The 72,089-nt window shown below is 37.3% G+C and overlaps 3 protein-coding genes across 3 annotated transcripts; 1 reads left to right on the forward strand and 2 right to left on the reverse strand.

Moving 5' to 3' along the window:
* Window positions 1–15,500: 15,500 nt before the first annotated feature.
* Window positions 15,501–16,724, reverse strand: LOC109001743. Its single transcript, XM_018979144.1, has 3 exons — window positions 16,491–16,724; window positions 15,925–16,393; window positions 15,501–15,829 (listed from the first exon to the last, which is right to left on the reverse strand). Exons 1-3 carry the CDS (start codon window positions 16,722–16,724, stop codon window positions 15,501–15,503), a joined length of 1,032 nt encoding a protein of 343 aa, XP_018834689.1.
* Window positions 16,725–18,231: 1,507 nt separating this feature from the next.
* Window positions 18,232–19,013, reverse strand: LOC109001742. Its single transcript, XM_018979143.1, has 2 exons — window positions 18,879–19,013; window positions 18,232–18,795 (listed from the first exon to the last, which is right to left on the reverse strand). The coding sequence occupies exons 1-2, from the start codon at window positions 19,011–19,013 to the stop codon at window positions 18,232–18,234; spliced, it is 699 nt and encodes a 232-aa protein (XP_018834688.1).
* A 4,382-nt stretch (window positions 19,014–23,395) lies between these two features.
* LOC109001766 (nucleolar complex protein 3 homolog) lies at window positions 23,396–46,982 on the forward strand. Its single transcript, XM_018979158.2, has 13 exons — window positions 23,396–23,665; window positions 24,316–24,485; window positions 24,612–24,817; window positions 25,199–25,407; window positions 26,210–26,312; window positions 31,948–32,111; window positions 41,732–41,870; window positions 42,557–42,733; window positions 42,816–42,952; window positions 44,334–44,663; window positions 45,331–45,470; window positions 45,578–45,675; window positions 46,324–46,982. The coding sequence occupies exons 1-13, from the start codon at window positions 23,502–23,504 to the stop codon at window positions 46,822–46,824; spliced, it is 2,538 nt and encodes an 845-aa protein (XP_018834703.1). The 5' UTR covers window positions 23,396–23,501; the 3' UTR covers window positions 46,825–46,982.
* The last annotated feature ends 25,107 nt before the right edge of the window (window positions 46,983–72,089 follow it).

The raw sequence follows: 72,089 nt of genomic DNA on the forward strand, positions 1-72,089 counted from the left end.
CAAATGTTCTAGATCTATTCTTATTATTTTTAAAATCTAAATTTTATTGTTCTTTTCTTCAGTTTAATTTAGATAAACCATTCTTCAAATTTCAGTTTTCCAAATAGTAATTAAGTTAGTCATTTTCAATACTCAATAGTATAATTATTCCATGTGGGTTCGATATCCGTTTTTTTTTAAATATTTTACTACTTGTTACAATTTTATGCACTTACAAATATGTTTTTATGCGAACAATTGCCTCAATCATAGCAATGTATTCATCTTCAATTGTCGATAAGGTAACCACAAGTTGCAGATTTGCCTTCCAACTGATGACTCATCCAAAGGCTGTAAACACAAAACCAGTTAAAGATTTTCTGGTGTCTATGTTTCCTGTATAATCTGAGTCAACAAAGCCTTTTAACTCACTTCCTTTTTGTACATTTCCACCAAACTTCAGTCCCACGAAGTTTGAACTAGATAGATACTGAAATACCCACTTGATAGAATGCCTATAAGGTTTTCCAGGGTTGCTCATAAATCTGCTGACTATGCTAACAACACAAGTCAAATTTGGTCTAGAGCAGATCATTGCATGCATTATACTTCCCACCATGCTAGCATATGGCATTTTCTACATGAACTCTATTTCTTCATCTGTTTGAGGTGCTTGAGTGACTGACAGTTTTGAGTCTTGCCCCATGGGAGTTGTAACACCTCGCTTAATTAACCATCAGGATTAACCCTTAAACACTCTAGATTAGATTTTTAATTTTGGAATATTACTTACATTAAGGTGGATAATGAGGTTAGCCTTAAACTTGGTACTTAGTACCATTAAGCTAAGGATTAGATAAGCAAGCCCATTAGTGAATTTGGTGAGGCTTTTAAGACCTTAGAACATTCATGGGTCTAGCCCAAGAAGCCTTGAAAACCAAGTCCATAGGGAATTCAAGACTTGGTAGCTAGCCTTGGCCCAAGCTTAAGGAAGGCATAAGGCCTTTGGGCTAAAGTTGGTGTAGAATGGACTCATGGCCCAATTAGGCCAAGTCAGACCCTTTCAAGCCCATCTTAGTGGAATTTGAGATTTCTTTTCAATCCTAAAAATCTGGAAATGGGACCCCTCTCATTCAAGCCCAAGAGCCCATAAGACATGAACCCTCACACTTGGCCCTTTTAAAGCCCTCAAGGCCCAAAGCCATGTTTGGGTTTATTTCACCATTCAAGACCAAAAGCCCAATACACCATACCATTGGTTCCCTTAAACCCAAATCATACCCTAAGTACCCAAATTAAGTTTTAAAAATTGACTAAGACCATTAACCATCATATTTGAGGTTAGTGAATTTTAAGCTATGCTTTGAAGCTTAATTTTGTTTAATCTTTTCTTAAACCTTTTAATTCGAATTTTCTTGAACTATTACTTCATTGCATCATAAATAGACCTTTCTAATACCCTAACTAAACCTCCCCACATGTCATTAAGGAAAATGACATATCAAACCCAAACCTTGCATGAACTGGCTTTGTGTATTGTCCTTTGTATGCTTGGACTGTTTTGCCCTTAGATCCAACATTTTTGTGGTTTGTCCCCAAGGATAATATGGTCCTTAAACACCTCATGAGACTCCTCCAAACCTAGTTTGAGCCTTGGATGAAATTGGTTACACAAACCAACTCAAATGACCAAATTGAGTGCACCTTGGTCTAGTTTGTGTAAGAACCGATGGAGTTGGAATTTAACCAACCCACTACCATGCCACCTCCTTCACCACCCAATCTACAAGAGGTCCGATGACCATCATGAAGAAATTGACTCTGTTTTTTCCACCCAAAACCATCCAAAACTGAAGTCTAAAATCTGCCAAATAAAACCACCTGAATTCGCCGGTTTGCAAGGGTGGTTTGAGTGATTTGCTGCCATCTAAATGATGCCCCACAACCTAGACAACTCAACAGAATCAATTTAGCTACAGTGGAGAGAATCATGGTGGTTTCAGGCCATTATTCTCCCTGCACAAGATGACATAAGCCCATGGAAGCAATCTGAAAAATTTTCAAACTTGTGCACCTCCCATTTCACCCAATCACCTTGCACCAAGGCCAACGTCTCCACCCCTCTTAAACCCTATAAATACCTCCGTCACCTCCTCATATCCTCCACACCTCAGCTCCAAGCTTCCTCTTGAGCCTTGAGAGCACTTTTTCCTCTAAGAGATCGAAAGAGTGAAACCGAGTAAGTTCTTAGTGAGTTTTTGAGTGTAAGACTATATTGAGTGCTTGAAAGGCCATGCAATTTGTAAGTTTTCTTAATTTTGATCTTATTTAGCATTTCAAGTTTTGTTTCCAAGTGTTGGTACAAAATTTGGTTGAGTTTGGAGAAGGTTATCATGCTTAGTTCAAAACCGGGTCAATTAAGAGATAGTTTGAATGATTAAATGATTTTAAGTGGGAATTTAGCTATGGCATGTCTTAAGCATAATTTGATATGATTTATCATTGTCTTAACATGATTATGAAAGGTTTAAATTGTGGTTAGAATCATGCCATGATAGGTTTTGAATCTATCTTGTTTTGATCATTAAGCATGTATAAGTTTTGAACATATTGGTAATTAAGGATTTCTTAGCCATGATTAAGTGTTGAGATGAACTTGATTATCTAATAATTTGACTTCATTATGTCATTAAAGATGTTAGTGATCATTTGTGATTAAAGAAAATCTCATATGCATGCATTCATAGGAATCAATAGTTGAAAATACACTTAGGCATCAACTAGGATGTATGCCATGGGTTGGGATTTTTTTGGTAAGTTTCACTTTGATTTTTAAAAATCCAACGGAATAGATGGTTTTAGAATGCCAAAAATATGAAGTCCATGAAATTTGATTAAATTTGGAGTTTGTTTGCAATTAGTGAAAATTTAGGGCTTAAAAGGTAATTTTTGAAAGCCTACGGGTATTTTTGTAAATACCCAATTTTTGAAGTCTTTGTTTGTGAACCTTATCCATAGAAGTATTAATTATAACTTAGTACACACTTGATTTACACAACTACAACATTATTTTCAAATTACTCATGAAGTTTGTAAGTTGGCCTATAACTTATACCTTGATAGATTATTTATGAATTATTGATAAATGTTTCATAAACAATTCTACTTACAACCGGGTTAGGGAACCTCGACTTCACCGTGTCCTACGTGGCACATTTCAAAAATTTTGTCGTTCTAATTTAATTAAAAAACGGTTGAATCCCCTCCATCATCCCCTTCATCTCAATCGAAACCCTCAACCCCCTCCATCTCACCCGAAACCTTCATCCCCCTCCATCTCAGTCGAAACCCTCATCCCCAACGTCTTCGATTCTCTTTGTCTTCTCCATTCCCAACGTCTTCCCCACGAAGCAAACCTCTTCGTCTTCTCCATTTCAAAGAGTCTCTTCGTTTTCGATTTCGCTCCCAAGAGCCACGAACCCAGCAACCCACGAACCCACCCGTCAGCTTCATCTTTGTGTGTCTTCGTCTTCTCCACGAAGTGGGTCTTCATCTTCAATTTCACTCCCAAGATCCACGAAACCACCCGTCAGCTTCGTCTTCGTGTGTCTTCGTCTTCTCTACGAAGTGGGTCTCCATCTTCGATTTCACTCCTAAGAGCCACGAACCCCTTTCATCTTCCCACAGAGCACCGAGCGAAACCCTAACCCTCAAAAATCAGGTTTGTTTTCTCCTTTTTATGTGTTTTTATTTTAGTTTTCAACATACACTCTATCAGTATGGTATAAAGGACTTAGCAATCTATTTTTGAATATTAGTTCTCGGTATCAAATTTTCATCTCTTGCTCTGTATTAACTTGTTTGGGTTATTTGTTGGAGTTCCCCTCCTCTGTTATATTATTCTTTAGTTAATATAATTATTATCATTTTATCATCCACACCATTGTCATCCTTTCCATTGTTGTCATCACTAGTTACTATCTAACAAAAAATAAAGAATTACTTCCTTCTTTAGAGATATGAAAACGGCAAAAAATATATGCTTGGTTTGAGATCTCCCTTTTGGAATTTACATATGCCAGAGCCTATTATTTGCCTTACCTCTCTAAGCGAGTATAGATATGACAGTTTTTGTAATAGGTTGCCTAAGAGAACTGGAATCGCTGAGCTGTGTAATTTTAAGCCATTAATGAATTCATATTGGACCTCTTCTTTGCCAAATTCATTGTTGGATTAGATAGACATCACTTCTTTGCATACAATCTACACTCTATATACTAAATTGAGGTCACAGCTATGATATGTTTTCCTAAAATAATGCGTGAATACATATTATATATATATATATATATATATATATATGTATAACATGAGATCATGCATATGCTTGTCTTAGAGAGTTGGACGTGCTAAAAAAATTCATGCCAACGATTGAGTATGTTGTAATTCTTAAGCAGTGTCTAGTTCGAATTTATAGTCTCCCTAATTTTTCCTTTAGTAACTCATGATCCATATCGCATAATTTGCCTTTGGGTGTGACTCAACCTAAAGGAGAATTTCTTTACTGCTTTTCCTGATACGGCACTAATAGAACACTGAGTGTTTGTCACCGACTAAAATAATTGTCGTTCCTGTGGAAATAAGTGTTTTTTTCAAAGGAAATGGCATTGAGAATTTGCTTGGTGATGCCAAATTATCTCTCATCTTGCATTGAAAAACTTTGCTTTTCTTATGATTGGACTTGTGCTTGTAGTAAAGGTTAAGACCAAGATTCCTGCTTAAGACAGTATCTTGAAGCATTGAACCACTATTAGTATAGATGGTAAACAGGTATTATAGATTCCATTTTCTGTGAAAATTGAATAGACATAGCAGTGTTGTGAAAATTGAATAATCTTAAAGTGATTTGAGATGGTTCTCTGTTTTTTCTTTTGACACTGAGAGTTGGCACCTTTAATTTTTTCCGTATATTAACTGGCATTTATAGGCTTAATATCACTTACATTTATAGAAGTGTCTCAACAAAAGACGTTGAACGTTTTTATCGTTAGTACTAGTTCCCCTTTTTCAGTATATTTACTTTCTTAAATTTGAGTAATGCTCTTAGCATTTTTGCTACAGTTGATCCATATTGCATAATTTGCCTTTGGGTGTGGCTCAACCTTGAAGGATAATTTCTTCACTGCTTCTCCTGATACGGCACTAATAGAACACAGTGTCTATCGACTACTAGACACCTCTCTGAGAGGTGTCTAGTAGTCTGCTACTTGTCATTTTAGGCTTCGTCTTACCTTTTATTTTCCTAACAAATTGACATTAATTGACATTAATTTCTAATTTGCTTTATTAATTTACCTCAATGTCTAATTTGTTTTATTATGCCTACAGACAAACACCATGCGAAGTGTACGACATCGGCCAACTCCTTCTACTCTCGACCAATTAGTGTTCCATAATGCTCAGGCTCATCAACTATTCACTGAAAATTTTTCCAAGCTCACTCCCATTATTGAGCATGAGGTCAATCTAGGTGAGCTTGAAGAGACTATACTGCCACATATCTTTCGGTCTCGCCAGTAGGTATCATTAACCACTAGTCTCCCCCCTCCGTCTATGGAGTTGCTCCGGGAGTTTTACTCCAACATTCATGCCATCTCCCCTGATGGTTCCTTTGACGTCACTCTTCGGAATATCCAAATCCGAGTTAGTCTGGGCATGTTAGCTGATTTGCTTAACGCCCCTCGTGTTACTGAGGCCCCATATTCGTATGCCATCACCTTTGGTCCTAGCAACCCTGTTATCTACGCCCGCTTGTGTGGATATGAGAATACTTGGGATGGTTGGACACCCATTCCTACCAATAAGTTCTCCTCTGACTATCTCCTTCTTAGTAGGGTTATCCTTACTAACCTTTACCCAACCAACCATCATAGTGATGTCGGCCTTGACAGAGCCACCTTGCTTTATGCTCTGATCGATGACGTTCCCATCGATCTGGGAAGTCATCTTTGCAAGATCATTTTAGAGGCTCATTAGTCCAATAAAATTCGGACGGTATTGCCATTTGCGAGTCTTGTCACTCGCATTGCTTTGTTTCACTATGTTCCTATTCCAGAGACAAAGCCTAGAATCCCTTTGAAGACTGCAATTGGTCGTCAGACCATTCAGCTCAGTCGTGCACACATAAGCCGATTCCCTTTTGATGATGAGGATCCTGCACCCAGTTCACAGCCTTCCCGTGCAACGCCATCAGGTTCTCAGCCATTTAGCTCAAGACCATCCACCCTTGCACCAGATCAGAATCAGCCGGGAATACAAATGGTGTTTGATTGTTTGAGCCGGATCCAGGCTTGGCTTGACCACATCGATAGTCGTCTTGATCACATCGTTGCTGGTCTTGAGCACATCGATAGTCGGCTCGATAATTTGGAAGGCCATCTACATCGCATTGAGGATCATCTAGATACTCGCATTGATAGCATGGATGCTCGTGTAGATGGCTTACATACTCATCTTGAGCGCATGGATACTCGATGTGAGAGTTTGGTATATCGTTTCGATATCATGGGTGGTCGATTTGATATGCTCCAAAACACGGTCCTACGACACTTAAATTAAATGGAGGAAGTTTTACTAACAGACTGCTCTAAGGATGATGATGGGAATGTAAGTACCGTTGGGCACGCTGCACAACCTCCTCCAGATGCTGGTCATTGATGTTTTTATTTATTTATCTATCATAGGATACAGGTGGGTGGGATATGTTGTACAGGTCATGAAAATTGTATTTTTCTTTTTACTATCTTCTATGTAAGTACCCCTTGAAGAAATTCAAGTTATTTAGATTTGCAAAATCATTAACACTGTTGATGGTTATATCTCATGTCTATTTTACAACAACTTTTTTATCATGTGAGAGTGAGCTCATTTTGCTCCAAATTATTGTATTTCTTCAATTTGCCTCCACAAGCCCTTGCCCCTTCTGAAAAATCTAATACTAATGGTAATTGTAAAGTTAACTATGATAGTATCAAGAAACAACACATAATATAAATGAAAAGAAACAACACATGGAGGGGAGGGAGATAGTTATCTTAACCATTAAAAATATATTTTTCTTACTAGGATAATTATGCACATGAACATGGAGAACACAAAATCAGAGAGCTTCGAGTGAACCTGGATATAACCAAGTCAAAGAGTAACGCTTGATCTTCGCTTCATCGTCACTCGAGCTTGAACAATTTCAAGCTCGAGCAAAGCTTGAGCGTGTGTGGTTTGGGATTTTTCAAGTCGAGTTAAACCTAGATAAAACCAAGTCAGAGAGCTTCGCTCGATCCTCGCTCGAGCTTAAACAATTTCAAGCTCGAGCGTGCGTGCTCTAGGAGTTTTCAAGTCGAGTTGGACCTGGATAAAACCAAGTCAGAGAGTCACGCTCGATCCTCTCTTGATCGTCGCTCGAGCTTGAATAATTTCAAGCTTGACCGACGATCAAACGAAGCTCAAGCGTACGTGCTCTAGGAGTTTTCAAGTCGAATTGAACCTAGATAAAACCAATTCAGAGAGTCAAGCTCGATCCTCGCTTGATCTTCGCTCGAGCTTGAACAATTTCAAGCTCGACCAACGATCAAGCGAAGCTCGAGCATACGTGCTCTGGGAGTTTTCAAGTCGAGTTCGAAAATCCTATCAGACATTAATTTTTGCATTACATTCCATCTTTCCTGTCAAATGTGGGTTTGCGACATTCAAAATCCTATTCTGGGCCTTCCCTCCACGGGCACAGGTAAGGGTGACATATTTAACAGTCTCATCCTCTCCCCTCTCACTCCTTTTTGTCATCACCCAAACCCGCATTTCTTACCATATTCCTTATAATAGCTCATTAAATCTTCTAAGGAATTAAACTCCATCCCCGAAACTGGCTCATCATCACCATTCATTTGCACTTTCTCAGATGTTTCGGCACTGCCATACTCGGTTTCTTTTGCATCTGGTCTATCAGGATGAATTTCTTCAACTCTAGAAGATGTAGCTGGCGATTAAGGGTCCCTAACATCAGGTCTATTATCCTCCGTACCAAGAAATCTGCTTGTAACGAAAGTATTGCTGAGAGACAACTGGCCTTCCATCCCATATTAAAATGTGTAACTAGCATTCTGGCAAAAAGGAAAAAAAAAATGCAATTAAACTCTTCAAAAAACCAACTGCAATTCAACTCTTAAAAAAAACCAACTTATTAAAATTAAATGGAAAACATGACATCACCACCTGTAGGTTGCTTGGACATTGGTTGACAGTGGGAAATGGGAGATAATCTGGTGACCACGCAGGCACTGATCCATAGTAGCCGTACATTTGGATGTTTGGAGAAGTTGATGGTATGTCCTGAAATGTTATTGGTACAATTATTGATGTGTTGAGAAAATAAATATCAACTAATCTCGAATCTAATGTTATTGATATAATAAATAAAATAACATACCGTGGATGGGGGTCCATAATAACCGTGCATTGGGATGTTTGGAGAAGTTGATGGTATGTCCTGAAATGTGTTTGGATAATTATTGATGTGTTGAGAAAATAAATATCAACTAATCTCAAATCTAATGTTATTAATATATTACAAATAAAATAACATACCGTGGATGGAGGATTTGAGCTAAATGGTCTTAAGGTAGATGGATGTTCTTTTCCTTTTTCCATGTTGAAAGGTAGACAAATGCATCTTATTAATAGCAATATTGTATAACTGCAATCACATTAAAATCTATGAACTGGTACAATGGATCTCATTTCGAATAAAATGTTTAATATTTATTTCATTCATGAGCATGTGGCGATGCAAAGTTTAATATCTTATATACTTTATTTAATATCTATATAAATTGGTACAATTTATTTGATCATGCATGCATCAGCCACACCAAGTTTGATTGAAACTCGCGGGTCAAGCAAAGATCATTATCTATATACTTTTCTCGAAAACTGATTAATGATATCATCAAGGAAAACACAACAAAGGGTGAGCATCATATATAAACTACATGTGAGTCCATTTTCTATATACTTTGCTCCAAAACAGAATATTAGTTAATTACTTGTTACATTAAATATGGAATATGTGTAGTGATTTCACCCCCCACCTTCTGTAAAACAATTTGGCTATTCATTTCAAACTCGTTTGCCTAACAATTTCTCTCTCTTACAAAAATATTTCTCAAGTTGAACAAAGAAAGACGCAGTATTTATTGCTATTGCTTTCTGTACAAATATTTAGTGTAACATTAAATAAACATTCATGTAGAACCAATTTTCTGGTTCTCCTATATTCTACACTAGATAATAGTAATACTATAAAATAAACAACGATTTGGGTCATTGTTCAATGAACTTCATTGTTCGTTAGCATTGCTATTACAATTCTTTTATATATATCTACAGCCATTATGACGAATTGTAAAAGAATTTAGCTTTGCTTATCATTTATTTTCAATAGCACTGAAATTTATTTTCAATACTATCACGCATCAGAATTTAACATTCAATGTCTTATAGCTTCACCTTTGAAAATAAATTTCTTATTCCATATGTATGAAATCAATGCGAGGGTTAGAATTCCACTGACTAATATTGCAGCTCTGGCTATGATTCATTCTCATTTTAACATGCTGGATTTCCCCTGTTTCTCAATATTTTCTGAAAAATCCTCTATTTACAGATAAAGAGCAAAAACTTAGATAAAATAAAAGAAGTGAAAAACTACCTAGTTTTGAACTCTCCTCAATTCTTCTATATATTTCATTGAACAAATAGTAATGCTTATTAGTAGATATTAACGTTAGCTTTGTAAGATGGAATCCATAAAACCAAACGTTGTTGATCTGCTGTAATAACAAGCCTTCTATATATTTCATTGAGAATGTGCTAAATGAACACCATAAAATCAAATCTAAAACAAGAGAAAGAAATACTCTGGCGTTATGCAATCGAAGAAGCAGACAGCGAAATCAAGAGCAGACCCACGTCAACTCTAGCTCAGATTTGGAATATGTGACGAATGGCAACCGCAACAATCGGTTCTTCAGTCCACGACAGCGACGACAACAGATGGAATCCTTCCGAGGATGGGTCTCTGGGGGTTCAGCTTAAGGTAGATGGCTTCGACTTCTTTTGTTCTGTTTCCCTCCTTTCTGCCATTTCATTCGTTCCCCCCCCCCCTTTTTTTTAATAAAATATCAGCTCACGTCAGCCGGTTCCGCGCCTGTTTCACACCGACGGTTGCATATAGAAGAATTAATGTTTCATTCATATTTCAATTATCATTTTAAGCATAAAATATCGTGTTATATGATATATTGAGTGCATACTTACATGACATGTGAGATTTTCACTTTTTTTAGCATATTGCATATAAATGTCATTTTCACATGAAAACTTGCTACATATGCACATGTCATGAAATACATTTTTCAAGCATAATATAAAAATAATTTTTGTCACGGCCATGAAGGCTGGGATGGGGAATTATCATAGTGGAACTCCTCTGTTCACTCTGGAGTGTTTAAGATTTGAGTAGTAACCCCTAGATTGACGAAGAACAGTCAATAGGTTTTGAATGAGATCTTTTTAAAGAACGCCAGAGCGAAATCAATATCTTATGACACCTAATGTTGGTGGGTGTACACGTTACAATGTTATAATGTTATGTTATATTTACCAATGTATTGAGAACGAGTCTATAGACAACATAATTTCAACATGAGTTGTACTACGGTAACCGATAGGTACACAGTGCATATGGAGAATTGTGATGTTACCACACGTTATAATTACGAATTGCTAATAATGATAAAGGTTAATGATGAAAGTTATAATGAAGTTATGTTTTCAAAAATGAAGGCAAAAATATTTATTGAATGAAAACCTGTGTCTCCATTTTTATGAAATGTTGAGGAATCTGGATGAGAGAGATGCATACTAATTTTCTTTATGCATTTCATACATTACATATTTATCATTCTTCATGCTTAATTTATCTTTGTGCACGTTGGTTGTTTAAATTACTAAGATTTCAAGTAGATCTCACCCCTTGTGGGGGCACTCTCATTCCACTTGAAATGATAGAAGTTGTGTCAGGTCTTCAGGAGATAGTTAGATGGAGCGCTGGATCCAACTAATTGAGGAGGAGTCTGACCTTGTAAGTAGACTGGATTTAATCCTGATGTTTATAGCCCAAGTCATTCATACTTTAGATCATATGAAGAGAATGATTTGACTTTAACTCTTAGTTGTACTAAGTCTATGCCACGTTGGTATTTTGAACTTAATGATTTCTAATGAAGTTGAGATGTTTTTAGTTATTCTGGCATATTTTATACTTATACCTTTTATTTCTGCTGCGATTATTGCATACTACTAGTTGCATACTAGGATTGCATTGCATATTAACTGTCATGTACGGGTATGTAACCTTGTGTTGTATGTCCTAACACTCCAAGTCTCTGTTTCATCCCAAGCGGAAGTTGGGGGCATCACATGAGTACTTACTGATTTTAGCTGATCCATACCAAACCTTTTAAGAATTTTTGAAATGTATGACTTTTGAGATAGATAGAGTAGTCTTTTCTTCCTATCTCTCACTATCTTCATTCCTAATATTCTCATGGCAGGTCCTAGTTCCTTCATCTCAAACTCTGATTTCAATATGTACTTGACTTGTTCAATCAGATTTGAATCTTTATAGGCAATGAACATGTCATCTACATACAACAGTAGATACACTAAATTTTTCCCAGATTGCTTGTAATACACACAGCTATCATACCCACTCCTCTCGAAACAATTTTCAACCATGTGTGAATAAAATCTTTTGTACCATTGCCCAGGAGACTGTTTAAGTCCATATAAAGATTTCTTGAGTAAACACACTTGATTGCTATTGATTTCATTTGTAAACCCTTCTGGTGGTTGCATGTATATGACCTCATCAAGTTCTCCATGCAAGAAAGATGTTTTTACATCCAATTATTCCAAGTGCAGGTCTTCATAGGCAGTAAAGGATAACAATAGTCTTATTCAACTATGTTTGACTACTAGTGAGAAGATCTCATTGAAATCTATCCCCTTTCTTTGAGTAAACCCCTTAGCTACCAATCTTGCTTTATACCTAGGACCGTATGCCTTCCTTCCTTTTGTAGATCCATTTGGATCCAACCAGTTTTACTTTCTCTGGTTTAGAAACCAGTTTCCAAGTTTTATTCTTATGAAGAGACTCCATTTCCTCATCCATGGCTAATATCCACTTATGAGCCTCTTTACTTACCATAGCCTCTTTATAAGACCTTGGTTCCATTTAAATAACCTCTTCTGCAACTATTAATGCAAAAACAATTTACTCTGCTTAATACCTCTGAGGTGATCTAATTACCATCTTATGTCTGTCCCTTACCAGATTATAGGAATTAACTCCACCTTGATTTCTGTCCTCTGAGCTTGTTTCCTCAAAATTTTCAACTTGATCATCCAGATGACCTGGTGAGCTTTCTACTTGATCCACCTCAAATTGCAACTTATCTGAGGTAAGTTTCTGTGTTGGTTCAATTTTTCTTTTTTGTGCTCGAGGCATTTGTAGTTCATTGAATGTCACATCCCTACTAACTATGCACTTCTGTTTCCCAGGTTCATCAACCCACAAAAATGCATTTAAGTGCTCGAGGTTCTAACTTGTCTGTTTTTGAATGTGCATAAGCTACTCATCCAAACACTCTCAAGTAATCATACTTTGAAGGTTTTCCAGACCACATTTCTTGTGTGGTTTTGAAGCCTATTGCTGATGAAGGGCATTTATTTATTAAATGTACTGTTGTGGCAGCAGCTTCAACCCAAAATGATTTTGATAACCCTGAATTTGACAGCATGCACCTTATCCTTTAAAAAATGGTTCTATTCATCCTCTCAACTAGACCATTTTGTTGAGGGATTTCTCTTACTGTTTTGTGCCTAGCCATTCCCTCTCTTTGACAGAAAGTGTTAAACTCATTTGATAAGTACCCAAACCCATTATCTATTATGAGTTTCTTCACCTCCTCCCAACCTAGTTTTCAACCAAAGTTTTCCATTCCTTGAACTTAACAAATGTATCACTTTTGTTTTTAAGGATGTAGATCCATACCTTCATCGAGTAATCATCTATGATGCATAAGAAGTAACTTCCTCCATCATGAGAACTAACCCTTGCGGGTCCCCATAAATCTAAGTGAATATAATCCAAAACTTGTTTTGTTTGATGGATTGCAGTTTTAAAACTAACCCTTGTAGGCTTTCCAAGTATGCAGTCCTCACAGAGTGGTAGTTCTCCCATATTTTTCTCACCTAGTAGGCCTTGTTTCTGAAGCTCTTGGAGAGCCCTTTAACTGACATGCCCCAACCTCCTGTGCCATAGCACCGCCTTATCTTCCATTTTAATCTATACAGAAGATGCCTCACCTATAACTGTCTTTCCTACTAGTGTATAGAACCCATTTTTAATCACTCCCTTCATCGCTGTTTGAGAGCCCTTAGCAATCCTCAATGTCCCTAATTTTGACTTAAAAGTGCACCTAGATTGGTCCAACATTCCCAGAGAAATTAAATTTCTCTTCAGTTCAGGTATGTATCTTACCTCCTTTAACAATCTTTCCATACCATCATGCATCTTTAATCTGACTGACCCTATATCCAGAATTTTGCAAGACTTGTTGTCACCAAGGATCACATGCCCTCTATCTAATTCAGTTAAGGGTTCAAACCATGATTTTAAGGGGCACATGTGAAATGAGCACCCTGAGTCTAGGATCCATTCCTTGCCTAAATCTACCTCAGAAACATTCAACACTTTAGCACTGTCATACCCATCCAATACAACAACATCATTCCCTTCCTGCTTAGGTTTATTCCCATAATTTTGTTTCCTCTCAGAGCAATCTCTTTTAAAGTGTCCCTTTTTGTGGCATACAAAGTATTTTAGTTGCTTCCCTTTTGATTTTGATCTCGCTTTGTTATTCTTTCCTTTGTGACTATGTTTTTCTAATCTCCCTCTTACAATTAGACCTTCCTTAGTTTTAGGTTTAATATCTACCTTGTTTTGCAATTCTCTAGAGTGCAAAATAGATTGTACTTCATCCAAGGTTAAGGTTTCTCTACCATACATCTTGATTTCTTTTAAATTTGCATGTGAAGTATCTAAGGAACTTAGCAGCAAAATAGCTTAACCCTTATCATCTATGTTTATGTCTATGTTTGCTAAATCTAAGATGATATTGTTAAATTCATCAAGATGGTCTTCCATAGACATACTTGGGATCATTCTAAATGTGTAGAGTCTGGTTTTCTTATGCAGACGATTTGCCAAGAACTTAGACATATAAAGATTTTCCAGTTTCAGCCATATGCCTGCTGTTGTCTCCTCCTTGGCAACTTCTCTCAAGACCTTGTCACCAAGAGAAAGAATAATGGTGATGTGAGCCTTCTACAAGATCTCACACTTCTCCTTGTTCGACAAAGAACCCAAGTTCTTTTCGCCAAGAAGTGCATCCTGCAAACCTTGTTAGACCAGAAGAGCTCACATCTTGATTCTCCATAACGCAAAGTTGTTCTTTCCAGTAAATTTCTCAGCATCGAACTTGGTTGTCCCCATTGAACCTGGCTCTTATGCCACTTGTTAGAATTCTGAGTTTCCTTTGAAGCCAAACTTACAACTCAGATGCCAATAATTATCAAGAAACGTGCAGAGAATGTGTAAGCAAAATAAAAGTAATGTAAAGAACACAAAGAAATTACGTGGTTCGATCCTAGTGATCTACATCCACGGTAGGAACACTCTAAGAGCTTTATTGTGGATCAAAACCACAACTCCCAGAGTTTACAAATATCACACTTTCCCTCAGTTTACCTAATTCTTGAAGAAGAAAATGAAAAACTCTCTGTCTCGATCTCTCCTCTTTGTTTCTCTTGTGATTTCTCTCTTAGTTTTTTATGTTCTCTTTACAATACAACCATTTCTCATATTTATAGCTTTCTCATATGACTAATGCATGGAAGAAACAAAGCCTTCTCTGCCACCTCAGCATAATATGATGCGAGTCCTTTTGCTATAGTCTACTAGCTTTTCCATGTGCTTCATTCTAAATGGTTGACACTTCTTCACGACAATAATTTATGGGCTAAATAAATGCAATGCCCAATGTTCATGTTGTTTTCAAAAAAAAAAAAACCTTTAGTAAATAAAATATTATTGCAAAATGTTATTTAAATTGGATTATTAGAGCATTAATCCCAACGGTCACAAAGTCCGCAGAGGTGTCCGAAATAATGTCAACACCTATTGAAAAGGTGTGGGATGAGAAAAATATACTATTATTTCCTAACATGTTATTATTACACTTTGACAAATGAGCGATGCTTTCGGGCTATTCTCAATAACAAATAGACAAATAAAGTTTTTTTTTTTTTTGAAACAGAAAATATACTTCCATTACTTCAAATCAAACAGTACATGGCTTCTCAAGCAAAGTGATTGACAAAACTTCCTGAGGGCCCTCCTCTATCCATACTGATTCACTATCTAGATACATGCCTAGCTTTGCTACAATATGAGCAGCTTTATTTCCATGTCTCTTAGTAAACTTTAAGCTCCAATCTGCTTGTCCCTTCATAAAGAATTGTATATCTTCAATCAACAGCCCTTGCCAGGAATGGTTGTTGTTATATCCATTGACACTATCTACTACTGCCTTTGCATCACCCTCAAGCACTACCTGGTATAAGCATAACTCGTGGCACAACTTGATGCTTCTTAAAAGTGCATAGCATTCTGCAGAGAATGCAGAACAAACATGACTTTTTGGAGCAGAAACCACGGCTAGCACCTCTCCTCTGCTGTTCCTCACCACTACACCACACCAATACCCATCAACCTCTTCTCAGAATCAAAGGCAGCATCAAAGTTTAACTTATAAAAAGGATCTGCTGGTGGCCTCCATTCTACTGCATTGATCTGTGGAAGTAGTCTGTCTGCAACATAAGTTAATCTCACCTGAGATTCATGAAAAACTTCTACTTCATTCAAAGCTGATTTAACTAAAGCAAGTGGACTATGAAAAATGTTTTTAAAGACAAAACAATTCCTTCTAGCCCAGATCTTGTAAAGAATAACAGCCGCTTGATCTAGCTGCACAACATCCAACCTGTTAACCATGTCCAACCATAACAATCTGAAATCCTTATAAACAGAGCTCCATTTGTTTAGAGGACTCTCTCTCTCCCCCCAAACATCCATAGCAGCAGAACAATTCCATAGAACATGAATAACATTCTCCTCATTGCTTTGACAGATAGGACACAAGCCATCTTCCACAATCTGTCTTTTCAGTAACACCTGTTTTGTAGGCAGAATGTCAGTAAGTGCCTTTCATAAAGTGTTTGATCTTCCCTGGGACATATAACTGCCATAGGTTCCTCCATAGCTCTTCTACAGCCACTCCATTCGAAGCTTCACCAACAGACTGTTGTTTGATAAGGCAATCCAAGAAATAAGCACTCTTCACAGAGAAAACACCCTTTGCATTGCTCACCCATATCATTTGGTCACTGTTATTCCTCAAATTGAGTGGAATACTACAGATTAGTAGTGCCTCATTAGAGTTAAAAACACCTTCTACTAAGTTAGTCTTCCATGTTAAAGAATCAGCATCAATCAGCTCAGCCATTGTTGAGTCTGTAGCTAGCCTATTGATAGGGGTTTGAACTCGATAAGTAAGAGGCTGTGGAAGCCATCTGTCATGCCAAATTTAAATGCTATGTCCATTCCCAACCCGCCACACTACCCCTTCTTTGACCAAATTAATAGAAGACCAAATGCTTCTCCATATGTGGGAAGGAGAATAACCTGGCTTAGAGTCCAAAATATTACAATTTTGGAAATATTTCCCCTTATAGATCTGTGCCACCAAGGAATTTGGTGCTTGAAGTAATCTCCAAACTTGTTTAGCCAATAGGGCCCTATTAAAACTAGTTAGGTTCCTAAAATCAAGGCCTCCTTTGTTTTTTACTTCCCCTAGCCTTTCCCAACTCCTCCAATGAATGTCTTTACCTGTTTTCTTGTGACTCTACCAAAATCTAGAAATCGTAGCTTCTATTTCTTTTAACAAAACAGATGGTAAGCTAAACACACTCATAGTGTATGCCGGGATAGCTTGCAAAACACTTTTAATAAGAATTTCCTTTCCTGCTGCCGATAACATTTCTGTTTTCCAGCTATTAATTCTTCTCCAAACCTTCTCTTTCAAACATCTAAAAGTGTTATACTTAGACCTACCTACCATAGTAGGTAGGCCTAAATACTTATTGTAATTTCCACATAGTGCCCCATTTGTAGACTCAATGATCAACTCCCTTGCTGTAGTGACAATATTTGAACTAAAGAGTATAGACGTTTTTTGCTTGTTCATAGTCTGACCTGAAGCACACTCATACTGCCACAGGATATGTTCTATGTGATTCCACTCCTCTTGCTTTGCTTTACAGAAAATGACACAGTCGTCTGCAAAGAGAAGGTGATTAGTGGGCATGCCTCCCCTAGAAGCAGCAACACCCTTAAGAAGACCATCTCTCTCAGCTTGTTGGAATAAAGAACCAGGCCTTCAGCACATAGGAGGAATAAATAAGGAGACAATGAGTCTCATTGTCTAAGGCCTCGAGAAGGGAAAAAAATGTTACCTGGAACCCCATTTACCTTAACAAAATAAGTAACAGATTTTACACAAGTCATTATCAAACCTGTCCACTTGTTTCCAAAACCCGATTTCAACATCATTGCTTCCAAAAAATCCCACTCCACTCTGTCATATGCTTTGGATATATCCAATTTAATGGCCATACTTCTCACCTTACTTTTTTGTCGAGACTTCATAGTATGAAGGAGTTCATAGGCTACCATAATATTATCAGTTATGAGCCTACCTGGGATAAAAGCACTTTGGTTCCATGAGATAACCGTAGTTAGCACTTTTTTCATTCTGTTTGCCAAGACTTTAGAAATTAGCTTATATAAAACATTACATAAGCTAATTGGTCGAAAATCATTCATAGAGGAAGGAGAATTAACTTTTGGCACCAAAGCAATCAAAGTATGATTTAGTCTTGCAGGCATAACTCCATTGCTTAAGAACTCCAAGACAGCATTAGATACATCCATTCCCACAATATCCCAGTGATCTAAAAAGAAACCAGCACTAAACCCATCTGCCCCGGGAGATTTAAAAGAGACATTTGTTTTAAGGCGAATAGAACATCCGCACTTGAGAAATCCCTCTCCAAATCTAATCTCATGTCATCAGAGATTCGAGTGTCCACTCTTGCTAAACACTGTAAAATGATATCTCTAGGAGGATGAGTAGAGAGAAATACCTGAGAAAAGTGCTGCCCAAAGCCAAGCAAAATTTCTCCAGGTTCTGTCAAAAGCATCCCATCAGCAGTGACAACTTTTTGTATTGAATTTTTCTTTTTCCTCTGGTTGACACAAGCATGATAAAACTTAGTATTACGATCCCCCTTTTCTAGCCAGTGTTTCTTTGCCCTTTGCTTCCATTTGATGTCCTCTTGATCCAGAAGAAAATCTATATCCTTCTGAAGCTGTTTCTGAGTAGCCATAGAACACGTATCTTCATTTTGTTGAAGCTGATCCAACATCATTGATTTCTCCTTAATGACTTTAGTTCTCTCACTATCCAAGTTCTTGCTCCATTTCTTGAATTCTTTACTACAATACTTTAGCTTGGACTACACAGTATCTAACATATTGATCCCCACAGTTCCATTTCGCCATTCTGATGCTACTAAAGCACTGCAACCAGCTTCTCTACCCCAATTATATTCATACTTAAAGCTGCTAGAACCCCAGCTCTGAACTGCACTGCCCGAACCCCATTCAAGTACAATAGGTCGATGATCAGAACAAATAGCTGCCAGAGATTCAACCTTTTACTGACTATTACCATCTATCCAATTCTGAGTAGCCAGAACTATATCAAGTCTCTCCTTGATGTAAGTAGCATCTTCATGACGATTATTCCATGTGTACTTCTCCCCTCTCCAGCCTAAATCATGTAACCGTCCCTGTTCTAAAACTTGTCTAAACAACTCCATTTGATTCTCACTACGCACACTGCCTCCCACCTTCTCATCATTGGAGAGAATCTCATTGAAATCTCCAATGACACACCAGCTTGAAAAAACATTTTTAAAAGATTTTAATAAATCCCAAGATCTTCTCCTCTGAGTAGCCTCTGGATGACCATAAAAACAAGTAAGCAGCCATTTGTTCTCACCATAGCATCTGAAACCACAACATTAATATGCCTACTAGAGTAATTAAGCAGTTCAATATTTTTATCATGTTTCCACATAAGCATAAGACCACCACTCCTGCCAATAGCATCCACCCCCAAACAATTGTCATACCTTGCCTTTGTTGCTATTAATCTTGCACGTTGAACTGATAGCTTCGTCTCCATAACAAATACCACCTCGGGCCCTTTAGCCTTCACTATGGAGCAAAGACTTTGAATTGTTCGGGGGTTCCCAAGCCCCCGACAGTTCCAACTTAGAATTTTCATAATGCTTGGCGGGGCTAATACACAACCTCCGCCAAATCATTTTGTGAATCCCCTTCAAATCTACCTTTCTTCAAGCATACTATATATGGGAACAATTCTTCATCTTCATCAATCAATCTCTTCCTACCAGATTGAGATGTAGGCAGTAAAGTAGACTTGCCTTTAAGACGGGCTTGTCGCTTCCACTTGCCACTAGATTGGATGATGGATATATTATGTGCATTTTTAAATTAGGAGGTTTTTGGGCCTATTTTTTAGTGGGCCAAAATAAAAACCAGCCCAATTTCATTTTTTATATAATTTTTATAAGGCCCTGTTTGGATGTTGAAATGGTTTCAACCCATCTTATCTCAATATTCAAATATCACTCAAACATAATCACTTTTCAATTTAAAACTTTTAAATTTTCAGTATTTTCATCTAATTATCACTTAATCATTACAACTTTCTCAAACTTTCAATAAAACACAAAATAATAATTAGCTTTTTAAAAAATAATATTATAACAATATTATAACTTTATAATTTTATTTTTTTATTTTTTTAATTTTTCTCTCCTTTTCCAAAATCTCATGAAATGTATTAACTCAAACAATTTCATTAATATTTACAAACTATTTCACTATTATTCATAGATTTCTCATCTCAAATTTCCGTATCATCTCATGTCAATGTCCAAACGAAACCTAACTCAAGCTGTTAACAGAAAACTAGCCCATATTATAGAAGGCACTGGACCGATAAGATGGGCTAGACCAATAAATAATTACCTTATCCGGTTTATAATACGGAAAACACTATAGACACAAATGGATCCTATAAAGAGATCTCATACACTGATGTATTAGAGTGCCACGTCTCCCCCTCTCTTTTTTTTTTCTTTTTTCTTTCTCTCCCTCTCCCGTGCCTCTCCCCTCACCTCCTCCCCCTTTCCCTCTTTTTCTCCGCCCTCGCCATGCCCACCATGGTGGTTGAGGATCACCTCAGGGCAGGCAGAAGCAGCCAGCGGTCCAAGCGGCACTGTTGGTGGGGGCATGGGAGCTCACGGCTACGCGAAAGCTCGCCCTCGACCACCATGGGGGGAATGGGGAGGGCGGAGAAAGAGAGGGAAAGGGGGAGGATGGGAGGGGAGAGGCACAAGAGAGGGGGAGAAAGAAGAAAGAAAAAAAAAAGGGAGGTGGGAGGCCACATCAGTGTGTGGGATCCCTTTGTGTTTCTAACAGCCCCTTTATAATATCCATACTAATGTTAGTATGCCTCGTCATTTTGCCCTCTCATTTTGACTGCTCATTAGAAGTGGGCAAAATTTTCGAGATTCTGACGAGGCTCCAACTCCGACTGAGTCGGAGTTGGTGGAATTCGGAGTCGGAGTCTAGTAGTTGGAGTTCGGAGTCGGAGTCAGAGCCCACATGGGCCCCGAACTCTGATTGTTTAAAAAAAAAATATGATCAAAACGACGACGTTCTACTTCGAGAGGAACAACATCGTTTCGTGAAAAAAGGAGGTCCAAAACGTAGGACCTCCTTCTTCCCCCCTCACTTTTGAACAACACTACAACAGTCCCTTTGTCTCCACAGTCACACGAGTTCACCTTCCCTGCCATTTGCTATCACCTGAGGTCGTCGCGATCCAACTTCTGGAGCTCATCACAAATTGCAAGAATGATTTGTTATTCCTCCTCCAATAGATTTGTTGTTCCTCCTCAAATTGTAAAAATGTGATTTGTTGTTCCTCCTCCTCCCTTTGTTAAATGTGTATGATTTGTTGTTCATTTCAATGATTTATGGTTTGCATTTCACTAATTTTGATTTTTAGGCTGTTAAATTTAAAAATTGAGGGATTTAGGTTTTGGAAAAATCGGGTGTTTTTGTTCCAGGTGACGTTCGCTCGAGTGTCACTTGAGCGAACATCACACAGATTGTTCGATCGAAATTTCGCTCGAGTGTGGCTCGAGCGAACATCACACAAATTGTTCACTCGAGTGTGGCTCGAGCGGATGTTCATTTTTTTTGTGTTTTATTTATTTTTAAAATGACAAACACGACTAGACACATGCTTTTCCTTTTCAATGTATTTTCAATTTGTAGATAATTTTCATAATATGTTAAATGACAGTTGTTTGTTAATTGTTTCAGGTTATTTTCCCAAATTATAAATGCTACACCATTTCACCGCAATTCTCCACAAGAGGATGACGTACAATCGTTAGCGTCACCAATAGGTACTTCAGGTCGTAGACTCCTATCTAGAGCAGCTACTTCCTATGTAAGTAGTTGAGTCCCAATAGATCTAGAAGATATTGATATGCTTACTGAGGAGGAGTGAAGTTGATGAATGTTGAGACTGATCCACCATCACGACCTAGTAAAAAAAGGTCGTGGACATGAGAACATTTTAGCAAAGTTCCTGGTGATCTTGAGACCGCAAGCTTGAATCAGGTAATTTTATGATTTTAAATGAGTTTTTACATAATTTTAATATTTTCATTATTTAATTTATAATTTATATAATTTTGTAGATCTAACTGTAAATCCCAGACTAATTGTGAATGATTGAGACGAACGCACTGTGGGATGACCCCTTTATTGGTGAGAAACTCAATACCATGATTACCATCATGCAAAACTCGTTAGAGTTAGAGGTGAATGTGAGTTCATAATGTATCCTATTTTATGTCATATATCACTTGACTGATGATTTAGAAGTTTATAGTTAAATGATTAAAGAAAAGATAGTGCATCTAATCAATAAAACCCTTTCTAGAAAAATTAAAAATCAGTATCGAGTCATCGACTCAAATGCATGGATTGTCAAAACTGATGCGATGATTGTGGCTATTTCATTTTTGAATTTATTTTGGTGCTGTAAATTTAAATTTATTGCGATTTGTAATTTTACATTTAATTTTATCGTTTGAGATTTATTGTTTGATTTAGTCATTGCATTTAAATTTTAGTTTTTTAACTTATTTTTTACAATATTTTAGAATTTTTTAATTATTATTTTTTTTAAAAATATTTTAAAACAAGAGTGGGCCAAGCTAAATTTCAGATTGGGCCTTGGATATTGGGCCCACGACCAAGGCCCAATTTGAGTAAGGCAACTGGGGCCTAGTGGCTAGGAAGACCACTTCAATCTGATAGGACCTTCGAGTTTCGATTCCGAGCTCTAATTGGAATTGAACTCTGACTTCGATTGAACTTGGAGTCGGAGGTTGGCAATAAGCACTTGACTATGTCGGAGTTGAATCCCACCCGTACCGCTCTACTCTAATTTTTTTTAAAAATATTTTTTTTAGCTTACTGATTGAGGAAGTGACTATTAATGTATTGATATTTAAAAAAAAAATGTTTAAACATGTTTAAAAAATATTTAAAATAAAAAAAGAAAAAAAAAAAGAAAAAAAGGTGCAAGTTGCACTAAAGACACACCAAGTGAGCAAATAGAAGATGCATAATAGAACTACCCTTATACATACACTAGTCGATTTTGGAGTAGAATAGAAGTGGACCGACATAATTAGTTCTGTTCAAAAACTGTCGTCGAACCGATTACACTCCATTTTCTTTTCTCTCGATAATTTTTAAGGTCTCATTTGGATGATTCATCTCATCTTATTTTATATTAACATCTAAATATTATAAATATAAATAATTTTATTTTTATTTTTTTAAAACTCCGGAAAACATCTTCATTCAAATTATTTTATTATTATTAAAAAATTTTCCATTTCGTTCAGGTTAGTTTTTTAAAAAAGAAAAAAATTGGGTCCGCGCGGTTTCTCTCCGTCCCACACGCGTCTAAAACCCTAGCAGAGACCCAAACGACGCCAAAGCGGTAGTTAAACGGTGGTGCTCTCTCGGATTCCGGATGGGGAAGAAGAGCCAGAAGCCGAAGATAGTACTTCCACCGGAGCTTCCTCCGGAGATATTGGAGGAGGAAATCGAAGTATCTGACGATGACTTGCAGTTCGTCAAAGAGAACCGCGACTACGCCGTCGGCTTTTCCCGCTTGGACACCCAATCCATCACCAAGTCCGCACCGTCTATTCTTTTTTCCGTTTGCTTCTTCATTTGATGTGAACCTTTGGCATTTCACTGTGATAATGTTTTCTACATGCTTAATCGAATTTTATTCTTCAACAGAGAGAAGCTAATTCGAATGCCCGCAATAGGTTCTGGTTTTATTTATGGAAACTGATATATTCATGTAGAATACCAACAAAATGATGTTGATATCTTAGTATCTCCATGTGGAAGACCATGACGAAGTTTCGTTATTCTATAGATGCTACGCTTGATTATTCTTGAAATTGTAAATTTAACTTACCATAATGAATAATATAAACTGTAAAGCTGTTAGGAAGTAAAAATATTTGAGAAAAACTTCGTGTTCTTTTTGAAATTTTATGCCATACCTCTATATTTATGGTTCTCCAAACTGGAAACTCAAACCTTTTTGGATGTTTTACTGCTGCGTATATATGTTCATGCATACATTGGTACATATTTACTATAAATGTAGATATGATTTGCAAATATATGCACGTGCACGCCTAGACACAAACGTTCATAAATCCTAAACTTTGACCATATCTGTTTATTATGTATGTGTTGTGTGTGTGTATTTTGAAGATTTTGTTTATGTGGTGTGAAGTTTGATAAACTTTCTTGTATGTGCAAAGGCATGTTACTCGTGTAGCTGATGTGAAAGAAGATGCATTGGAAGCTTTGTATGAGAAGCGATTAAAGAAGAAGACATTGCAGAAAGAAAAAGTGGAGAGTGGGCTTCAGGTTGATCCTGTAGACGCCCTTCCTGTTAAGACCTTGGATGGAAAACTCTACTATCGTACACGTATAATTCTTTTTCTCTTTGTTCCTATTTTGTTTGTGCGTGCGTGCGTGCATGTCTTGCCTATTCCAATGAAAGAGCTTCAATATTCCAATGTGTGTGACTGGTTTGTGTCGTTACACGATGCAGTACAAAAGACCTCTATATTATGTGCAAACAGTGAGGAAGAAACTGGTGAGGATGAGAAGGGTGATAGTGTGGATAAAGGCATTGTGAAGCTGACAAAAGTAGAAAGGAGAGCGAAGCTTAAAAAACAGAAGAAAGAGGCAAAGAAACAAGGGAAGGAGCTGGACAAAGCAGAGGAAGTACAACAAACGCCACAAGCAGCGGTGCTGGTATTGTCTCAGTTTTTCTATTATTCTGCCTTTTTTTTCTTTTTGTTTTGTATTGCTAAAAACTGGAAAACTTTTTACTTTGAAAGAGGAAAGCCCTCCAGATAAACGAGTTCGAGGTCTGAAAATGCGTGATAAGTGCAAACACCAACAATTGCCAAGGCACATGTGCATGGACATTTTAGCTGATACTCAAAGCATATAATTGACCATGGATGACCTGTTGAAAATACTCATCGATTCTAACTTCTAGTTTCTATATCTATATGTTTATCTTATAGGATCCCATATTTTGAAATTGTGTTCTGTTTCGGCAACAGATAAATAATTATTTTGAATTTATGCTCTGCATATCCCATAAAGTAATCCATGTTGTATGCGTAGGCTGAGGTGAGAGAAGATCTCACAGCTGAAGAAGCATTCAAAAGTAAGAAGCAAAAGCTTGCAGAGCTGGGAATGGCGCTGCTTGCAGATCCGGAGTCAAATATCAAATCTTTAAAGGAGATGTTGCAAATTTCTAAAGATAATGATGATGCGATTGTGAAACTTGGAGTCCTATCCTTGTTGGCTGTTTTTAAGGATATCATCCCTGGGTAAGGCCCATGCTTTTTTCCTCGTGTGTTGGTAAAAGTAATCATAAGCACAAAGCACCATGCCCGAAGTGTTTACTTACCAAAAGCCAATTGCATTGGTGCTTTTCATGTGAGCATAAAGCACAGAAAAATCATTTTTGTAATTTTTTCAAAAATAAAAAATAGCATAACTCTTCAAATTTAAACAAATATTCTCAGGCATTTAGTTGATGTTGAAGATCATTTATGTGCATGTTGCTGTTTATTGTCATATGTGATGTGCATACTTTGAACCTGATATGATAGTCTATGTTGGCTATTGATATTTGATTGCTTATGTTAACATATAGTCAATACCTACAAATTCTGGAGCTTTTTTGGTCATGACCTTTTTGGTAGATTTTGATTCAACCATGTACTTTAATATGGTTATATTAACAAATATGATGGATGTGTATATTTAGTAAAGCACAATAGAATTATATAAAATTCTATTCTTAAATTTTATGTAATCAGTTGATTACTTGATTGTCATGTTGCAAAATACTCTAGTAATTGAGTTGATATTTGATTGTATGACCATCTTGTTTTTTAAACCTTTTTTATCGTATCTAATGGAACTTTTGTTATTATACATCATTTTTTAATAACATACACTTTACTTTAATTAGGTGTGCGCTTAGGCCATAATCGGCATTTGTGCCTATGTACCTAGTGCTATTACCAACATTTTATAATGCACATTGTACATTTAGTTTACAGCCATGTTTTTCTATGCATTAAAAATTTGGTTTCTTACACATCCTTTTATTGTGTATGACAGCTACCGAATCAGGCTTCCTACTGAAAAGGAGCTCGAAATGAAGGTTTCTAAATCTGTTAAAAAGATGCGGTACTATGAATCAACACTTCTATCTGTATACAAGGTTGGTACTCTTTCTTATGACTATATTCAGATAGAATTGGAGCTTCAGTGCCGAATTGGGTTTGAAAAATTGCTTCGAATTTGTTTCCTCCTTTAGACTTTACAATGTATTTTGATGCCAAATATGCTCTAATGCTAAAACTTCTTTTCTTGCATTTCAGGGTACTCATCAATTTTAAGATTGATACCAATGCGTTGTTTTATGATAATTTTGTCTGGCTCATTAGGCTCTAAGGCTTCGTTTGAATGTTGAGATGAGAAGAGAAATTTGTGAATAATAGTGAAATAGTTATTGAATAGTAGTAAATGATTTGAGTTAAGATGTTTTTATAGGATTTTGGGAAAATAGAGAAAATGTTGGATAAAAATATCATGAAGGTAAAATATTATTAGACTATAATTTTTCAATATTATTTTTGTTTTGGGATTTGAAAAAGTTAATTCTTTTTTTTGTGTTTTGTTTGGAAGTTTGTGAAAGTTGTAATGATTGGGTTCTGATTAGATGAAAAAGTTGAGTATTTGAAATTGAAAAGTGTTTATATTTGTGGTATTCGGATGTTGAGAGGAGATGAGATGAGACCATCTTGCAATTCAAACGGGGCCTAATTTGCTCCACATTAAGCATTTAAAATTTGATGAAACCAATTACCATTTTACGCACTCAGTTCATAACAATACATTGGTTGAGGAACGTATTGCTAGTTTCTGGTGCACTTGTCCAAATTGATGTAACAAATATCAAAGAACATTCGGTAGTTATTTCTAATTGCACAATTTTGGCAACTGAAACAAGTGCATGCAATGGACTGATTGTAGACTTGTAGATTTGTAATGTTTTTAAAGATAAGAGTCTAATTCTTGCAATCTGTATTTTACCCTATTGTGTTCTAAACAATGTGTGTGTATTTGTGCATCTGACAAGTCCAAAATAGAATTATAATGTAAAAACCAATACACAGGATGTGTAGACTATGGGTGGGCAGTGGGCTCTGCCACTTGCTACCCCGCTGTAACGCCCCAATGGAAGGCCCAAACTACATAGCCTATACTCCAAAAGGACTAGTCAATTATATAATTAGAGCCCCATTGGAACCTTATAAAGAGCAAGAACTTCTCATTCCCAAGCAATGTGGGATCCCATACACCACCTACCCTTATCCATATCATATGGGGTATCACAATCTACCCCCCTTAAATTCCCGACGTCCTCGTCGGGCCTGTCCATTATAGGTGGCACGGCTCAAGTCCCACATTTCTGGTTGGGATAGGCTCTGATACCATTTGTAACGCCCCAATGGAAGGCTCAAACCACATGGCCTATACTCCAAAAGGACTAGTCAATTATACAATTAGAGCCCCATTGGAACCTTATAAAGAGCAAGAACTTCTCATTCCCAAGCAATGTGGGATCCCATACACCACCTACTCTTATCCATATCATATGGGGTATCACACCCGCCCACCCCGTCCGCAGACCGGGGGCATCGGGCGTATGCCCACTTTTAGCTGCTAAGGCGCGGGGCTCAAGTTGGGCACTGGCCTGCCTGGAGTTTATTCTGTCTGCCTGACCAACGTTTATATATACACACACACACACACGTATATATATTAAAAAAAAAAAAATTCGTAAGTATACTTACGAATGACTATTTAACCCAAAAAAATCCTAATTTTCCTCCTATTCTCTCTCTCTCTCTCTCTCTCTCTCTCTCTCTCTCTCCCCCCTCCCTCCGCCGTTCTTATCTCATCTTGAATTCTCGATTCTCCTCTCCTCGACTCTTCTCTCTCAGTCTCTCTCCCTTCGCCGTTCTCTGCTCTCTTCTCCTCCTCCTCCTCCTCCTTCGCTCATAGTGCTTTAGTTTTTCTTCTTGTTGAAGCATGGCTGTGGAACCACGGTCCACAGCCACAAATGGCCGTGGGTTTGTTCACAAAGCCACGGTGATTCGTGGCTGGGCTGTGGTCTTGTCGTGGCCGTGATTTTAAAAATTTTTTTTTGGTGGTTTTAATTTTTGTAATTTCTTGGATTTGTTATTGGATGTTAGGTTTGTAAATTTTACGGATGGTTTGTGGATTTGTTGTTGTTTTTCGGTTGCTTAGGATTTTTCAGCTTTTTCCGGTTGTTTTTTGCCTTGGGTGCAGAAGGTGGGCGGTGGATGCTGGGGGGCAGATGGCCATGGGGGCCTATTGGTCCCCCCTGCATCTAGACATGGGCACCTGCCCACGGGGGGCAGTGTTGGGGTATGGGGCCCAAACTGTGCCCCCCCCCCCCTTTTATGGGTGAGGCTGGGACAGGGCCCCTCCCTTGGGGGTGGTGCGGGTAGCACCCCTAGTATACTGTGTTGGTGAAAGTGCTGGGTGCACTCTTAAGTGCGAACGCCATCTATAGCCTAGGTGCAAAGGGTAAGCGTGCGCTTGATTGTAGTAAAGCACGCTTTTTAATATTGATATCATTTTATGCTTAAAAGCAATTTAAAAAGCAAAATGGTGATATATTTAGCCTATTTTCTCAACACTAGTATCAACAGTAAGGACAGGTCTGGACAGGTTATAAAATTTGTGTTTCAACTCAAAATTAGGCATGCAAGACTTCAAATCATTGTGTAAGCATCCATGCACCATAAAATTAAAAAATATGAAAAACCCATGCTATTTAAATTAGAAATCAGTCTAATCTTATTGCTGGAAGATTTTAGAAGGCCAAACAGCACTCTTGAAATGCTGTTTTTCATTCTTCTGCTATTCTAAATCGTTAACCCCACAATGACTTTTATAAAATAACACTATGGGAGTGAATCAAGGCCCTACCTCCATCACAACCCTAGGAAAAACACTGAGAGTGGCTGATATTGAGCTTTTGATGAATTTACCTGGAAGAATTGAGTCTTGCGATCATTTACATGACAAACCGTTTAAGAGAGATTCAGAAATACATTAGAAGGTTATTAAATATATAAACTTGAATCTTGATGAAAAATATTTAGAAACCTTGAGAAAAACTCACCTAGATCACAAAAGGGAGGCCAGCAGATAGGACTGCAGTTTTATGATGTCTTTGACAGATGAGTTTAGATCTTTTTTTTTTCAATACTTTATGACATTGTTCGATTGTAATTGATTTGAATGGCATGAACTTTTTTGACTTCTTATATCACTAAACAGCATGCATAGGCAATGCTCTTGTATATGTCTTGTGTATTTAGGCTCTTACATATTCTTATGATGAATAAAATTTTGTATACTGAGAAAAAAAAATGAAGTTTTTTTTTTTTTCTCCATTTTAGGGTTTGGAAAGAGGCAGCAATGGGGAAAAATTAGTTGGAATAATTAGGGTTAGTATCCTCTTTTTATAAGTGAAATGAATCCCATTGGGTGCAAGCAATCTCTAGGGGCTATCAGATTGGGGGATTTTCTCCTTGATTTACCGGAGGTACGCTTGCGGGAAACTCCTTACTAAGGGCCTCCTGGGATTTAGTCGAGACGCTATTCCCGGACACCCACTACCAATAAATAAAAAATATATTTTTTATAAGTAATAGTTAGGGTTTTTTTGGGCTACATTAAGACTGATGAGAATGGGCTACTCTCGGAGAAATATTTTGGATATGTTCCTAGAGTTTGGCAGCAAGTTTTAAAAGTAAATGAGTTTTAAAATCTAGAGTTTATCCCAAAATAATAGAGCTGGCAGATCTGATTGGTCAAGAGGAACCCCTTTCCTCTAGTTTTTCATGGATCTTTTTACTATTCTTATTAGAACGGGAATTGGATCTTGGTACACCTTAATTCTAGGCACTAACAACTTTTGTAACACTTCCTCTAAGCTCATTCAATAAAACAACTAATAATTACAAAACTACGAAATTCTTATTTTACCCTTTGATAAAGTGTTGGGTGTGACAATTAGTTGGATTAAAAGTTCGTTAAAGTTGAGTAAATTGAATAAAGACAGGTTTATATTGAAAACTGGAAGATAGAGTAGATAATTATAGAACTTATGAGAGATGCCAGTGAAACATGTGAGAACCTGATGAAGAGATACTATCGTCTACTGAAATAGGAGATGGTTGTATCCAAAGTTGTACTATTTTTCTTTTCAGTTTGGTTCATTACTTTGGATGACTGGGCACTAGTATTGGAATAGGCATCCTCAATTTAAGCCAACAGTTTACCTAATATATGCTCAAAAACACCTGCATTGGATTAGGCAAGTCCAAATATATTTGACTTTGAGCTACAGTGTTTCAAGAGCTTGGGTCATATTTGACCTGCTACTGTAGCTCAGCCAAAAGTTATTTTATTCTTTATTTTTCACGCACAATGGTCACATGCACAGAACCTCTCTTTCCCTCAGTTTTGTTTTTTTTTCTCTTCCCTTCCCTTCCCTCACGCACAACAGTCATATGCACATGGTGAGATACTAGCATGCCGTTTTGTTTTTCTGTTCTTATTTAAAACTTCACATGGCAGGAATGCAGTACTTTTCTTTCAGCTTTGAAACCGACCTGGGACATTGGAGGAATACCTTGCTGATTTGTGAAGACATTGTCTAGATCAATAATTGTTTTGACACTCACCCAACCTATCAAAGTTATTAAAAAAGTATTTTGCCCCCCAGACCCTGGCATTCTCTACAGCATCCCCAAATGGAACACTAGTATTAAAGATTTGTAGTCATTTGTGTTAAATGACCATTGAAAATATGATTGTTTAAACAATAATTTAATTATAATTTGATTATTAATTAACATATGATTGGTAAAATTGCAAAATATGAGAAAAATAAATTAGATAAAAAAATAATAAAAAATATTAGATTAATAATATTTTATTATTATTTTGGCTAATAGATGGATAATCCAATTTGGGAATAGGTTTTGAATGGAATAGGCGAAAGGCAAAGCATGTGATATTAGCCAGATTTTAGATTTGCTTTTGCCTATTCCAATGCTAATGCTCTGGGGGGCAATGCACAAATCATGGATTTATTACATTGTTTTTTGTATGGTAAATACAAGCCTAATTTATGGTCACTTTGGCAGGCACCACGCTAATTGATTTGAAACACTGTTCTCTTATATATTAAGTTGTTTTTTTGGTGCATATGACTTTCAATGTTCATAGCTTTCAATGATTAATCTACTCCTTTTGTTCTTGAGATTGCTATATGAGATGAGTTCTTTCATTTTCTTCCTTTCTTTTCATTGTTTTTATTAAACTGAAATATTTTTCTTTATTTTTATTTATTTAATATATTTTTTTTGTTTAATATGCATCTTTTGTGATCTTGTTATTTGCTTTATGTGTACTTGGGTTTATTCCACAAGTGGCAAGTTTGATAGATTCTGTCTTATGGACCCTTTCCTTGACAGAAGTGTTTTAGGATTAAAAACATAGTCTATTTAGTTTGAGGTAATATGGTTGTTGGTTTCATTGTACTTCTAGTTTACTCATTGCCCTAATTGAGGCCTTTGTGGATGAACCAAATTTTATGTCACACTGCATTGGCTCCATTCAGTAAGATATTTTATGTAATGTATGAGCATTTTTTGCTCCCGTCTCTTATTTTTAACCGTTAATATTATCTTAATAACTTGGTGGTTCATCACGATATGCTGATAGTTTTATTTTTCTTCATACAGGCTTTCCTACAGAAGTTGATAGTGCTGGAAAAGAAGCTTTCATTTCAGCAGGTTGCTGTTCGCTGTATTTGTACCTTGCTTGATGCAGTCCCACACTTCAATTTCCGAGGGAGCTTGTTAGGTGTTGTCGTCAGAAACATAGGTTCCTCTGATAATGTTGTGAGGTTTTGATACATTTACATCCTTTTGCTTTTTTACTTTATTAAGTTCTTTGCGTTACGTGGGTTTGGGGTTTAAAGGGTAAAAGACGTTGTATTCACATGGTCTCTGGGATTCCTCGTCATAGAAAACTTTCTCAACTTCTCATTAGTAATGGTTTGAGTGCATCTAAGGATTAATGTTGCAATCATTATTTGACAAAAACCAGTAGAAACACAAATTGGGGAATTGACTTTCATTCTAAAGTGAACACCTAGGGGTTGGCTCAATTGGTAAGCGCCTTGGTCTGGGACCTTGGTGGTATGCACCCTCCAGATCTAAGGTTCGAACCCCTGGGTGCAAATAATTGCTAGGGGCCATGGTCCATTGGTGAAAAGCCATTGATTACCTAATGCTTGTGAGGGGGCTGCATTATACAGATTCGGGGTTGCTTGACAATGGGTCCCACTGGTAACTACTCTATATCCAGCATGGGTGGTTGTCAATCAATGTAGACGATAATAAGCATGGTGTTATTAGAAGGACTAATCTAAGTAACAATGGTGGAACCGTGGAAGGCAATTTGAAACACAAAAGGTAAGAGGCCGGATATTGACAAATCTGGTTGGCTACACAACTGAAAATGTCATTACAAGGACTTTTGGAATTGTCATTGGGAGTGGTGTGGGTTTTGGTTGTATATGGAAAGCCTTCTATTACAGTTGAAATAGTAGTCAAGGGATGTGAAATTGTTGTTACAACCGACCCCAAATGAGTATCCTGATTTTTTTTTAATTTTAGATTTTTTTTTTTTTAGGCTTCAAATTTTCTAATTGTTATGTTATTAATCGTTTAAATCTCTTTTTTTTTCTAAAATTTTCTCCCGTTCCTTCTCTTTTCAGTTGAATTTTAGAGTTTTAGTTTATTTTATTTTATTCTTTTAATATTATATTTTATATTTTATTTTTAATGTATTTTATGGTTTTTAAATATTTTTTCAGTTGATCTGAATGGCATGTTGACAGGTTATTCTTATTTTTTAAAAACTAATTATGCATTTCTGATAGTTATTTTCATTTGATTGGCACAAACGTGGCAAGGCGTCGTGTCAGTGCATTCTATCATTGGATCAATTGAAGTTTGGCGAAGTGGCCACTTAAGTATTTGGGGCATTATCTTTGGGATCTTTGTGAATATTTTTTTTTGTTACATCAATGATCAATTTGAAATACGGCTAAACCCCAGAGACCAGTGCAGTAGTTTTCCCAAAACTAAACTACATTTGATCAAAAGAACTATTCCTAGCTTGTGGGGATGGCAACATGTAGCTTTGTGCTTTTTGGACTCAATAGGTGCATGAGGGGGATTTTTGAGTGTGGGATAAAAAAGTGGTGGAAAAAACTGACAATGACAGGAATTCACAGTGCCATGTTTGTCTAGAAATGTGGAAGATCACTTCACTTGGGCCTTTGTAGGAGTCTATGGTCCTAACTCTTGTCATGCTAGAAGACTTGTATGGAATGAATTGGTGGGAGCTGCCTTCCTCCATTGTGAGATATTCCAACATGACCTGATTTTCGAGTGACAGGTTGGGAGTGGTGGAATTATAGAACTTTATTGTTGAATAAAGTCTCATTGGTCTTTTGATCGCAAGGGGTAACTTTACATGATCTAATAACCAGGATATGCATTATTGGTCAAGAATTGATAGATACCTTAACTCCGGACGGGAAAGGAAGCAATATTCCTTGAGTGGCATAAAGTGGACTATCGAGACTTTGTTTGAATCAATTTCCTAGTCTCCTTGGTTGTGAGCATTTTCAAAGGTGTGGAAGATACTTCAAGTTTGAGACACTGTGGATGAAATTTGAGGGGATTGTAGATAAGGTAAAAATGTGGACTTCGTATTGCTTTCAAGGTTCTCTAAGGATACATTTGGTTTGCAAAATGGGATTCTTATTTTTAGAGGATTGAGAAATGCCTAATTCCATTCCTTTAGGATTCAAAATGCACATTCCTATTCTTTTATATGGTGATAAAATGTAACACTCTTAGGAGATGTTTGGATTCGAAGATGACTTGAGATGACTTGAGATGAGCTGAGATGAGTTGAGATGGATTGTGAATAGTAATGAGATGAGTTGTGAATAGTAGTGAAATTTGTGAGTTAAAGTTGCTGAATAGTAATGAATAGTAGTGAGATGAGTTGAGATGAGCTGAAATGAGCTGAGATGACTTGCGAATCCAAACAAGCCCTTAATTGGAATTTAGCAAGATTCCTAAAATATCCCAAGTGTCAAAATTTTATATCCACAGAAGCCATCATTGTTATTTTTAAAAATAAAATGAAAAATATGGTGGGCAGTCACCACTTTGGGTGGCCGGCCACCTGCAAAAGCCCATTGGGGGGGGGGCCAGCACCCCAATGGAATTCTTCTTGGGCTGTCCTACTGCCACCTGGCCCCTCGATTGCCATAAGGACCTATGGTTAACCACCCCCAGCCATAAGGGTGACTGCTACCCAAGTGATTGCAACGGGTGGATGAGGCCACCCCCAATAGCCATAGGGACCTATGGGGGGATGCCCTACCAACCCGTGGCCATTGTGGTTGGCAAAATAGGGTGTTCGAAAGAAGTAGCTATTCTATCATTTTCAGCACCTAGTTCGGTCAAACAAGCACACTCTAAGTTATGTCCTGGAACCGTAGACTAAGGTCTCGTTTGTATTCACAGCCCATCTCAACTCATCTCACTACTATTTACTATTATTCAGCAACTTTAACTCACAAATCTCACTACTATTCACAACTCATCTCACTACTATTCACAATCCATCTCAACTCATCTCCGAATCCAAACGACACCTAAAAGCTTTGAAAGGTGATTTGAATGTTTGGATTGAGGAAGGGTTTGGCAATTTGGGACTAAAAAGCTTCTTCTAGATGAATTGAAGCCATTTAAGGGAAAGGGATTTCGATGTTGAAGAGAAAAAATGAAGGATTTCACTAGTTGTGAGGTGGAAAGACTTGCTCCTTTGGAAGAGGATTGTTGTAGATAGAGATAAAGTGCTATGTGGTTTTGGGAGGGTGATACATGTACAAAGCTTTAAACGAACTATATCAACTCTAGTGGAAAATTCCTTGGAAGTATTATTTTCTGAAAAACTTGGATGGCTCAGATATTATAGCAGTGAAAACTTTTCTCTCCGTACACATGCAAAAACTTTTCTTTTGCCTATTGCTGGTATGGTGAAGCTGTGATGGGTCTTAAAAGAGAAGTGGTGGTTGAGTCCAAATTATTTATGTTAGTTAAGGAAGGTGATTTTGTTTGCATGACAGAGAAGGGGTGGAAGAGGAAGCAAGAACTTGTGATTGAGAAGAGTACAGCCCAATGGCTTGTGAAGTCTTTGGAGGCATGTTCAAGTGGGACGAAGCAGGACTTCTATAGCACCATTAGAGAGGGTGGTTGTTGTTATTTAGCTCAGAAGTGTTATAACAGCAGGGGATATTACTTAGTGGTGGCTGAATACAAGGAGGGGGGGAGGAGAAGCTTCATTCTCATTCCGGAAGGTCAGGAAGGGAGAGGTTGGAGAAGGGTGAAGGAAGCTCTGGTGGAATGTGTGGAGGAGGGAAGTTTGAGGGGTGGTCATTACGGTGGAGTATATCGGAGACCACAGGTGGAGACGAGGCACTCGTACAAGGAGGCGCTGCTACACTCGAGACCATGGCGTGAGGAGAATGGAGAAGGTGGTGGGGGTTGGACCTCTGACAGTCGCGCGCCTCGAGTCTCAAATGACATACAAAGGACTGATCGTGGCAGAGACGAGGTGCAAGTACTATGCTGGGTAGTTGAAGACCTGCAGGGCCAAATGAGGAATTTGCAGAGAGAAATGGAGGACGTACGTAGGGTGGTCGGGCGTAATATGAAGGGGATTTGTAGGGGGAACGAGCTGCAGGGGCCGGGCTTTGCTGGGAAGCCCAATGTTGGTAAACGTAGGTGGAGGCGTGTGAATGGGCCGAAAGTGCTGGGCCAAAATGGGCCTCAGCCCATTGGTTCAGTTTCGGATGGGTCGCGACCCAGAGACCCGAAGCCTCGCGAAGACGGTTCTAGGGCTTCGCCTACTGGTGCGTCTGGTGCGCACTGTACACAGCGCAACTCGCCGTCGCAGGGGGGGATATCGGCCGATCAGAGAGTGCCGATGACGATAGCTAACTCCGACGAAGGTGTGTAGACGCGGGAAATCAGGCACGAAGTGGGTTCTGCGACAGGCGTTGCGACAGGTCCTGCGATAGGCTCGGGAGGGTCACCGCGGGAGATTGGGGGCCAGACAACGCCGATGAAGGGAAAGGAGGTGTCCCAGATTCCGACGAACTCTTTCACGCTTATGTCTGAGGATACCGAAAAGGATGGGGTTTTTACTGACTGTGAAATAGAAGGATCTCCATCTGAAAAGGATGGGGCGTCTTCTGAGGATGAAAATGATCAGGCTATAGTAGACATGGTGGAAGTTACGGGGGTGGAAGAGACTCGAGGTACATCAATGGATCACAGGGAGGGTGAACCAGTTCCGTTAAATTTTATGTTCCCTATGCACACTGGAGTTTCAGATTGGGTTTTTAGGAAGGTTACTGAAATTCAAAAAGTTGTGGGATTGGAATATGAAGGATATGAAGATCAGTTCATGGCCTTGCTCACGGCTATTGAGGTGGGGCACCAGCAACATAGGAAGCTTGGTACAAAAAAACAGCAGGAACTCAAGAGATTGATGTGGTCGTTGAACACTGAGGGGAGTTCTAGTAGGAGTAGGTCGAAAGGGAAGGGGCTGACCGTGTCTCCATGAGACCCAAAATAATATCGTGGAATGTTCGTGGGCTCAATGAGGCTAACAAACGTCTTCAGATAAGAAATTTGCTTCGGGAGTGGAAGGCGGATATTGTTTGTTTACAAGAGACGAAGTTAAAGATTATCGATAGGAGACTTGTGAGAAGTTTATGGAGTTGTGCACACGTTGATTGGGTTTATTTGGCTTCCAATGGGGCGTCAGGAGGTATAGTGCTAATGTGGGATAGAAGAATAGTGGAGATAGTAGAGGAATTCATAGGAAGGTATGCAGTTGCGTGCTCTTTTAAGAGTATTGCAGATAACTTCTTGTGGGCATTTGCAGGTGTATATGGCCCAAATATGGACAGTAATAGAGCATTGTTGTGGGAAGAATTAGCCGGAATACACAGCTGGTGGAACCTCCCATGGTGTATAGGGGGCGATTTTAATGTTACTAGATTCCCGAGTGAGTCATCTGGAAATAGAAGAGGACGTCCAGCTATGGTAGAATTTTCAGCATGCATCTCTGACTTGAATTTGGTAGATTTGCCTCTTGCTGGGGGTCCCGCCACGTGGGCTAACAACCAAAGTTGGTCTAGGCTGGATCGCTTCTTAATTTCGCCAGATTGGGAATGTCATTTCCCAGATGTTTGGCAAAAGCGTATGCCTCGTATTAGCTCAGATCACTGGCCTATTTTGCTTGACTGTGGTGGCCTCCGTGGAGGGCAGAGGTACTTTAAATTTGAAAACATGTGGCTAAAATCTGATGGTTTTGTTGAAAGAGTAAGGCAGTGGTGGTCCTCGTATCAGCTTCAAGGTACCCCTAGCTTCATCTTGGCGGGTAAATTGAGAATGTTGAAAAAAGATTTGAAGTTGTGGAACAGGCAATTCTTTGGTGATGTAGGTGAAAACAAGAAAGGCAAGTTGAGAGAGATACAAGAACTTGAGAGACTCCAAGAAACTAGATCCCTTACTTCGGATGAAGTAGCTCGGAAGACTTTGTTGGATGCGGAGTTAGAGAGAATTATCTTAGCTGAAGAGACTTCTTGGAGGCAAAAGTCAAGAGCATTGTGGCTAAGAGAAGGTGACCGCAGCACAAAGTTTTTCCATCGTGTAGCAAATTCCCATAGGAGAAACAACAACATTGAGATGTTGAGAATTGAAGGTGAGGAGTGCAGAGAAGACCATGTTATTCGTGACCATATAGTTGGCTTTTATGAGCAACTACTAACTGAACCCGCTAGTTGGCGGCCGTCTCTTGATGGCCTGGTATTTGATTCTATTGGTTTGACTGATGTGTCTCGTTTAGAGAGGGCTTTCGAGGAAGAGGAGGTTGTTGAAGTAGTGAGGAAAATGGCTAAGGAAAAAGCTCAAGGGCCAGATGGGTTCTCTATGGGTTTCTTTCAAGAATGTTGGGACGTTATTAAGGAAGACATTATGAAGGTGTTTCAAGAACTCTTTGTAGTTGGTAAATTTGAGAAAAGCCTAAATAATACATTCCTTGCGTTGATTCCAAAGAAGGTGGGGCAAGTGAGGTTAAGGATTTCCGCCCCATTAGTCTGGTAAGTGGAGTTTACAAGATTATTTCCAAAGTGTTAGCAAACCGGTTAAGTGAGGTGGTGGGGAAGATTATAACAAAGCCTCAAAATGCCTTTGTAAAAGGTAGACAAATCTTAGATGCGGCACTTATTGCTAATGAATGCTTAGATAGCAAAATGAGGGCAGGCTCAACAGGGATCATCTGTAAGTTAGATATGGAGAAGGCGTACGATCATGTCAACTGGGATTTCCTTCTCTACCTACTAGGGAGATGTGGGTTTGGAGAGAGGTGGATAACATGGATTCGTTGGTGCATATCAACGGCGAAATTCTCTGTTTTAATAAATGGCAGTCCAGCAGGTTTTTTTCATAGCACGCGAGGTCTGAGACAAGGAGATCCGTTGTCACCTCTGTTATTTGTTGTTGTGATGGAAGGATTAGGCAGGATGATTTCGGCTTTGACGAATAATGGTTATTTGGAGGGTTTTTCCGTGGGAACCCCGGATAGAGGGGTCATTAACATATCCCATTTGTTGTTTGCAGATGATACTCTAGTGTTTTGCGAGCCAGAACAAAGTCATGTGCGTACGTTAAAGGAAGTACTATTGTGTTTCGAAGCAGTTTTCGGGTTAAAAGTGAATTTCGACAAATCCGAATTGGTGCCAATTGGTATGGTTCCAAATGTTCGACAACTGGCGAGTACGTTGGGTTGCAAGGTAGCTTCTCTACCGTTGACGTATTTGGGGCTTCCGTTGGGGGTAAGAGCACGGACACCCTCCTTATGGGAGTCAGTGATTGAGAAGATTGAGAAGAGATTATCAAGCTGGAAGAGACTGTATTTGTCGAAAGGCGGTAGACTCACTTATTAAGAGTACACTCTCAAATCTACCAACCTATTTCCTTTCATTATTTCCTATACCTGCAAATGTGGCGCATAGAATTGAGATACTCCAACGCAATTTTTTGTGGGGAGGTTTGGGGGATGAGTTCAAATTTCACCTGGTTAAGTGGGGGATAGTATGTCGCCCTATATCTCAAGGTGGTCTGGGCATTAGAAATGTGAGGACCTTCAATAGAGCGCTACTCGGTAAATGGCTGTGGAGATATAGTCATGAACCGGATGCATTATGGAGAGAGGTGATAAGGTGCAAATATGGTGAGTCAGGGGGGGGTTGGAGCACAAAAGAAGTTAGAGGAACTTATGGAGTGGGCTTGTGGAAACACATTAGAAGAGGTTGGGAGGTTTTTCTTCGACAAACCCGTATTCAGTTGGGTGATGGCTCTAGGATTAAATTCTGGAAAGATATATGGTGTGGTGATAATGCTTTACAAGATCGTTTTCCTCCTCTATTTCAAATTGCAAGTGCTAAAGAGGCTTTAGTGGCGGAGGTTATGGAGATGTTGGGGGGGCAATTTCAATGGAATATTAGCTTTAGTAGGGCAATACAGGATTGGGAGATGGACAGCTTGGCAGATTTTTATAGGCTTTTGTATTCTGTGAAGCCAAGCAATCAACAAGAAGATGGGTTATGGTGGTTACCGGATGGAAAAGGTGCATTCTCGGTTCGGTCTTTTTATAAAGCTCTCTCCCATGAGCCAAGTACTCAATTTCCGTGGAGAAGGCTTTGGAGGAATAAGGCGCCCCCTAAAGTTCTTTTCTTCGTGTGGACAGCATCGCTGGGTAAAATACTCACGATTGATAATTTGAGGAAGCGGAGGGTTATTTTAGTAGATTGGTGTTGTATGTGCAAGTGTGGGAGTGAATCGGTAGACCATCTTTTGTTGCATTGTGTGATTGCAAGGGCTTTATGGTATGAGGTACTTAGTAGGGTTGAATTGGCGTGGGTCATGCCGGAGAAAGTGGTGGCAGTGCTGGCTAGTTGGCCAAACATTGGAGGTATACATCAGATTAAAAGGGTTTGGAAGATGATCCCAATGTGTATCTTGTGGTGTCTATGGCAGGAATGAAATGCGCGGACGTTTGAAGACAATGAGAGATCGCTAGAGGAACTGTTAGCATTATTTTATAGCACTCTTTGTTCTTGGGCTATTGCAGTTGATTTTAATGACATGGTCCTTCATGATTTTCTTGTCTCTTTGGCGCCCTCTTAGTCAGGGTCCGATATTGTAAATACTGGGCTAGGCCTATTCTTTGAGCAATATATTTTTTTAATTATCAAAAAAAAAAAAAAAGCTTTTACACTAGGTGGCCATTTTGTACCAATGAAGCAACTTTGTCATGTACTTGAAGAGAACTATCCAACCACTGACTGATCAGTGACATTTAATATATTTTTACATGAGATTGTAGAATAAACAGTTTAGCTAGAGATCTAAGTTGGATGACTTGTCTTCCGCGGCACTGAGAGCAGACGAGGCAAATTGGTTGGATAGGCCATTTAAGGAATACGAGGTTATGGGTAATAGTTTCTAGTTCTTAAATCGGTGTACTCACATTTCTCTCTCTTCTTGTTTGTTATCATTATGGAGGAGCGCCTTAGTAGTTGCTATCACCTGGCGATGTGGATGATGTAGACAACCTAGCCTTATCTTAGGATGCTGGGTGTCTTCATTGCCTTTGATGTACCAAGGCCTTCCATTGGGAGCACATTTTAAAGCCAAGTCGATTTGGGAGGGTATTCTTGAGAAGCTAGAACGTGAAGATAGTTTGGGTGTCATAGATTGATTACATTCTATAGAGCTCTATTGGGAAAGTGGATTTGACACTATGACAATGGATGAGATAGCCTATGGAGATCGGTGGTAGACATGAAGAGGTTTTTGGGATCTATTCAACATTTTTAATGTTTTGGAGGCATCTGTGGCTGATTATTTACAGCTTTCAAATGACTTCTCAATGGGAAGTGGATTTTATCCGAGAGACATGCCGAACAGACACTACTAAGCATTCTCCAATTACTAGTAATTAAATGGATCTTCTAGGAATTAGTAGAGTACAAAAACAAAAAGATCTGAGTAGCACAGGATTGGGAGGTATCTATACCTCATTTCATGTATGGTTTTACTCTTTGATTAAGAGAAGGTGGTGAAGACAAGATACATTGAGTCATACATGTTAGTCCCCACGACAGTTTTACTTTTTCTTGGAAGACCATTTGGCCCTTGTGAGTGGCTTTCTTTGTTTGGATATTCCTTAATTTGAATAATTTAAGGAAGAGACATTATATTGTCTAATTAATAGAACTTATCATGCTATAAAAAGTAATACTTTGTCAAACTTTCTGTTTGAAGTTTCTGGCATATCAAAATGTCTACTACTTGACAGGAAACTCTGCTGTGCTACAATTACATCACTTTTTACCAATGAGGGAAAACACGGTGGTGAAGTTACCGTGGAGGCTGTTCGGTTGATTGCAGATCATGTGAAAGCTCATAATTGCCAGCTGCACCCCGATTCCATTGAGGTAGAATGTTTTCTTTTTAAAATGTTGTTTTTCATTAACTGATGCTTGTGTGCTTTATTTAATCTGTGATTTCGTGGATACAACTTGGTTTTTGTTCACTGGACATTATTTAGTTGGAGACACGAAACCCAGTGTATGGTGAATCAATATTTATTTTTAGGAAACTATTGATTGAGCACTATGACTTTGTGGGTGGGATGGTAATGATTTTTTCAGACAGAATATATCTGCAAATATGTTTTCTACTTGTACAGTTGGAAGCTGTACAAAAAATGGATTTAAGATTTAACTGTTCATACTTCATCGGATTTCTTGGGTTATAATGGTAAATCTTTCAAAGACTGTTGGAATTTACTTTTCAAGAAAAGACTTGGAATGAATAGCATTTATCTGCTCTTTTCTATTTATTCTATTATGAATTATCCTTGTGTTTTTTATTTATCTTCTTTATTTACAGCTAAGTCAAGATTAAGATATATAAGCGGGTAAATTGGTGTTAGATTCTGTTCAACATTTACCATTGAGAATATTTGTGACGCATTAATTGATGGGACCAACTTTCCTTATTGTTATTAGCCCAATATGCTTGAAGCATAGTGTAAATATAGAACCAAGCTGTGTGCTAAAAAAATATTCTTTGGATTACTTTCTAGTCAATGATCTATGATTCTTTTACTTTTTCTTAGGTTTTCTTGTCTTTGTCATTTGATGACAATCTTGGGAGGCCCGAGAAAACAAATGAGAATAACCGAGTGAAATACAAGAAATTTAGAAAAAGAAAACATGTTGAGGAGCCAAGCCAATTGCCAGACACTGACAAAAAGAGAAGTAGGAAAGAACAGATGACAAAGATGAGAGAGGAGGTATTCTTTCATCCATAAGAAACATTGTTTTATTGATTTCTTTTGTTTCTAATTTAATAGTTCATCATGATGCTTTACGCAGGTTGCTGCTGATTATAAGGCTGCTTCTTTTACGCCAGATGTTATGGAGCAGAGAAGGATGCAATCAGAGACACTTTCTGCTGTATTTGAGACATACTTCCGCATTTTGAAGCATTCTGCTCAGCCAAAAGCTACCAGGTGTGTTCCCTTGTTATTAATGTAGGAGATGGGGCATAATATGAATTTAAAAACCCATTCTTTCCTGTCACTAAGAGGCTAGTACATTAATATGCATAAGTTGGAGCTAGTGAGGACGTCTCCACTTTTGATTTGGATCAGATTTGCCTATGTGGATTAGCCATGTCTCTGGTGTTTAGATCAAAACTCTAGAATGTGATTGAGGAGAATATGACTCTGCCACAGGCTTGTGTGATGTGGCAACTAACCCTCTGCCCTGTTGTTATTCTTGCATGTGGAATCTCAGAAATAGTCTATATTTGTGTTGGCTGTTGTTTACCTATTTTATAAATATAATTGAGCACCATTCCCCACAAGGTGCGTGGAGATGCTTTTGATTTTACTCTAGAAATGGATTCCCCAGCATTTTCATTCCTGTTGTCACTTTCAGCATGGTTAGGCTTGGAATTTTGTTGGACCGGCTGAATGGCATGATATTTATGGTTATGAATCTTACAATCATGACTATGGTTGGTAAAGTTGAACTTGTATAGTATAAAGCCCAGTGGAAATAATTCATTGGTGATTTTTTTTCGCTCATGGTTAGGGAATCAGCATAATCCTTTTGAAGTTTGAACGTGGTTCATACTTATCAATAATTGCTTCTGGATTGTGAAATGAGCAACATGCCCATGGGTTTCAACCCAACTTTGTGACAAAAAAGCCTGTTCATTTTAAATGTGACTTGACATGTCAAGGTGCAGCCTAGTGGTCCTTGAGATGAGCCATAGATTCAGACATCCTGGGTTTGATTCTGCACTCGTTTCCTTGGATTACCTAATATATGGTTCTGGTGGGTGGGGTCGTTTAGCTCAGCGTACATGGCAAGGTTCATCTTTAAAAAAATATATATGTTTGAGAGCACCTAGATTTTAAAGTATTGGAGTCAGCAACCCTGGTTTCAATAGATTCATCCAGTTTAATTTGACAGAATTTGGAAATAATGTCCAGAAGAATGCTCGACTCCATTCAACTTGGAAATGCATTGTATCGAGTCCTCATTTATAGTTGATTAATCCAAAGCCATAAGCTTGTGTCAGTTTTTTTCTTGTTATTAAGACCTTGGTCTTGGTGGTATGCTTCGTCCAAGTCTAAGGTTTGAATCCTCTTGGGTGCAAACAATTCCTAGGGACCATCGGACTGGGGGAAACTTTCCCCCTTGAATTACCCGATGTACACTTGCGGAAAACTCCTTACCAAGGACTTGTGCACCCCTAGGATTAGTCAAGACTTTGTTCTCGGACACCCGGTGCCAATAAAAAAAAACTGAGATTTTCTTCGTTCTTTTTGCATTTTACATGCACTAGAATAGCTTAATATTTTCTCTTATTTTATTTTGCAGCGATGAAGAGGTTGTTAGTCCAGTTTCTGGTGCATCTGGGTCCCACCCGCTGCTTGCACCATGCTTGAAAGGATTAGGAAAATTCTCGCATCTAATTGACCTAGATTTCATGGCCGATCTTATGAATTATCTAAAAAGGCTGGCTTCTGGCGGGAGTAATTCTGGCGATTCTTCTCAGAAAAACTCAAATTGCTTTACTGTATCTGAGCGTCTCCAGTGCTGCATTGTTGCCTTTAAAGTGATGAGGAGCAATCTTGATGCCTTGAATGTCGATTTAAATGACTTTTTTGTTCAGCTTTACAATCTTATACTTGAGTACAGGCCTGGAAGGTTAGTAGCTTTTGTGCTGACTCCAAATGTTGCTCTGGATGCGTAGTGCTCTTCTGCTTGCTTTAAGGAAAGTTTTTAATATTCAAAACGTGTTTGCTTTGCTGTTAGAGCTTTGTGATACAACCCCTACTCAAGTTTTTTATAGTTTCTATAGTTCCCAGCCCATAAATTTTCTTGACTACAAATGACTTTGCTTCAATTTTTGAGAGGTGTTTTTACAACTGACAGCATTGCTGATGAAAGAAATAATGCGTCTAAGACACTTTTACATTGATGTGTTGTACCATATTATTGAAATATGGAAATTTGGTCGTCTTTGTACCTATCTACCTTAAACTGAAAGGCGATTTGCAGTGTCGTCCCTGTGTGGCCCCATCTTTATGCCTTTACGCTTGTTAGATATGAATGCTTTGTCCACCTTTCTGTTTCTCTTTTGCAGATGTTCTTGTTTATTTCCTTCATCATCATCATCACCATCTTCATTTTATTTTCAGTCTTTAGTGTTTATGTTTTGGGTTGGGGACTGGGTATGCTCTTTCTCATCCCTCGAATCCAATTTCCCATCTCTCTCTCTCCCTCCCTCTCCCTCCCTGTCTTCAAGTGGTTGATTGCTCCGTACTAAAAAGATTTTCCATTTCATTTGTAATTGTTTTTGTTTGTGGATCAGAGATCAGGGTGGGGTTTTAGCTGAAGCTCTGAAGATGATGTTGTGTGAAGATAGACAGCATGATATGCAAAAGGCTGCTGCATTTGTAAAGCGTTTGGCCACATTTTCATTGTGCTTTGGATCTGCAGAGTCCATGGCTGGTATTTTTTATGGCTGGAAAATTATTTACTTGCTGTTATAAGATTTGTTAGCAAATACCTTGTGTTATTATGTATTGATTTTATGTTTCTGCTCTGGAACTTTGCAGCATTGATCACGTTAAAGCATCTTCTTCAGAAGAATGTCAAATGCCGGAATCTGTTGGAAAATGATGCTGGAGGAGGCTCGGTTTCAGGTAGCATTGCGGTAAGGTCTTGGCTCCTCTTGAGAAACAGTAAAAAATGACATTGATGTACTTGTTAGTTTAAAACCTCTGGCTATATATTCATGTTCTAATTTGATGATAACGCATGATATTAAACACTTTTTCTTTTTGATTCGTCTGCTAGATATACTTCTTCTATTGACATGTATGGGGGTTTTCTTTCTTAAAACCACTGTTTTCTGACAATGATTGGAGTTATACAGATTTAGAAATCAGTGGAAGAGTCATAAAATTTTATTTCTTAAAACCCTCTTTCTTCCCCCTTTGATTTCAGGTGTATTTCTTGTATGTATTTCCTCTGTTGGATATATGTGTCAAATTCTGTTTGGACATCGGACCTTATCAGAATGCCTTGTAAGATGAGATGAATTTCTTTTTATGTGCTTCAATGCCATGTAACAAGTTATTCAAATGCTGTTGGAAATATTTGTGCTTGAAATGAACAAAATGGCTAAAAAAGGTAAAAGCAATGTGAAATGAAAGCTGTGAAGATCTCATTTGTCTGCATGAAAGTTGCTTTGAGTTGGATTATAATGTAGTCATATGTTACTTTTATGTCCCTACGGTGTGCTTGTGGTTATTCAATTCTCTTGCATTGATAGCCTACTTGAAATTATGACTGTGCGCAGAAATATCAGCCATATGCTTCAGACCCCAATTTAAGCGGGGCTCTCGCTTCAGTCCTTTGGGAGCTCAACCTTTTGTCTAAGCATTATCACCCAGCTGTCTCGGCAATGGCTTCAAGCGTTTCAAGCATAAACACTGGACAGAACCAAGTTTATCTCTCTATCATTTCTCCTCAACAAGCATTTTTGGACCTGTCACTTGAAGGAGAGTCATTCAACCTACAAAGCGACAGCCTGAAACTGAAAAACAAGCGGAAGAGAGGTAGTGGGTCGTCCAGATCAGCTTGTGTTACGCCACTTACAGATGCAGTTTCGGTCAGTGATGATGAGGTGAGAAAGAAACTTTCTACACATTTCATGCTTCTTCGTGACATAGAGGAGAATGAAAGATTGAGGGGTGACTTAGATCGTACAACATTCTACCTAAAGCTCTATGAAGAACATAAGAAGCAGCAAAAGAAAAAAGGAAGGACAAAACCCATGAAAAGTGAGAAAAATTGTTGACCATTTGTGATATTTTTGGGCCTCAAGAAATTTTGGGTGGTTGTATAATGTGTTATTTTTCCTACTATTCGTTCCCATGTTTCTTAAATCTCCTTTTCCTCTTGGTAAGGTCTTACAGTTGTTTTTTCTAGAGATTTAGTGGTTGCAACTTCTACTTATGGTGGTTATGTTACAAATTTTTCTGTATTTTTTTTAAGGGAGTGGCTCGCCTCCTGCAAGCCTCCCTCTCATCCACCTACTTTTAACTATAGTGAGGACAAGTGTCGTCAAGGTTATCCGACTCCTGAAAACGAAAATGTTAGTGGATCGAATTAATGAGATCACGGAACTCGCCTGAAAGATTGCTAGTGTTTTTTTATGGTTTTTTTTTTATGTTTTTTTTTACCAAAACCATCAAAAGACCCCCTTTGTGCTCCATTTAAAAAAAAAAAAAAAACAAAATCCATTTTTTTCCAATACAGATCAAGCAATCACTGGGTTCCCTCAAATTTCTTCCTGAAGTTCAATATCTTTACTAGTCTATAGTTAGGCATGTTGGTTAGTTTTTGCCTCTAAGTTTGTCAGATGTTTGAAGCACCATTTCTGCCATTGTGGCTGGTTCTGAGATCAGGCTGGTCTTTTCAAGTTTATCACTTGCGTCTAAATACAATGAACCGAACAGGGTTCATCGCCTAACTAAATACATATTAACAAATACAAATAATTATTATCGAATACGAGATTCTGTATCTACAACTCAGGAAGGATTGGTCCTTTCTCTGGAAATTTTGCTTGGCTATATTTGCAACAAAATCTATGGTCCTGTAAATGAAATCGTAGGTTGGACAATTATAGTGAGTCTGCTAAAAAATTTCAGTAAGTTAAAACTCATGACAATATTAATGAGAGACAACGACGTTAAATATGCATGCACAATTTTATATAATCGAATTATTGAACACATATTTATGCTTGACCTTGAATCACCCTCTGGGCAGAAACACATACATTCATGGGTCATGACATGAATCACCTCTGAATAACCCTCTCAGTAAAATGCATGTATGCATATCATTAGCAAGGTGAGGAATCACCCTCTTATCCAGTTTCATAAAGTTCACAATATCTCGTCATATAAATCATAGCAGAAAGTCGTTCCACCTGTTCAACTTGGGGACTTGCTCTACCTCGCCAACTCGTGAGCTCAATCACCAAATTGAAACCAACCAACTTGAAGAATCACTCAACCAGGTCAACAAACCCAAACACAACACACAGGATCAACCCTGAAAATCTCTCTACCCAGTCAACTGATATGAAGACACCACGCATGATCAAGTTGGGGAATATCTCTACCCGTGTTATCAAGTGATACCAATACAAAGACATTTCACCTTGATCAACATGGAAAATCACTCTACCCTTATGAAACTCATGGCAACGTGCCGTAGGAATGGTGCGAGGACTCCTCAACCCATCCATCATGATCAACTGGGTCAGACTCAACACTCGGAAACTACAACATCATCAATTCGCATAATTCAAACTTATCATCTCAAAATCACACTATAAAGGTAACTAAGAAACACAATGAAGAAGATATATTATTTTCATGTAGAAATGTGAGTCACAGAATATGCAAAACCTAATTTTATGAAATACTCACAACATTTATCCCACATTAAATCTGATTGATTTACCTTTGGTAGGAGGTGATTATACTTGGTCTAATGGTAGGTCATTTTCAAGGCTGGATAGGTTTCTGGTTTCGTCTTCTTGGAGGCTCATTTTTTTGGTTTAAGAAATTATTGTCGAGATTGTATTCTGATCATTATCCTATCATGTTGGATTGTAGTGGAATTGAGGGTGGCAGAAGGTATTTTAAATTTGAAAACATATGGCTGAAGGATGAGGGATTCGAGGACAGGGTGAGAAGTTGGTGGAATACCTATAATTTTTCTGGCACTCCTACTTTTGTCTTGGCTGGAAAATTGAAATTTCTTAAGAAATATATAAAGAGATGGAATAAAGAGGAGTTTGGAAATTTGGACAGCAAGAGGAAGCTTCTTTTGGAAGAGTTGAGAGGTTTGGATGAGAAGGAGGTGCAAGGGGTGATATCGGGGGAGGACATAATAAGAAAAATAGGGTGGTTTACGAACTGGAAAATATAGTGTTAATGGAGGAAATCTCGTGGAGGCAAAAATCTAGGGTGCTATGGTTGAAGGAAGGAGATAGGTGCACTAAATTCTTTCATCAAATGGTGAACTCTCATAGAAGAAATAATGTGATTGAGGTTCTTCGAGATGGGGATAGGCTTATCACGGATCAAGAAGACATTAAGGTCTGGTTTGGATTCAAAGATGAGATGAGATAGTTTTAGATGAAAGTTGAAAAAAATATTGGTAGAATATTATTTTTTAATATTATTATTATTTTGAGATTTGAAGAAGTTGAATTGCTTATTATATTTTGTGTGAAAATTTGAAAAAGTTGTAATGATGAGATGAGATGAAACACTTTCCAAATCCAAACGGGCCCTAAGGCACACCTAGTGAATTTTTATGAGTAGCTGTTTTCAGAAGATTTTTCTTGGAGACCAAAACTGGACATACTTGGGTTCAACTCTATAGATCAGGTTGAAGCTGATTGGTTTGAGAGAGAGTTTGAAGAAAGAGTACTTAATGTGGTTAAAGGTATGGATAGGGATAAGGATCCGAGTTTGGATGGGTTCTCTTTAGCCTTTTTTCAAGCATGTTGGGACATAGTTAGAGAAGATATTCTTAAGGTGTTTGCTGAGTTTCATTTGTATATGAGGTTTGAGAAGTGTTTTAATGCGACTTTCATTGCACTTATTTCGAAAAGGTAAGGGTTGTGGAGATGAGGGATTTTCAGCCTATTAGTTTGGTGAATGGAGTGTATAAAATCATTTCAATGGTGCTGGCCAACTGTTTGAGCTGGATGATGGAGAGGATAATTTTAAAATCACAAAACGCCTTTGTGAGGGGAAGACGGATTTTAGACTCTGTTTTAATTGCAAATGAATGCTTGGAGAGTAGAATTAAAATGGAGAAAGTTGGTATTTTAATCAAATTGGACATGGAAAAGGATTATGACCATGTATGTTGGGATTTCCTTGATTATTTACTGAGGAAATATGGATTTGACGATAAATGGTGTTTGTGGATGAAGCATTGTGTGTCGACCTCGAAATTTTCTATTTTGGTGAATGGAGAATCAGTTGGATTCTTTACTAGCTCACGTGGTTTGAGGCAAGGTGATCCCATCTCCCCCTTTCTTTTTGTTATGATTATGGATGCCCCGAGTAGAATGATTGAGAAGGCCGTGGAAGGTAATTTTCCGTCCAGTTTTGTGGTGGGTAATGAGGTACGGAGTAGTTTAAAGGTCTCACACTTATTATTTGCTAATGATACTTGATTTTTAGTGAGCCTAATTCTGACAATTGTGCTATCACTTTTGCAATGTTTTGAAGTTGTTTCGGGGTTAAGAGTTAATTTATCAAAATCTAAAGTCGTTCCTGTGGGCTCTGTTCAGAATATTTCAGACTTGGCAAATATTCTGAGGTGCAGAATTTCTTCACTCCCTATGAGGTACCTTGGGTTTTCTTTGGCATTTTGTTGTGTTTGAGTAAATCTATAAAAACATGAATAATATTGCATAAGTCCTTTTTAGGTGAGCAATGTCGTGTTCATTGTTGAGTCATGTTGTTTCTAAGTTATATCATGCACATGCAAGTTCATGTTCATCAAGCATACAAGTCATATTATTGTCATGCATGCCTATTTATACATTTGGTAGTTTAGGAGCTTTACTTCATGAGATTTTATAAATCTTATTGTGGTAGTCCCAACTACCATTTTCCCCGAAATGGTAAACGATGTGTCAGGAAATAGAAGATCGATAAACCCCCAACTTGACGACGTCAAATAGACCGAGGAGGAGCCTCGGGGAGAGGAGAAATTATTCTCTAATTTTTGGATATCGTTTTAGAACTGATAGCGGAGTTGCACAAGCAGCTTGTCACTTAGTTTATATTTATGTTTATATGTAACTGATGAGCTACAACTCCAGTACTAGGCTTGTTTTGTTATAGACTGGTTAGAACCATGATGTCACTTTTGGTTATGTGAGTATTTAAGAAAATATTTTTATGTTTTGGAATTAGCATTCTGGTACATTATATATTGCTAAAAAAATTTATCTGTTGTGAATACTGCATACTGTTAGAAGCATGCTAGGTGCATTTCATTCTTAACTATAAAGAACGAGGGTATATGACATTGTGTTGCATGTTCCAACACTTCAAGCTCCTTCAAATCCCTAGTGGAGTTTGGCGACGTCACAAGGTGGTATCATAGCAATATGTCTCTGGAAATACCCACATGTGCTTAGGATGTTTGTACCAAAATATAGGATCGGAATATTAGTGCTTTGTTTAGGCTTGAATTATGGAAGTGCTAAGTTGGGTTCCCCGATCTGAGTAGCACTAATATTAATGTTTATCTCTAGGTAAACCCACAACACAAACTTTATTTACACCACATGCAAATTTAGCAAGTCAATTCCCCTAGGGATGGTCAGTGAGGATGCATGTATGAACGACTTATGGCCTTTTGTTACCTAGGATTCTTCGATAATGAAGAATTGATGAAGGCAGAGAGGTGGATCACTGATATTGAGAGGACTTTCGAGGTGTGCGGCTGCACTAAAAATTAAAAGGTGCTATACGCGAGCTACTTGCTCCAATGAGAGGCGATAATATGGTGGAATGGCAAGAGGCAACTTCTTACTATGGAGTCGGAATCCATGGAAATGATCTTGTGGGAAAGATTCAAGAAAGAGTTCGATGACCGATACTTTCCCACCATCATAACGCAACAGAAGTCAAAGGACGTTGATAAATTCATCCAAGGCAACATGACGGTAGAGTAATATGTTGCTAAATTCATAGATTTGGTTTCTGTAACAGCCCGCCATATATTCAAGGAATGAATTTCTGTAGGCTTTAGGAACCTTGTGAAAACTCAAAGTTTTTCACGAATCAACTCAATCGCATAGGTTTTTGTCTATCAGCATAGTCGGTATTGTCACTCACTATGGTGTTAGAACTACGATTTTATTTGTTTGAGGTACTTAGAAGTGTCAGAATGAGATACGGTTTGCGCCATTAGTTTCATTTGAATATTTCAGATTTTAGGGTGTAATAAACTCATTTTCAGATTTAAGAGGAAACACATGTTCAAAAATGCATTATGATTATTTTGAGGCACTTTGGAGCCAAAATTTGATAAACAAGTCCACTTAGAATCAATAGGGTTACTTTTTGGATGGACACTTGGCACATTCCTAGCCACTCATTGGAATAGTAATAGGACATTTGTCACCTATGAAGGCAATTCAAGCCATATGATCTTGCCACCTATGCAAACATTATTCCGACCATCCAAAACACTTTTTGACTAACCAAGAGAGGGCTTAAACCCTAGTGAAATCCCAAACCAGTGGATTTCAATAGAAGCCCTAAATCCCACATGATGGCCGAACCCTTAAACCTTGATTCAAACCCTAATGTGGCCCGAATTTGATCAAGTGTTTAATCATTAGGATTAATCGCTTCTACATGCTATAATCACTCAAATTTCCACCCTTAACCACTCTCTTATATCTTGGTAATCACATTAGGCCAAGAAAAATTTAATTTGGACTCACCCATAACCGAAAACCCCAAATTGAAGCTCATCAGTTAGACCTATTCTTGAGGAATTTTCCTCCCCCTCCCAAAGCCAAGACAAGGGCTGACACACCACTCAAGTCTAACCCCAAAAGTCACTTGATCGCAAGTAAAAAAGCCTACAAAAAATTAGCCTCATCACCAGACAAGCAGCACATTTCTTTTCCAACCTTCACTTCAACCCTTTTTCCACCACTTTCACAAGCAACCCCTCCCATCCAAGGACTTAGCCACCCCATGTCAGCCCCCTATCATTTATATCACGCTACCCTAACTCATCTATTCACACTTAGCATTCCCATCTCATTTTCTAAAGAGAACCTTAGAGAGAGCTTCAGGCAGATTTTTTGGCTGATCTTGCCTTGGATTTTCCAGCTATTTGTAAGTTGATTTTCGTAAAACTTCCTTCATTTAGTTTGTTTTTTGTTGAGTCTAGTTTCAGTTGGTATATTTTAGAAATTCACTATGGAGTTTTAATTGGTGAAAATGTCGTTTGAGCATGTAAAGGTCACAATGGGCAACAATCTTGATGTTTGTGTGAAACTTTGATATTTGGATGATGTTTTGGGTAAGATCTTTGGGTATATCTTGCTATGGTGAAGTCTTAACATGTTATTATTCAGGTTAGGTTTTGATTTTTTGCATGTTAATAAGTTTTATTAAGCGTTTTGCATGATTTTGAAAAGTTAGAAACTAGAAGTGTCAAAACAATTACTATTTTCGTGAAGTTGTAATATTTTGTTATAGAAACTTGATCTAATGGTCTTGTGATAAGTGTTATTTTTATGTGATTTTTATCACTATTTTATTTATTAAAAATATCATTTTCCCTTTAATACTATTGATTTTATTTTATTTCTACATATGTTTATTTATTTTCTTGGATTTGAAGGAATGAGAAGATTTAGTGTAAAAGGAGAGCATTTTGGTGTAAAAGAAGAGACTATGGATCCAGACCGATGAGAGGCAGTGAGATCTGAAGAGAGCCGATGAGATTTGGGCGAGTAGCCTTGTCTCATGGGCAGCAAAGAGATCTTTATCACCCAAAGGCGAGAAGACTTACCTCTCGGTAGGCGAGGAAACTCGAGACAAAAAGGCACGAAGATTGGGTGACAAGGCTTTAGGCAGTTAGATTGGGCAACTAGTCTGAACGACCAACTTAAATGACATCATGGGCAACAACTAGAAAAGGTGAGAGGAGTCTTTCATCCCGGTCGGGAGTTTTTCCACTCAGTAGGCGAGAAGAGGGCCGTGTGGTCTTTGTGATCTCTATGCCCGCCAGTTATATTCAGCGCACACGACATCTACCCGATAGGACTCTTCCGAGTTCTGCAATCAATCTATTGACGACCAAATCCTCTCAAACTTCGCAATTCAAGCCGCATATCACTAAATCTCCCATTTTAGATAAAACTGATATTTTTGGGATAATTTCCTTTTGTGTTAACATCTATATTTAGATACTATTTTCCAGATTTTTAGGCTAGATTGTAGCCGCATTTATTTTGTTTTCGGATTTAAGTTTTGACATCTATTTAATCCCGTCTTGTGGGATGATAGGGGGTCATTGGTTTTGAGTTTTTAGTTTTGAATTTTAGAGAGTCTGAGTTTAGGTTTCGATAGTTCAAAGTTTATTATTGGAGTTTTTTTCAAGTAGGCAGGTCTGGGGGAACAGAGGTGAGAGCCGCATGCTTCATCAACTAACTCAAACGAAGAACACCAGTTTTATTCTTTTTCTTTTTAATTTCATCATGAATTAATTTTATTTTCTAGAGCTTTGATGTAGCCTAGCATTGAAAATACAATTTATATTCCAAGTTATTTTATTTTCAATATTTTCATGATTGAGTGTTTATTCCTTGTTCTTAATGTTTACAATTTTCTAGCTAACTATTATTCGATCTTTGGATTGCAATGAGACCAAGAGGTGATTTGTGATTAAAGCTCTAGGATTAAACACCATTAATTGAGCGAAAGCAGAGATACTTTACAGTGACTAGTGAGATGAAGATATTTTTGATATTGTTTGAGAGAAAATACTAAATAATTAAGGGATTTTTATCATCAATTTGGGATAATTGAGATTCTATAACAATGAAGATTAAAATGTGTGAGATTTGTTAGGTGAAGTCAAATACTCTATATCTATTCTTATTATTTTTAAAATCTTAATTTTAATGTTCTTTTCTTCAGTTTAATTTAGATAAACCATTCTTGAAATTTTGGTTTTCCAAATAATAATTAATTTAGTCAATTTCAAGACTCAATAGCATAATTATTCCATGTGGGTTCGATAACCATTTTTTTTAAAATACTTTACTACTTGTTACGATTCTGTGTACTTGCAGATATATTTTTGTTCTTTGCTTTAGTTTTTCTTTCTTTTTTCCATTGAGGACAATGTGATATTTAAGTTTGGGAGAAAGAATATTATTTTCTTATTTTATTTATAAAAAAATCCAATCTGTTGAATAGAGGGGTAAAGAGAGAGATACTTGAAAGTGTAATAAAGAGAGGTATGTTGAGAGATTTACAATGATTGAGAAGAGATGTTTGTATTAGAAGTGATAATGCTCTATTTCTTCTGTAGATGTTCAAACTTAAGTTCTCTTGCTTTGTTTGAATCCTACATTTTCTTTGTTGCCCTCACCCTAGCCTTACATTACAAGCTAAATAAAGACCTATTGATCCCTGGTGATAGTTTTTGTTCTACATTAGTGAAGAGTGATTTGAAAAGTAAGCTTATGGAGTTTTTAGGTATCTATTATTTATTTACTTGTTTGCATAAAACCATCCGGGGAGCTAATGATGAAGTGAGAATGATGGGTAAGCATGAATGTGGGGATGGATAATGCAATGGAATTGAGTTTTGAATTAACTTTTGGACTTGATTGATCTTGAATGATTCATTTGAATTATAGACTCCAGACAATTTTTGATGTAATAAATTTTGTGAATCAAACCAATACTTATTTTAATTGTCTTTCTTTCTTCTTTGCTCGAAGGCGAGCAAAGCTTAAGATTGGGGGTATTTAATAAGTGTTATTTTTATGTGATTTTTATCACTATTTTATTTATGAAAAATATCATTTTTTCTGCAATACTTTTGATTTTATTTTATTTCTACATATTTTTATTTATTTTCTTGGATTGGAATGAATTAGAAGATTTAGTGCAAAAGGAGAGCATTTTGGTACCAAATCCTCTTGAACTCCGCAATTCAAGTTGCATAAAACTGAATCTTCCATTTTAGATAATTCTGATATTTTTGGGATAATTTCCTTTTATGTTAACATCTATTTTTAGAAACTATTTTCCATATTTTTAGGCTAGATTATAGCAGCATTTATTTTGTTTCCGGATTTGAGTTTTGACATCTATTTAATTCCATCTTGTGAGATGCATATGGAGTCTTTGGTTTTTGAGTTTTTAGTTTTAAGTTTTAGAGAGTCTGAGTTTTGGTTTCGATAGTTCAGAGTTTATTATTAGAGTTTCTTTCAAGGAGGCAGATTTGGGGGAGCACTGGCGAGAGCCGCATGCTTCATCAACTAACTCCAACGAAAAACACCAGTTTTATTCTTTTTCTTTTTAATTTCATCATAAACTAATTTATTTTCTAGAACTTTCATGTAGGCTAGTATTGAACACACAATTTATATTCCAAATTGTTTTATGTTCAATATTTCCATGATTGAGTGTTTATTCCTTGTTCTTAATGCTTACAATTTTCTATCTAACTATTGTTCGATCTTTTGGATTGCGATGAGATCAAGAGGTAATTCTGATTAAAGCTCTAGGATTAAACACCATTAGTTGAGCAAAATTAGAGATGCTTTACCGCGACTAGTATGATTTTCAAGAAAAATCCAAAGAACTTAATGAGTCTCCAATTAGTTAAATTCACATAGAGATATGAAGTTATTAGTTGGAGATATTTTTCGAATTGCTCGAGAGAAAATATTGAATAGTTAAGGGATTTTTATCATCAACTTGAGATAATTATGATTCTATAACAAGGAAGAATAAATTGTGTGAGATTTGCTAGGTGAAATCAAATGCTCTAGATCTATTTTTATTATTTTTAAAATCTTAATATTAATGTTCTTTTTTTCAATTTAATTTAGATAAACCATTATTCAAAATTCGGTTTTCTAAATAGTAATTAATTTAGTCAATTTCAATACTCATAACATAATTATTTCATGTGGGTTTGATAACCATTTTTTTAAAACACTTTACTACTTGTTACGATTCTGTGCATTTGCAGATATATTTTTTTGCGAACATCTTGATATTCACATATGATGTTCTTAAGGCTTTGATCTTTGTGTTATGAGTCTATTTTTGGAGAATATTAGTCATGATCTTTGATAGAATTATTTTATACATGCAAACGTTTGTTTGAGACTCATACAAGAGGTTCTCGGTTTGGTTTTGTGCTTTGATGAAACTTTTGCCATGTGATACTAGATTTAATGCTAGGATAAAGTTAGAACTTGAATATGAGATATATATTTTTATTTCTTGAGGTTTTATTTCTTGAAAATCAAGGATCTAGTGATTTTGACCTAAAACCAAAAGCATGGTGTACTCAGTTTTGATGTTTAAGTGGAGACCGACTTTGTAGCTTGCTTTTTTGAATTTTTGTTGTTTGATCAAGTATAATAGTACTTAGGTTTGAATCATGAACATGTTAAGAGTGTGATTGTGGACTTTTGGAGTCCTTGGAGTTGACTTGGAAAGCGTTAGACCAATAACATCAAGGATTGAACTTTTTTTACCTAGACTTGGTGTTTTAGCATGTTTGTTGATGTGGTTGGTTTAAGTTTTTTTTGAAATGCGTATTCTTGATGCCTTATTATGATTTTAGAACATAGGATGTGATTTTTGAGTGTTGCAAAAATCGGATGGTTGGTTGAATTGTAACAAAAATCAAGTTTTGTTGATGTATATGTTTTGGCCAAGGTATAGTTCACATAGTTGTTTAATGTTTATAATTTTTCTAATTAAATATTTAGATTTAGGACAAGATTTACATAAGAAATGTAAATCTTGGTAAGATTTGGAGTTTGTATGCAAAATCCTTACTTAAGGGGCAAATTGTAATTTCCTTCACTTCGAGGGATAAATTTGCAAAATAGCGATAGGTCAGTAGTTTTCATGTTTCTAAGTATTTAACGAGATTTTATAATCCTTAGAAATATCTCATTTCATTTCCCGATCTTTTTACTCTCGCTTAACGTTAAGCAACGCTTTCACTTTACACGAAAAATCTGTAAGTTAGCTTCTAACTTACTCTTGATGTATTTATGTATATATGGTGGTAAGGTTGAAATATTTATGACCTATTATGAGTATCTATAATATGCTATTTCATATCATTTATTACTGTACATAAGTATATGTTACATGTCATGAATGCCATGTTATTTTAGTTATACGATTACCAAGTTATGCCATGCCATGTCAATATAAGCATTGATCATGAACATCTACCACATGTCATGATTATTATGTCATGAAGCATAAGAGTCAGTTCTGAAATATTTTTGAGTCAAGCATGAACCATTTATCATTAAATTCGTACTACGGTCAAGGAGTATATGATCTTCCTGGTAATGTGATCAAGGCATACGTGCTGCTGGGTACTACGGTGAAGGAGTAAAACATGCTGTAATACAAATAGGGTAAAAAAGGTGAAGGCTTGCGAGCTACCTGAGTACTCCCATTTCTAAATTAGAATGCATGATTTCAGTTACACGAACAAGCATGCCATGTCCATTTCCAGTCGTGCTAATTTCAAGTCATATCACGCATGATCCAATCCATGTCATGAAGCATACATGCATTTACTGTCATGCATGCTTATTTTATACTGTTGGAAGCTTAAGAGCTTTACTTGGTGATATTTTATAAATCTCACTGTGGTAGTCCCTACTACCATTCCCCCTGGAATGGTAGTAGATGTGCTAGGGCCTGATGGAGCACCGTGTCCCAGATTGGATGATGTCGAGTAGATTGGGAACAAGCCTCAAGTAATTAATGGGGATGATAGTTCAATTTTTTGATGTGGTTTTGGGATTGATAATCGAGCGGCATGAGCGGCTTGGCATATATACGAGATTTATTTTAGTCTGTAATTAAGGAGTTCCAACTCCAGTACAATGTCTATTTATTTGAAGACTGGTTGGACTAAAGATGTTACTTTTGAGTATGCTTATATCTATGAAACTCAATGACGTTTTGGGATTAGTATTTCTGGTACATTTTGTATTGCTTACTGCATACTGTTAGATGCATGTTAGGTGCACTGCATCTTTAACTGTCATGAATGATGTATGTGAGCTTTTGTTCATGTCTCAACGCTTCAAACGCTGTCAAATCCCTAGCAGGGGTTCATGGCATCACAAGGTGGTATTAGAGCAACACGTCTCTAAGTTAAACCCACATGTCCCTAGGAATTGTACCAGGATATAGGATTAGAAATTTAGTCTTTGATTAGGCTTGGATTCTTCTAAGTATAAGAATTAGTATGTGAATTTGATACACGTAAGCATGTGTTTCAGGAAGTAATACATAGTGCATGACAGAGTACATGGGAACCCTGGTGGAGACAACAACCAGGAGGAATAGAACCCTCCAATGGGCGATGGACAAGGGATAGGCCCTTCACCTACCGATGGACGTGCTCAGACAACCGCAACATCAACAAGTGCACATGCCTAGACCGAAAGTTAGGGGATGTCCCTACAAAAAACACTTGCTGTACCGTTACCTGAACATTTTTGGTAAGCAAGGGCCCATAAGGGCAGATAAGTGGATGATTGATCTCGATCAGACATTCAAGATCTGTGGTTGCACTTAAGACCAAAAAGTGTTGTACACCAAATATCTACTTCAAGGAGAAGCTGGTATATGTGAGATACACGAAGGCAGCTTCTAACATGGGAGTTGGGAACCCTAGCTACCCTAACTTGGCAAAGATTTTAGGAAGACAAAGATAATCAATTCTTTCCAGAGCTGATGAAGTAATAGAAGGCACGAGTTCGCATCTCTGGTACAAGGCAACATGATTAGTGGAGAAATATGTTGCATGATTCATGGAGTTGGGGAGGTTCGCACCTCGCCTAATTTCAACTAAAAAGATGCAAACCCAAAAGTTTTAAGGAGGCTTACAGCTAAGGATCCATAGCCAGGTGGCTTGCTTTCTGATTGAGAACTACCAGGAGTTGGTTAATGTAGTTGTTATTTCAAAAGCGGAGCAGAAGGGTTTGGCCGCCTAGATCATTTTGGAACGAAAGAGGACTTCATCGTATTCTACTGAAGAAAGTCCGGAAATTAAGAAGATGTTTCCTGGACCAGATAAGGGAAAATCCATCAAGACTAGGAGGTTTACAACCAAGGATCCCTAGCCAGGTGGTTTGCTTTCTGATCGAGAACTACCAGGAGTTGGCCAATGTAGCCGCTATTTCAAAAGTGGAGCAGAAGGGTTTGGCCGCCTAGATCACTTTGGAATGAAAGATGACTTCACTGTATTGTACTAAAGAAAGTCTGAAAATGAAGAAGATGTTTGCTGGACTAGATAAGGGAAAAGTCATTGAGACTATGAGCTCAATTCCGACCACATACCCAATATGTGGGATGTGCGGTAAAAATCATGGAGGCAAGTGCAAACTTGTGGGATGCTTGGGTAATAAGATGAGATGAGAATTTTCTGGATAGTAGTAAGATTGTTTGTGAATATTAGTGAGATAGTTTGAATTAAGTATTTTTTGGATTTTGGAAAAGGACAGAAAACAAAATTTTGAATAAAAATATTAAAAAGTTAAAATATTATTTGAATATAATTTTTTAATATAATTTTTATTTTGGGATTTGAAAAAGTTGAATTACTTTTTATTTTTTGTTTGAAAGTTTGAAAAAATTGTAATGATTAGTTTGAAAGTGTTTGTATTTGAGTGATGTTTGGAAATGAGATGAGATAAGATGGGATGACAATTATTTCCAAACATCCCCTTACTTTAGGACTTTGTTTCGGGTGTGGCCAACCTAACCATCTGATCAAGAACTATCCCAAAAGAGCTTAGAGAAATGGGACTTTTTCCAATAGAGGTTCCAAGCCAAAGTCAGGGCCTCAAATACCAGTTTGAGTGTATGTAGTCACTCCTCGAGAGGTACATGCTGACACTCCAAAAACAGAAGGAGCTGGTGTCATTTCTTGTATTTGTTTCTAAGACCTATGTATTGTTAAGGTTAGCTAAGATTCATAGGATTGCAATTGATTGTATTATTGCATTATTGTTATTATAGAGTAATGTTAAGGTTTGATGCTCGTACGTTGTTTGATTAAAGCTTGTCACTATTTTTAGTGAATGCGGCGTTGCATGAGAGTTATGTTCACAAGCTAAATTGTTACCCAGGAGGTAAGAGTAACAATTCTCATTAGGAGTATTATTGTTTATACCTGTGTAGATATATAATACCCTTTAGTAGTAAGAGGAAAGATATTGAAGGTTGATTATTTAGTGTTCTGCATATTGGAGTTGTTTTGGTTTCGAGGATGAATAGACTGAACGAACTATCCAACTTAGAGGATGCGATTGACGTTGTGTTCGGAAGAGTAAAGTGATTGGGAGAAACTTTTGGCCTTAGTAGAATTGGCTTATGATAATAATTTCCTGATAGCCAATAAGTGACCTCTGGTGAAGGACTATATTAATGGAAACTTAGATCACCATTATAATGGAGACAAATATGGGAAGAGTAAAGTCTTGGTCACGAGGTTTTGGGTGAAAAATAGGAACACATTCTTTTGGTTAGAGTCAGAGTAAGAGATAACTCATATTGGATAGAAGAACTATGCCAACCATAAGAGAGAAAGCCTTGAGTTTCGATTAGTAACCGAACAACTATTAAGGTACCAACTACGAAGACAAACGATTTCTTTTGGTTATGAAGTGGTAAGCTAGTCCAAGAGACATAGGACTCCTTGAAGTAATAGAAAAAGTGGATTTAGTTACGTATGGACAAATTCTCCAACTAAATTACAAGGACACATGAAGTGTATCGCGTGTATTTTCTAAGGAAGAGTTTTAGGGAGATTAGCCCCCTGAAGTTTATGATTCAGAGCGTATACTGGTACAACTCAATCTACCTTGTGGAAGGATTCCTATAGTATTTGTTAATTCGAGAGAAGGAAAATTAAGGAATGACATCATCTCATTAGTGAAAATATCTTTGGTGAATAATTCTTTGAGCAGCAAGGGAAGTAGTGACTTCACTTAGGCAAGGATTTAGTGTCTTAGACAGTTAACCTAGAACTTGTTCAGTTTGGGCAGTTGCCTTTGTGAGTGTAATATTCTACTCTTGTGTTGTGTAATTATATTATGGACCTGCGTAGATTTCAAGGACGCAATCTTTTTTCTAAGAGGGGAGGATGTAACAGTCAGGAAGAAAATTGTCTTTTCATTTAAGGCACTTAGGAGTATAAGTTGGCAAAACGAATTGCACCATTAGTCTCGGATGAATATTTAGGATTTACGGTAAAATAATACGTTTTCTTTTTCCTGGATGAATAATATTCGAGAGTGCCTTTCTATGTAATCGAGGCACTTAAGAGTCAGATTTTGTGAAACAAATTGCACCACTAGACTCATATGATTATTTAAGATTTTATGGTACAACAATATTTTTCGTAATTTTCGGTTGAATAGTAACACCTGGGATAGCACCACGTGGCACCCGTCTCAAACGATTGTTAAGTACTCCCTGTATAGAATATCCAAATCGACATAGAATCACTTGGATTATGGTTTGTATGGACAATTGGGACCTAGCCACTCATTGGAATATTAAGAGGCCACATGTCACTTAAAAGACTTACGTGTGATGGAATGAAGGCAATTCAAGCCATGTGATTGTGCCACCTATACAAACACCATTTCCCCCACTTGAAAAACATTTTTACCATCCAAGAGAGGACTTCAACCTTAGTTAAACCCCAAACCAATGGATTTCAATTGAAACCCTAAACCATGATTCAAACCCTAATGTAACCCGATTTTGATGAAGTCTTTAACCATTCAAGTCTAGCCCACTAAAGTCACTTGATGGCGAGTCAAAAAGCCTACAAAAAATCAGCCCCATCATGACATAGGCAACAAATTTGTTTTTCAACCCTCACTTTAGCCCTTTTTCCTCCTCCACTTTCACAAACAACCCTCCCATCCAAGGATCACTCAGCCACCCCATGTCAGCCCCCTCTCATGCATCATGCCACCCTCACTCATCACTTCACACTTTGCATTTTCATCTCATTTTCTAAAGAGAACTCGAGAGAGAGCTTTAGGCAAATTTTCTAGATGATCTTGCCTTGCATTTTCCAGTCGTTTATAAGTCGATTATCATGAAACCTCTTTCATTTATTTGTTCTTCTTTGAGTATAGTTTCCTTTAGTATATTTCAGGAAATTCTTCATGGAGTTTTGATTGGTGAAAATCTGGTTTGAGCATGCAAATGTCACACTAGGCGACTGTCTAGACATTTGTGTGAAACTTTGATATTTTGATGACGTTTTTGGAAAAGGCTTGGGTAGATATTTCTATGGTGAAGTTTTAACATGTTAATATGCATGTTAAGTTTGGATTTATTGCATGTTAATATCTTTTATAAAGAGATTTCCATGATTTTGAAAAGTTAGAAACTGGAAATGTCAAAACAGTTTCTATTTTGGTGAAGTTCTAATCTTTAGTTATAGAAACTTGATCTAATGGTCTTGTTATTAAAATATGATCTTTTCAAGTATTTGATATATGTCTTAGGTGTCTATTTTTGGAGAATATTAGTTTTGATCTTTGATGGAATGATTTTATACATGCAAAAGTTTGTTTAGGGCTCAAACAAAAGGCTCTCAGTTTGGTTTTGTATTTTCATAAAACAGTTGCCTTGTGATGCTAGATGTAATGCCAATATCAAGTTATAACTTTAATATGAGGTATACGGTTTTATTTATTGAGATTTTATTTATCAAAATCAAGGAACTAGTGATTTTGATCTAAAGACCAAAAGCATGGTGTCCTCGATTTTGATGTTTAAGTGCAAATCGACTTTTGTAGCTTGCATTTTTGTGATTTTGTTGTTTGATCAAGTATACTAGTACTTAGGTTTGAATAATGAACATGTTGAGAGTATTATTAGGGACATTTGGAGTCCTTGGAGCTTATTCAAAAAGCATTAGACCAAGAACATCAAGGGTTGGTCCTTTTTTACCTAAACTTGGTGTTTTTGCATTTTTGTTGATAATATGAGTTTAGGATTTTTTTTGAAATTTGTATGTTTAATGTCTTAGCATGATGTTAGAGCATAGGATGTGATTTTTGAGTGTTGCAAAATCAGTTTAAGCATATTATTTAATGGTTGGTTAAATTGCAACAAAATTCAAGTTTTGCCTACGTATATGTTTTAGCCAAGGTATTGTTCACATAGTTGTATTGTGTTTTAAATTTTTTGTTATTAGATATTTAAATTTAGGAAACAATTTACATGATCAGTGTAAATTTTGTAAGATTTGGAGTTAATATGCAAAAACCTTATGTTATGGGCAAAATTGTAATTTCAATTAAGCAGAGGGGTAAATTTGTAATTTAGCAATAGGTCATTAATTTTAATGTTTCTAAGTATTTAGTGAGATTTTCTAACCCTTAGAAATATCTTGTTTCGGTTCACAATCTTTTTACCCTTGCTTAACGTTACGCAACGCTTTTGCTTTACACGAAAAATCTGTAAGTTAGCTTCTAACTTACTCTCGGTGTATTTACGTATGTATGATGATAACGTTGTACCATTTACATTCATGTTCATTTTTTCTTATTATGAATTATTATAATATGTCATGTCATGTCATTTATTATTGTGCATGAGTATATGTTACATGTCATGAATGACTTGTTATTTTAGTTATATGATTACTATCATTACCATGTTTTGCCATGCCGTGTCATTATAAGCATTGACCATTAACATCAGTCACATATCACAATTTTCATGTCATGAATCATAAGAGTCAGTTATGAAATATTTTTGAGTCAAGCATGAATAATTTATCATTAAATTTGTACTACAGTCAAGAAGTATACGATCTGCCGGTACTGTAGTCAAGGCATACATGCTGCCGGGTACTATGGTGAATGACTAGAATTTGTTATAGTACAAAAAGGGTACTGTGGTGAAGGTGTGTGAGCTACCTAAGTACTCTCATTTCTAAATCAGAATGCATGATTTCAGCTACACGAACCAGCATGCCACGTCCATGTCCAATTATGTTAATTTCAAGCCATATCATGCATGTTCTAGTCCATCTCATGATGCATAAATGCATTTGTTGTCATGCATACTTATTTTATACTATTGGTAGCTTAGGAGCTTTGCTTGGTGAGATTTTATAAATCTCACCATGGTAGTCCTAACTATTATTTCCCCTTGAATGGTAGGAGTTGTGCCATGGCCCAATGAAGCATCGTGTCCCAGATTAGATGATGTTGAGTAGATTAGGGATGAGCCTAGGAGGAATTAATGGGGATGATACTTGAATTTTTTAATGTGGTTTTGACACTGATAACTAAGTTGCGTGAGCGACATGGCATATATACTAGATTTCTTTTAGTCTCTAATTAAAAAGTTCCAACTCCAGGAGAATGTCTATTTAGTTTGAAGACTAGTTGGACTAATGATGTTACTTTTGAGTATGCTTATATGAATGAAACATAAGGATGTTTTGGTATTAGTATTTCTGGTACATTGTGTATTTGTCAATGAAAAGATTTATCCGCTGCGAATACTGCATAATGTTAGATGCATGCTAAGTGCACTACATCTTTAACTGTCATGAGCGGAGGTATGTGACCTTCTATTGCATGTCCCGATACTTCAAGCTCAGTTAAATCTCAAGCAAGGGTTGAGGGCGTCACGAAAGGCATGTGTGGTTGTAGGCTTCTGAGTCTAGTCCACACAACAAATTTTTGTATGTAGAAAAACCTTTGAGTCTAGGTCGGCCCCATATAAGGCACCAACTATTAAGACAATTCTAAGTTGCACCTGGAACGTCCATGATAGCCTCGTGTGAAGTAGAGAAACAATCTCGAGTGATCCTAGTGGGGGATGTCTACATTAATCTAGCTAGATGCAATGCATACCTGAAAGTATATTAATAGGGTTTAAGGAGCACAACCAGGCGGAACCATCCTTCTTGAGCGCAACACTGAAGAAGATGGTTTTCTTCTAGGAGAAGTCTCTGCAAGCATATTTTGATGGCATAAATTTCTTCTGAGATAAGCCCTATCTGATACAACTCTTTGTCAATCACGACAAGTCCTAGTGCTATCATAGGGTCTCGCCAAGCGGTTCGTTTAGCCTAGTTTCAACCCTTCCTCACCCTTTTCCATGAGGGCTTCACCTCTTTGGTCACCAAGTGACCCTTCCTCACTTATCGACCTTTCCTCACCCTTGACACATTTTCACCTAACAATATGGATTTGGATTCTAAAGATCCAAATTGAAATCATCCTCTTGAAATCTAGCCATCTAAACACAATACTGTTCAATTTACAAATAAAGTCAATAAAACTCGGCCAAAAGTTCTTAATTTGCTAACTAAAATCGGTTTTTCAATTCCCACACAAGGAAATGAATCATCTCATGGACGCTGAATACAACCAAATTAATGACTCAATTTGCTAATTGCAACCAAACGCCGAATTCTTGCTATAATATGCTAATCAAGAGTCCTAATCAACTTGCCAAAAGTACTATACCAATGAATATTATTTACCTTGGGTCCAACTATTGATGGTGATAAAAGAGACTAGTGACTCAATGGCGATAAAACATGAGAGAGAGAGAGAGAGAGAGAGAGAGAGAGAGAGAGAGAGAGAGAGAGAGAGAGAGAGTTATTGTGTGTATGTTTGAGTGCTAAATAGGTGGTCCAAAGGTTTTTTCAAGCTGTCGTGTGGGCTACATCAAGGTGACCCTCTTTCTCCTTATTTATTTGTTTTATCGAAGGAGATCCTTTCTCGAATGCTTCATAAAGTGCTTAGTCTGGGTTAGATTAAGCCATTCCATCCTGGTGGAGGTACTTTGATTTCTCATTTGCTACATCCAGATGATATACTGATTTTTGCTAATGGGGAAAGTCATCTATTTGAAATCTTATGGAAGTATTGCACATATATGAATTGATGTCTAGTTAATTGATTAATCCGAGCAAGTCTTCAATGTTTTTCTCTTCCTCTATCTGAGCTGTTCGTAAAAATAAATTGAAGGTGATTTCGGGTTTTGAGGAAGGTAGTTGGCCTTGCACGTATTTGGGTATACCTTTGATCATGGGTTGCATGACAATCCAAGTGTTTGATTCTTTCTTGACAAAAATCCAAAAAAAGTTGGCTTGGTGGAAGATCAAGGTTCTTTCTATTGGATGTAAAATTGTTCTAATCAAACATGTTTTGAATAGTATGCCTATACATATGCTATATGTCTTTATGTCTTGAATTTACCAAAAGGAGTGATATCGGAGATAAAGAGAATTTTTTTGAACTTTTTATGGGGCTCGTCGTTGGAAAATAAAAAAAGGGAAGTGGATCTCATGGAGGAAAATTTGTGTGCCGGTGGAAGAGGGTGGGCTGGGCATTCGGGGTCTGCATGAGGTGCAAGCATCTTTACTTATGAAATTTGCGTGGAAGCTAATTAATGAAAATTCGATGTGGTCGAACTTTTTTACTTCCAAATATATGGGAAGCTCCCATATATATTCAGTGAGACAATGTAGAAAAGTGACTCATTTTTGGAAAGGGATCATGGACCTCATGCCTTAGGTTTTAAATAACTCACGGTGTATTATTCGGGAAGGCCAAGTAAAGTTCTGGCTGGACAACTGACTAGGAGAGGGGCCTTTAATTGCTAATATACCTATTATAGGAAGTGTTGACTTGCAAGTGGTGGACGTTTTCACGGCTTCAGTGCCGAATATTCATGCGTTGCTGGAGCTCATTCTGGAAGAGATAATTGCAAAAATATGTTGTGCTGACATCAAGCTACGTTCGAGAGTGGATAAATGTGTATGGAAGCCAACAGTTAGTGGTGAGTTTAGCTCTAAGTCCGCTTGGCATTTGGTTAGTCAGCACGGTGAAATATGCCCCTAGAAAAAATGGCTTTGGAAGAATTGGCTTCCAAAGAAGATGTCATTCTTTGTTTGGCATGCTAAGAAGAAGGCAATATCGGTGGATGGAATTATTCAACAGTTAGGCATTCCGATTGTATCAAAGTGCGAGTGTTGTGATCAGCCACAAATGGAGACTCTACATCAGATTTTATATGGGGGAGGAGGAGCTCAAAAAGTCTAGAAATTTTTTGCGAATACATGTTGAATGATAGTACCACAAATTCGAAATTGGGAGGGGATGATGAGGTTTTGGCAGCAACGAGCTTCCATGTCCATGCAAGTTGGCTGGCTTCGGGGGGGTTCTCCCTATTGTAATTTCCTGGGTGTTATGGAGAGCTAGATGTACGGCCATAATGGAAGGTACGAAATTTAATCCGAATGTTATTATTCGATCTGTTAAAGTTTTAATTAGAGAAATGTCGAGCAAGATAAAAGCATTTCGGTGGCAAGGGGCCCTTGAGCAGACGATCCTGGAGGAATTAGCTTGTGCAATTATTCCTGTTGTAACAAGGAAAATTAAGTTAATTGCATGGCGACCACCAGAGAGAGGGAGGGTAAAGTTGAATGTAGATGGAGGATCTTGCAGTAACCTGGGAAATTCAGGTGGGGTGGTATTATTCGAAATTCTCAAGGTGGAGTTGTGGCGGGTTTTGCTCATTCATATGGTCATGCTACTAATACCATCACTGAGTGTAGAGCTCTCCTTGATGGGCTTCGATTGTGCAGGCACTTGGGTTTGAGGGATGTATCGGTAGAGTCAGATTCAGTGTTCATAGTTGGGTGGCTGGCTTCGGGTGTGTGCAAATATTGGTTTCTTTGGGATTTTGAGGAGGAAATTAAAACTATTGTTGGGGAGCTCAATGTTCAATTTCGCCATATTTTTAAAGAAGCAAATATGGTGGCTGACTTTCTAGCTAAGCACGGGAAGCGAGGGGTCAATTCAGATTTTGGTGATGATACTTTCGTTCAAGGCCCTATTTGGGGAATTATTCATATGGATAAACTTGGCATTCATTTTTTTAGACGTTGATTGGTTTTTTGGGTTCGGGGGATTGTTTGTTGGGGATTTTTTTATACATGAGGGATTAAGCTCTCAAGGAATTTGTTTCTTGGTATTCCTCCGGTATAAGTGAGGGTTTTTAAAAAAAAGTGGGAATGGGTCACTATTGTACATGTGACCTCAGCTTTTTTTTAAAAAAAAAAAAAAAAAATCTTACACTTTTTTGGAGAGTGGTTGATTATGTTGCAAGGGCTACTAGGGATTATCGGCGACAATAAAAAAAAATAGAGCCAATAATGGAAACACGGTTGCATTGTCAATGTTTGTAATGGTAGAGTGACGTTGAGGGGCATGTTTAGATACTTGGAGTATCTCAAGATCTCATGAATAGTAATGAAATAGTTTGATTGAAGATGGTTTAGTTGAGTAAAAATATTATAAAGTTAAAAACTTGTTTGAATATAATTTTTAAATTTATTTTTATTTTGAAGTTTGTAAAAGTTGTATTAATTTTTATGTTTTGTTTTGAAATTTGTAAAAGTTGTATTGGTTTTCTTGTTTGGATAATGATTAGATAAAAAAGTTCTAAAATTGAAAAATATTTTATGTTTGAGTAATGTTCAAAAGTAAAATTATGAGAAATTTTAAGTAAAATCTTTATCTGATAAAAGACTCGAAACATGCCCAGAATCTAGTTGAGCATGCATGCATGAACATTACAAAATCCCTTTGAGAAATAATTGAGTTGGACGAAGCATGCATTTCAGTCTCAATTGCCAAGTGGTACTTAGGGCTTTAAATGAACCAGTCTGTTTAATAGACCGCTCGATTAAACTCGAATCGAACTCGACTTGTGAAAAAAAGCTCGTTCATGAACGCAGATACCATCTCGATTTGTAAATGACACATATCGGACAAAACTCGACTCGACTCGGTTAAGGCTCGTTAAGGCCCCATCGTTTATGCTTGAGTCGACTCGTTAGCTCAACTTGATTAAAACTCATTCATATATTGATAAATATATATATACACCTATGCATATATACATATATATGTTTTAGTTAATAATATAAGTATACCACTTTTATAATTAAATATATAATATGTAATCTAATTACTTATGTCTATATAGTGAATATATTTCGTAGGTATATATTATAATTTGTATAATAATTAGTCGATAAAATTTAATAATTTCATATACTAGTATGTGGGAACCATATATAGATATATGTTTTCATATTAGGTGTATGTATTAATAAAATAAGTAGGCATATAATATATCGTTATTTTAGATAAATATCAACTAGTTAGATATTAATTATTTATAAATTTTTTAAAATTTTATAATTCAATAGAGGTTCTACTTGTTAGTTGTATAAATTCAATATTATATCTTTTATTTTTTTATTTTTTAAATTTATTAATTATTAAATATTATTCAAAAAATAAATAAAAAATAAAAAATTCGAGCTCGAGCTCGGTTCTACTCAAACTCGTTTGTAGGATGAGCTCGAGTTGAGAGTTTAGCTTATCAAGTCGAGCTCAAACAAAGAATAAAAAAAAAAATCTCGAGTTCGAGTATTTTGAGTCGAGCCGAGCTCGGCAAGCCAAAGACTGGCTCGGCTCGACTTGATTACATCCCTACTGGTGGTACCTTTGAACTAGAGTGGAAGTTAAAGTGTACTACCTTTTTCAAACTAGGTTTTTTTATCCCTGAAAGTACTTGCAAAATGCCATAACTATTGGATACATATTGAATCCACACACACTCTTAGTGTGTGTAAATTATGACAATCACTTCCTATCAAAACCACGCAAACAAGGCTCTAACTTCCAACACCTTATCAATCTCAAGATGCCATCTTGTTCCTCTTGACATTCACGCTCTGACTGCTAGGCCCTAGTCTCCATTCATTTGACATTCAAGGACAACCATACCCATTGGAATATTCCTCCATTGCAATGTAGCCAGAAATTCTCCAATTCCTCTTCCATTATCATCTCATCCTCTAATGTACCTTCGTCTTCAAAGATGTTCTGTAACCTTCTCTTACTAGTATTGAGGACTGAATCTCACGAAGGGTCCTTTAAAGGCATGAAAAGGCATGGATGGTGAAGGACAAAGCAACTCAGAAGACAAAAAGGAATTGACGATTGGTGTTCTTAAGAACCTAACCATTTTGAGCACTGCGTTTTCTAACCTAGGTTTAACAAGATGTCCATCATCATACAGCATAATATTTGACAAGGAAACCAAACTACCAAAAGTCCAAGCAAGATCTATAATGTCTAATTTAGGTTTCATGTTTTTGTAATTTGTAGCCTGGAGCTCTAGGCTGAAATTTGGTATTTTATATCGGTCTAGTAAAATGACAAGCTCCTTTTTTTTTTTTTTATTTAATGATCAGAAAGGACTATTTTCATGCAATTTTTGTCACGGTTCCACTATTAGGATTAAAGAAAAATCATTTCTGAAATGTGCCTGACACTATTTGTTAGGACAAAATATAGCACCCCCAAAATATACTAGGCTCAGTCCACGGCAAAACCATCATCAAAAAGCAGGAGGGAAAAGAAAAGGAAGACAAGACAAGACAAGGGCTGAGGGAGTAAGTGAAGTCAAGCACGCAAAGGAAAATGGTGAATTAACTTAAAGCTGACATTTCTCATCAATCACCCCCAAAACCTCAATAAAGGGGGCTTTCCTACCCAAGACAAAGGGGGGATCTAGGATCTAATATGAGGGGAACCTCTAGGCATACGTTATATGACTTTTGAAGGGCTCTTTTGGAAGGCTTCTTCTACCTCAATCCAAGAGACTCCAGAGCGATTATTTTCTCTTGGCAAAGGGGCCATCGACCTCCATTATACTGTGAGATACTAGACAATGAGACAATATAAATCACCCATTATATTGGATTTGCCCTCCAAACACCTCGTAGATGTAAGTTTTATGCCGAACCACATAAATATGTATCTCTCTCTCTTATTTACATTCCATTTATTATTTGTTCGAATGGATGGACTCAAACACGCTATATTGATGCACGAGGGACCATTGGCCCACTCTCTTAGGTCAGGGATGACACTTTCTTTCGTTCAGCCAGTTCAACAAGTTTATGCATTAACACTATTATCCAAATTTCCATGGTCCAATACTTTGCTATATGTGATATGAAACATAGGCTTTCGACCAAAATCTTCAAGATTTGAAGATGTCTAGACAGGAGATCCAAGTTTGTGGTTCAAGCAGTGCGAAAAGGTACCACGGTAACAGGTAGTCGAGAAAGCCCTAAGAGAATTGAAAATTTGAAGTTTTGGAA

The sequence above is a fragment of the Juglans regia genome, chromosome 2 (genome assembly GCF_001411555.2).
Source record: "Juglans regia cultivar Chandler chromosome 2, Walnut 2.0, whole genome shotgun sequence".
In the NCBI taxonomy this organism is placed as follows: domain Eukaryota; kingdom Viridiplantae; phylum Streptophyta; class Magnoliopsida; order Fagales; family Juglandaceae; genus Juglans; species Juglans regia.

Excerpts from the sequence above, each read along its gene's own strand:
- LOC109001742 (XM_018979143.1), bottom strand. The coding sequence starts at position 19,013 with ATGGTAATAGTCAGTAAAAGGTTGAATCTCTGGCAGCTATTTGTTCTG. Across the intron at positions 18,796-18,878 it reads TAAGTATGAATATAATTGGG|TCCAAGCTAAAGTATTGTAG; the intron begins GTAGAGAAGCTG and ends GATACTGTGTAG.
- LOC109001743 (XM_018979144.1), bottom strand. The coding sequence starts at position 16,724 with ATGGCTGAGCTGATTGATGCTGATTCTTTAACATGGAAGACTAACTTA. Across the intron at positions 16,394-16,490 it reads AAGCTTCGAATGGAGTGGCT|GTGTTACTGAAAAGACAGAT; the intron begins GTAGAAGAGCTA and ends CCTACAAAACAG. Across the intron at positions 15,830-15,924 it reads TTCTGAGAAGAGGTTGATGG|AATGCTATGCACTTTTAAGA; the intron begins GTATTGGTGTGG and ends CATTCTCTGCAG.
- LOC109001766 (XM_018979158.2), top strand. The coding sequence starts at position 23,502 with ATGGGGAAGAAGAGCCAGAAGCCGAAGATAGTACTTCCACCGGAGCTT. Across the intron at positions 32,112-41,731 it reads TCCTCTGATAATGTTGTGAG|GAAACTCTGCTGTGCTACAA; the intron begins GTTTTGATACAT and ends ACTACTTGACAG. Across the intron at positions 41,871-42,556 it reads TGCACCCCGATTCCATTGAG|GTTTTCTTGTCTTTGTCATT; the intron begins GTAGAATGTTTT and ends ACTTTTTCTTAG.